This window comes from Cibotium barometz, chromosome 53 (genome assembly GCF_041138505.1).
Source record: "Cibotium barometz isolate CiBa-2024 chromosome 53, ASM4113850v1, whole genome shotgun sequence".
In the NCBI taxonomy this organism is placed as follows: Eukaryota; Viridiplantae; Streptophyta; class Polypodiopsida; order Cyatheales; family Cibotiaceae; genus Cibotium; species Cibotium barometz.
The window spans coordinates 12,683,038-12,755,126 of NC_141098.1; the positions used below are offsets into that span (position 1 = coordinate 12,683,038).

Sequence of the window (72,089 nt, forward strand, 5' to 3'; positions counted from 1 at the left end):
TGGGGATTCAGTTTATGCAACGCAATGATGGCATTGTTATGCTGTAGTCTAAATATATACAGAAGCTATTGAAGAGGTTTAATCTTGAAGACTGTAAACCTGTGGCTACACCTATGGAGACAGGTACTCGACTTAGTCTTCAAGATGCAGGAGACTCTTTTGATGCTAGTTTATATCAGCAGGCTGTTGGATCCCTTCTTTATGTGTGCAACATGAGGCCAGATATGCGGTCTCATATTGAGCAGATTTATGCATAGCCCCCAGGCACGAAGCATTGGCAGGCGTTTAAGTGAGTTTTTCGCTATTTATAGGGTACTCAGTATTTTGGATTATTTTATCCAAAGGAGGGTGAGTCACAGCTGCATGCTTTCAGTAATTCAGATTGGGCTAGATGTTATGACACACAATATCCACTAGTGGGTTTTTCTTTCGCCTTGGTGATTCATGTATATCATGGCTCAGCAAGAAGCATGAAGCTGAGTACAGGGTAACTTTTACAGCTACAGTTGAGTGTGTGTGGCTTAGACGTCTTATGGCTGATTTGGGTGTTGGCTAACACTACGATTTTCACTGACAGCCAGAGCGCATTAGCAGTTGTGAGGAACCCAGTGTTTCATGCTTGCACTAAGAATATTGAGGTGCATTACCACTATGTCAGGGAAAGACTCTCTGCAGCAGCAAAGATCAACTTGGTCTATGTGCCTACACATGACAAAAGGCATATTTATTCATGAAGGCTCTTCCTCGTGAAAAGTTTGAAGCTTTTCATAAAGCTTTGGGCTTACTGTCTTTTCAGGATTGATTGGCCATACCACGTACATGTTCACAACATCACTCCAAGGGAGATTTGTAGCATTATATGGTAGTGATGTGTGTGAACACACTTAGGACCGTCGAGGCACTTTTTCCCTCACTAGGAGGTTTTTTCCCCCATGCGTATGTACACCCTCTTATCTACTCATTTTGGGGTATGTACTTATCTTTTGTATTTGACACACATTTGTTCATTCTATTCTATTCTAGTGAGTTTATGTGCTCTTAAGCTTCTCTATCTTGTGTGTGTGCATTGTTACAACCCTAACCCTAATTCCAACAGCAGATTTCGCACTATGCTTAAAGTCTTGGAGATGGAGTTGAGCTTGAGGGAGTGTTGAGATGTCAAGCTCAACACAAGCTAACACTTATGACTAGTGTGGGTGACTGTTCCACATGTATACCTCTAGCGTGACACACGACAAATCTTCGTTTCGTCAGTCATTTTATAGTTGAACTACACCTACCTAGTCCAACTCAGTGATTTTACAGCTGGATTGCATCTACCTAATCCAACTGAGTGATTCTATAGCTGAACTACACCTACCTAGTCCAACTGAGTGATTTTACAGCTGAACTACATCTACCTAGTCCAACTGAGTGATTTTACAGCTGAACTACATATACCTAGTCCAACTGAGTGATTCTACAGCTGAACTACACCTACCTAGTCCAACTGAGTGATTTTATAGCTGAACTACACCTACCTAGTCCAACTGAGTGATTCTACAGCTGAACTACACCTACCTAGTCCAACCAAATTATGGCATACCTATCTTGCCAGCTTAGCATGTTCACATTGTGGACCACTTGTACATAGTACTCTAGTACTTATGTTGGTTTTTACTTATCCTTTGTAGACCTCTTTTTGAGAGCAACAAGGAGAAGAAGATTTTAGCCTTCCATCTTTTTGTGTGTGTTATCCATTATTGTGAGTGTGTGTGTGTGTGTGTGTGTGGGTGAAGACAGAAATCAATTTCATCAAGTCTACAATGAGATCCAAGCTCTTCATCAAATCTGCAGGTGACTTTGGTAAAACAGAGATTAAGCTTTCAATATTTGGTCAAATGTTGTGTTTCTTGGCTTAATCCTCTACTAGACTCATTGCTATTGATGCCTTTGAAAGCATTTGAGCTCATTTGAAGTGGAAGGCACCAGATCTGGACTCCCCGCATACTCTGTTTTTTGCACATAAAACAGAGCATTAATTTGCTAATCAATGATTAATCAGTGCTAATCACTATATTTTGGTACAATTGAGGGTTCAAATTAACCATTAGGTATCTGATACAGATCCCTATAACTTCAGATTGCAAATGGGAGTTGGTTTGATACTCCAACCATCCTGTACAAATTGGTTACCCTTAATTTAAAATAATTTCTGGTAAAATTGTGCTGATAAAATTGTGAAAATCATCATTTTGCATTTAACCTTTGGTTAATGCCTGTAAATCTCACTCAAATACAAGATTATTCACAGCCAGAGTTGCATTTGGAATGTGCATGAGAATGAATGCTTTACGCATTATGTATTGGGCACATTACATCAGTGTAAAAATGGGAACAGACACTGCCCTTGTCCAGAATAAGGCAAGAGGTAAGACCTCCCGCATAAATTTGGGTTTGCATTGCATATTGATACAAGATAAACATAAAAAGCCCAAAGGAACTGTCAGCAAAACATTGAAACATGTTGCTCACATGGAGCAAAATGACCTGACGGACGAGCTCATGGCCCTAGCCATGAAAGAAGAAGAATATCTCTTCCCAAGAAGAGGATCCACACCGAGAAGAAGATCTGAAGGAAGACATGGACACGAGAAGAGAAGCTGCCACAAGAAGAGAAGCTGCCCCGAGAAGAGAAGCTGCCTCGAGAAGACTGAAAGAAGAGACGGACGCGTGGAGAGATGCTGCCACGAGAAGAAGACTGAAGACAAGAGAAGATGTGAGGCTCCAAAGAGTAAGGAGCCATGTGAAAATCTCTAAGAGAGAGAGAGAGAGAGAGAGAGAGAGAGAGAGACCCCACAACCCAATGTAACTTGCCCCAATAAAGTAAAACCACCTTTGAGCCACCGATGATGTAGGCCAAGTGGTAGATGTATGTGTGAGCACTTTAGTCAAGGTCGCGGGCACTTATAGTAGCCTTGGACACATAAAGAGAGAGAGTGTCAAGGACTATGGTTTTACGAACTCTGATCTTTTCTTGGATTATGTAGCTATTACAGGAAGTTCGTTATAAATTTTGCATATATTGCACATCCTTTAACTGAACTTCTTAAGAAAGCTAGACATTTTGATTGGACTAGTCGACATGATCATTCTTTCACTAAACTTAAGAAAGCATTGACCCATGCACCAGTTCTTGCATTACCAGATTTTCAATGACTGTTCTTCGTTGTAGTTACTGATGCTAGTGGACAAGGCTTTGGTGTTGTTCTTATGCAAGATGGACATCCAATTGCTTATGAAAGTCGTAAGCTGAAATCAGTAGAAAGAAATTATAGTACATATGACAAAGAATTAGCTGTAGGTTGTCCATGCTTTAAGACTTTAGAGACATTATTTAATGGGATCTGAAATCTTAATTAAGATAGATCAACAAAGCATTCGTCATTTGTTAACTCAACCATTGATTTCTGATCAACATATCAAATGGGCTTCATTTATCCAAAGATTCTAACCCATGATTCAATATCAACCAGGCAAAGAAAATGTTGTGGCCGATGCTTTAAGTAGACGTCCTAGTATTCACAACATTTCTATTATTCAAAGTCAACCATTAAGTCCTATGAGAGAATCCTATGATACAAACCCCAAATTTTTTGAAATTTGGACTAAGCTTAGAGACAATAATTGGAACCCTATTAGTGATTACTCATGCCATGATGGTTATCTTTTCTTCCAAAAAAGATTGTATATTACATAACCTTTCAAACAATTCATACTGGAGGAAACGCATCAACCACCATACATGGGTCATCAAGGTGTTTCAGCTACCCTACAACTAGTATCTAGGGAATTCTTTTGGCCACATCTCAAACAAGATATAGCAAAATTTGTGGCTAAATGTTCTGTTTGTCTCATCAGAAGATTAAAAGCTACAAATGTAAAACCCAAGGAATCCTTACTCCCCTACCAATTCCTAATGACACTTGGGAACAAATATCCATGGACTTCATCACAGTTTTGCCTACTACATCAAGTCATAACGATATGATTTTGACAATAATTGACCATTTAAGTAAGCAAGCATACTTCTTACCTTGTAAGAAAATTTGACTTCTCACAACAAGCCGCAAATATGTTTATCAAACAAATCTTTGTACATCACAGCTTACCCAAATCATTGTTTCTGACAGAGATTCAAGATTTTGTAGTAATTTTTGGATCACATTATTCTCCAACTCCTCAAGCACTAAAGTAGATTTCTCAACAGCTTTCCATCCAGAAACAAATGGACAAACTGAGATTACTAACAACACTATCTTAGATCTACTCAGAGCCTATGTTACCCAACAACCTAACTCATGGGATAAGTACATTCATCTCCTCCAATTTGCTGACAATAATACTCCTACTGGTCGAGCACCTTTCGAAACTATGTGGAAAACTTTTGTCTATTTTGGGGCAACTAGAGTTTCTCACAAAATCAAAGCTAGTGATCAATTCACTATTGATTTTACGACCATTATGAATGACGTAAAACATTCCATTATTCATGCTCAAGAAAAGCATGTTAAGCAAGCAAATCGTAAATGTAAAGCTATATCCTTTAAACTTGGAGACTATGTATTTTAGTGTTGAAAAATTTCTAATTGTTAAGCTTGCACCAAGATTTTATGGACCTTTTAGAGTGATCCACAAAATTAATGATATTGCATATAAACTTGAATTACCTTCTCATTGGAATATTCACAATTCATTTCATGTTAGCTTAGCTTATTAAAACCTTTCAAAGAACACAGTATATGAAGAACCACCTCTTATTGAAGGAGACCAAGAAATCTTACTCCCAGATACTATCATTGACCATCAAATTATACCAACTCGTACTGGAAACCAATATAGCAAATATTTAATAACTTTCAAAAATCATCTCATGAAGATGCAACATGGATGCTTGAGAAATATTTTTGTGCTTTCTTTGAGATCCTCCGTTCTTTTCTCAACAAACCGGCAATTGCGGGCAATTGCAAACTCAAGCAAGAGGGAATGTTATGGGAATATATTTAAATCCCTCTTAAAAGTATTATTCTACCCTCTTAGATAATTTGTGGACACTTGGATTATCTTTGCATCATGCCAAATTATGTTAATATCATGGGTGATACCATTATAAATATTAATACATTTGGTGGATATTGACATATGCTTGGGGTCTCCAATGTTTATTTCAGTTGGTTCGTATGTAGGGGTGATTCCCATGTTACTTACGCGCCTGGCAAACATGTGTGTGATGATGGTTTGTATGCTTATGGAATATTTATTTCACCAATTTATTGTTGGTTATTTTATAGGTGAAGAGGATTCCAAGGATTGAAGACGTGGCACAAATTTATTACTTGGCACACCATTTTGTAAACAAGCTTTGTATATACATATGCTACCTTGTGCACATTTTGATTTATTTTATAAAGCTATAGTTTATCAAGCATAGACTTGATCTTTAATAGTTGGTAAAGCGTGATATGCTTTAAACCCAAGCCTCAATTTATGGGCACTCTATTTTTGAAGATAAGAGAGTGTCGTGCAAGAAAAGCACCTTTTTTGTATTTTTGGAGGCTATGGCCTAAATTGGAATAAAGTATCTCATAAATGCTCATGTGTGGGGGGAAAATAGGCCATACACACATGAGGGGGGATGATTGCATCGAATATTGGAGTCGAATTTTTGTGAGCTAAGTATTTTTATTTGTTTTTAAATATTTTGATCATGGTCATGTGATGTTTGATGAATTGTTTGAATTTAAATCAATTCTTACAATTTATTTGATTTCTATCTCCCTAGAAATTTAGATCCATGATAGGTTGTAAGCGAAGATGAGGAGGATGATGATGATTCAGAAGAGGACGATCACATAGAAGATGAGGAGGTGGAGGAGGATGAGGACAATGACACAATTACTTCAGACAGTCCTCTAAGTAGTAATGTGGACACTAACCTTATTTTATAACTGTTCAATCGTTTCCTTTAAAGCATGTGTTTAATTGTGTAACCATGTTTGGTTTTTTTATATATGTGTTTCGAAATATATCACCGAAGCACATGGCTATTTTGGGAAACATCACTGAAATAGCTGACAATATAATTGGGAGAAACATCTCACAGTAAGTGCATGAAAACCCCAACTTATATTTTGAACATAAGTATTTGTAGTTCCAACCAGGGTTCTAATATAAACTTGGCTCCCAGGCATTACGATAGGCTGGCAAAGTTTGTTGGGGGCTTGAACAAGTTCAAAAATATAGGAAGCCATCCCTCATCTTTGGGAGGATGTTCACTGGTGTGGGCAGATTATCCCACAAGGTTGTCTATAGACAAGGACACTCCGCTAGTCCCTCACTGGAACATTTAGAATAAAGAGCTTGTTGAGGCTGCATGTGTTCTTGGGGCAATGAGTTCTTAAGAGATGATAGAACCTTTGTAAGAACTTGCATTAGTGATCATTTTAGTGATGTGGTGAAGACAGCCCACAACACATGATCTTGCTCTACAACGCACTTTATATCTTGAGTTGCAAGAGAGCTACGGTCACTCTGATGAGATATTGAAGAGGTATGACCCACAACTTTCTTTTCTTCTAGGATTGGGAAATTAAAAGAAAACTCTAAATTATTATTCAAACAAACGAGGTTTATTTCATGAGTGTGCAGGTAGTAATGTTAATTGTTGGGGTATTTGTTCGACACCCACCAAGCATCCGACATCCAACATATATGAGTGAACGGTAAGGATGCATCTGCTCTACGACCTCTAGGTTTACACACTGACCTCCTGAGTGAGCCACTTCACCTAAAAGGAAGGAGTGCCACTCATATTAGGAGGACAGATAATCAACCACTCATATTAGGGGGACAGACAATCAACCACTACGGGGTGCAGCGACCCATTGAGAACCTGCAACAAGAAGAAGCAGCGATAGCGCAAATTGGAGGATAAGCTATTGTTGTTAAGCCAGTTCACAAAATCAGAGAAGTAATCATGTGGCCTTTTCGGTGCCGAGTTGAGCTAGCAAGCAGTAGCGCAGCACCGCTAATAAAAGAAGATAATGTTTTTTCTTATTTAAAATAAACATAATTGTAAAGAAGGAACCTCTAGATCAAAAATAGCCTAACCCACTCTTAGAAGGGACGTCTAGACCTCAAAGATAGGTTGTCTTTATCAAGAGGGAGACCTCACTCTTAGAGATGATCTCTAGGCCTCAAAGATAGGTCAAGTCACTATCAAGGGGGAAGTGTTAAAGTAGCACATGAGCCAAAATTGCTCACAGCACAAAATTCAAAACAACATTTTATAACCGACATCCAACCACTTTGAGTAGCCCAAAGATTTGGCACAAAGGGGAGGTGTTGAGAAATGTGGTGCCATGGAGCACAAGAAAGGTAGGGAGTGAGTCACATGAACAAGAGAAGAAACATGCACATTAGATAAAGGAATAGACTAAGGTTCTAATATGTTTTTCTTCATTTTGGCAGCAGGTGGCTCCTTATTTAGTACTTTCACAATGGAAGGGGAACTAGTACTGGATTGCTTTGCAAGGACTAGTGTCATGGGTAAGGCATGCAAGGAGCTTCATCCTCATTGTATAAGCATAGAAAATGATTGGCTATGCTTTAATTAGGAGTTGGCTCATTTGCAAGATGTGCCTATAGACCCATTTTCACATGGTTTCAAGGTAAAGAATCCAAGAAAATTATTCAAGCAAGCATGCAACCTTAAATTTCATTGGTGGAACCTTGGCATGGACAACCCCAATGGTTGCCAGGGCATGCTTTATATGTACCATGTGGTGCTACTTCTACATCTCGCTAACTTTCTTACTATCCACCACCACTAGGAGTAGAAATGATGGCATACCCTTATGGTATACCACATCCTAACATAACTAACCCATATCAGTATTCGAATTGGGAGGGACCTCCACAACCCAACATAAACCAGCAAGATCATACAACTTCAAGTAGTGCTAGTGCCTCGCATGGAATATGAGTCATAAAGATGAGCATGTCATTGGTTGCCAAAAACATTTATTATTGTTTTCCATGGATTTTGTATTCACGTTCTCATGTATGGAAGTGACTTTTATCAATATCTTGCAAAAGTTTGAAATATGTCAATATCGAGAGAGAGAGAGAGAGAGAGAGAGAGAGAGAGAGAGAGAGAGAGAGAGAGAGAGAGAGAGAGAGAGAGAGAGAGAAATGTCCTATGTGTTACGATTTCATGGAATTTGTGTTTTCCATGGAGTAGAAATGATGGCATACCCTTATGGTATACCACATCCTAACATAACCAACCCATATCAGTATTCGAATTGGGAGGGACCTCCGCAACCCAACATAAACCAGCAAGATCATACAACTTCAAGTAGTGCTAGTGCCTCGCATGGAATATGAGTCATAAAGATGAGCATGTCATTGGTTGCCAAAAATATTTATTATTGTTTTCCATGGATTTTGTATTCACGTTCTCATGTATGGAAGTGACTTTTATCAATATCTTGCAAAAGTTTGAAATATGTCAATATCGAGAGAGAGAGAGAGAGAGAGAGAGAGAGAGAGAGAGAGAGAGAGAGAGAGAGAGAGAGAGAGAGAGAGAGAAATGTCCTATGTGTTACGATTTCATGGAATTATGTTTTCCATGGAATTTGTATTCAATGTCTCTTGTATGGAAGCGACTTTTATCGATATCTTGCAAAGAGAGTCTACATGTGAGTTGTGTGTGTGTGTGTGTGAGAGAGAGAGAGAGAGAGTGAAAGAGAGTAGGGAACAAGAGGTACCCATGTGCTACAATTTCAACCGCTCGCCAGTTTTGCAAGATTGCTCGCCCGTGATTGCTCGCCAAAAAAAAGCACCCTATCAAACATTTCTACAAACTATATGGCCTGCCCAAGCAGATATAGTGTTGGATAGAGATAAGAGGCTGATAGTCGCTTTTGAAGGGAAATCTTCAAAATTTGGATATTACTTTGAGTATATGGCTGATCATCTGGAGTTTTATTGATCAGATTGAAAAAGTCAACCAAGCTCTAGAGAATATGCTTGTGCATATGGCAGTAAAAGCAATCAAGTTGGAGAGGAGTACCTATCACCGGTTGAATTTATTTTTTGCTATTCAAACATTTATCGACTAGATTTATTCCACTCAGGTTGTTACATGCATTCTACTCTACATCTCCTATGGGGCCATAGACCTATAAAAAGAGAATATTCAACACTTTGGTAGCATAGTCTATAAATTTGAGTGTCGAAGAACTCTCAAGTACATCTAGTTTTTTCATGTAAGTGGCATGTGAAAACAATGTATCACAAACACAACATAGTTTGTCGTAAAGTTGTAGTTGAGTCCTTGGAGTTACCGCACTTCCACATGGACCAAGGAGAAGTCTTAGGTTCAAAGATCGAAACACGAGGTGTAATGTGTATTGATAGGCAATTTTGTTAAGTGGAAGGGTAGGTCAACAAAGGTCTCAAGTGAGAACAACTAAATGTGCTTACCAAAAGCTTTCCCCAATTTGTTTTCACGTACGAAAACTCTTTAGAAGGGGGGAGGGCTAATGTCACGTAGCCTAGCAGCATGCTTAAGTCGCCCGTAGAGCCGACAGAGCTCGATCGGACACATAGTCCACACGTCGGAGCACGTGTGACGAGTGTGTCTGGGGTTCAAGGTGAGGCGCTTGGGTCAGAGGACTAAGCCACTATATAAGCTAAGTAGTGTGAACACTTATCGACATTCCTCCATGGTGATAATTGCTGTGGGGCAAGCTTTGCTTAGGATGTGAAATAGGCTTTGATACCAATGTTGGAGAGCACATGAGAGCAGAGGAGAGTACACATCTATACATGATTAACCACAACCCCACCTCCCTCCACGTGGGCAAAGGAGGTGGGGCTATTTCGAAATAACCACTCCTCCTGCAAGCGTGAGGAGGAGCCAAATCTCACATCTTCCAATGCAATTTTGAATTTGAATCTAAGAAGATCTCATCTCACATCTTTCAATGAAATCTTTGTATACATGCTTACATACCTATAGATACACACACTTATATATATTATGTATGTATGTGTATCTATAGTAGGTATGTAAACATGTATATATAAATAGTGTGCATGTGCATGTGCATGTATGTGTGTGTGTGTGTGAGAGAGAGAGAGAGAGATAGAGAGAGATTACATGTAAGATGTATTTATTTGAGAGTGAGCACACCTCACCACTCATCCCTACCATTAAAATTTAATCTAAAATTTAATTAACTAAAATTATATATATGTGTGTAAATCTATTTAAGTGTGTGTGTGTGTGTGTGAGAGAGAGAGAGAGAGAGAGAGAGAGAGAGAGAGAGAGAGAGTTTCTATGATGTGAGAGAGTGTGTGTGTGTGTGTGCATGAGAGAGAGAGACAGAGAGAGAGAGAGAGAGAGCTTGAGAATTTCTATGTAGGAAATAGTTTGTGTGGGAGGAGATAGTGTGTGTTTTCATTAGTGCATGTGTGTGAGAGTGTGTAGGGGGAAAGAGTGTGTGTTTGCATTAGTACATGTGTGTGTGCATTAGTACATGTGCATGTGTGTACATGTGTGTGTGTGTGTGTGTGTGACTGGAGGGGAGAGAGAGAGAGAGAGAGAGAGAGAGAGAGAGAGATACATACATGGAAGTCTATGTGTGAGAGTGTGTAGGGGGAAAGAGTGTGTGTTTGCATTAGTACATGTACATGTGTGTAGGAGGAAAGAGTGTGTGTTTGCATTAGTACATGCACATGTGTGTGTGTGTGAGAGAGAGAGAGAGAGAGAGAGAGAGAGAGAGCGAGAGAGAGAGATTACATGTAAGATGCATTTATTTGAGAGTGAGCATACCTCACTACTCATCCCTACCATTAAAATTTAATCTAAAATTTAATTAATTAAAATTATATATATGTGTGTAAATCTATTTAAGTGTGTGTGTGTGTGTGTGTGTGTGTATGTGTGTGTGTGTGAGAGAGAGAGAGAGAGAGAGAGAGAGAGAGAGAGGCTGAGAATTTCTATGTAGGAGATAAGTTTGTGTGGGAGGAGATAGTGTGTGTTTTCATTAGTGTATGTGTGGTGTGTACATGTGTGTGTGTGTGTGTGTGAGAGAGAGAGAGAGAGAGAGAGAGAGAGAGAGAGAGAGAGAGAGATAGGCAAACAATTTCTACATAGGAGATAGTTTGTGTGGGAGGAGAGAGTGTGCGTTTAGATTAGTGTATGTGCGGTGTGTACATGTGTGTGTGTGTGTGTGTGTGTGTGTGTGAGAGAGAGAGAGAGAGAGAGAGAGAGAGAGAGAGAGTATATGCATGCATGTGTGTACATCTGCATCTATATATAGAATGTGCTTGAGAGAGAGTGAGATAGGGCAAACCTGGAGAGAGAGGGAGAGAGAGAGAGATGTAATGAGGGAGGGTGAAAAGAGAGAAAGAGAGTGAGAGATAAAGAATAAAAGGTAGCTTTTAATAAAATATAAATTAAATAGAAAACATACATGTATATATGTGTATACATGTGTGTGTTTTTATTTACATTCACATATACATACATATATATTTATATTTATATATATATACATGTTTGTGTGTGTGTGTGTGTGTGTGTGTGTGTTTAGATGTGTGTATGATATATCTATCTATATATTTAAAAGTGACCACAACTTATCACCCATCTCTGCACATTAAAATTTAATCAAAATTAATTAAATTATGTCGATGTTTGTATTTATATTTTTAAATACATGTATATATGTATAAGTATATGTGTCTATGTCTAGGTTTATGTATCTAAAACATAATATTGTATATACTACATATTTACATATGTGTATGTGTGCGTGAGAGAGAGAGAGAGAGAGAGAGAGAGAGAGAGAGAGTGTAAGTGTGTGAGAGAGAGAGAGAGAGAGAGATTGAAAGAGAGAGAGAGAGAGAGAGCCCTTCTATGTGTGGGAGAGTGTAAGAAGAGAGAGGGAGTGTGTGTGTGTGTGAGAGAGAGAGAGAGAGAGAGAGAGGGTGTGTATATGTGTGTGCATGTGAGAGAGAGAGAGAGAGTTTCAACATTTGAGACTGTGTGTACGTGACAGAGAGAGGGAGAGGGTCATGTGCATGTGCATGTGTGTGTATGTGTGTGTGTGAGAGAGAGAGAGAGAGAGAGAGAGAGAGATGGTTGTAGAGTGGGAATAGTTCTTTTCTGGAACCTTGGTCGGCCGCAGCAATGCGCGGGTGCAATACTAGTAATTACAACTTTACACTACACATAGGTTTTGTGCTTGTTTTCCCCAAAAATAACCTAATGTAGAGAAGTTTACACCAATAAGGTTATTGCACTTAGTGCTAGTTTCTATATGTGATTTGAGAGCGCTCTCTCCTTTCCTTGGATCTAATACTTCTTATAATGAATAAGAATTTGGTTTCAATAAGTGGAGCGCCTTGTACACATTACGCGTTTATGGGACACATTTTGTGCCATGTAAACATTGGCTTTACTTAAGTGCATAGAAGCGTGCTGAAACATTGCAATAAACAATGTTAAGAATAAGAAGGCACATGTAAAAAATTCTTGAGAGATTATATAATTCTAGTTATGTCAAAGAAAAATCATATGATATAAAAAAATTCACACACACTAAAGGTAGTATGGGAAGAGGACACGAGGGGCAACTAATTAATAATGGGGCGTGATTAGTGCATTGGCCTCCCATAAGCTATATTCTTCCATCGCCAACACGATCCTCGTGTTGCCTTCCGTGTAGCATGATGATGGGTGCTTCTATGTAAGAAGGCAGACGAAATATCTGCAACGCTTGGAGTGCTCAATACATCCTTTGCTTCAGCTCTTAAATGGCTCTACCCAACGACAATTCCCCTCCCGAAAATGTGAAACCCTCCCCTAAAACTGCTTGTTTACTGTATGCTTTTTTTCTTTTTTCTTTTTCTTTTTTTGGTGTTTCTAAGTATTTGGGCTTCCTTCATTTTTTTATATGAAACCTGGGATTGTTGTTTTTTTTTAAATTTGTGAAATTTGTTGGTTAGCATGGGCATCTGGCTAGTACCAAGGCTAGCCTTGATAGAATCAAGCAGAAATTGACCTCCTCTGGGCGCTTCCTGCTTCAAGGCTCCCTTCTTAAGCGATCCGAGACGGTAAGTTCCATCAACAATACTATCCCAGTTTTTAAAAGGAAAAAAAACCAAGAAAACCCAAGAGTTAATCATGTCTTTAAGCTGAGCCATTTTCAAAATTATTTAATATTATGATTGTTATTGGGATTTGGGGTTTGGTATATCTTTATTTTCTTGGAAAATGCTACCTTTTAGGTAGAGAAGGGGCCCTGGGGGGAGGGGGATGTGTGTTTGGGATGGGACATCTTAGCTTTGTTTGCTAAGGCTGATTCGGCAGTGGGTGTATATCCCAGTGGTGAGGACTTGTGACTTGGTAAGGGGAGGTTTAGAGTTCGTATCCCCACAGGCCTCTGTTAGCATTGTGGCCCATTTTGAGATCACAAGTTGCAATGCCTTTGGATGCAAAGACCAAATTGCCTCAGGGCGGGTACCAAAACCTTGCGGCCAGCGAGCACCACGAGATGATACAAACCATCATGTGCAGAACAGCTGTATTAGATAAATCAAAAACTACAAGAGAATCGCCAACCAAGCAACCATGTATTGCCAAATGAAGCTCTATCTACATATCCATATGGCATCCTTAAGCTAATGAAGATGCAACCATGGACACTCCGGTATTGCGTACTACCGGATACACCTCGGAAAGAGCACCCTTTAGCCTGTTTCCTCGAAACAAAATGCCACCATGAACAACAAGGAACTTTGCTTGGCTCCGAATTCCCATACACGTGTGTAGTGAACTCCAAGAATAAAATGATGAGCTACTGGACACGCTGGGCCCATTATCCCCCAACAGTGGACTGGGAACACATCATGTCTCAAAAACCTCAAACGATGAACTTAGAACACATCTAGTCGATAATCTCTGCCACACTAAGCAATAGATGTGGAACACATCCAGTCCATAGCTCCAAAATGAACTTGTCTCGCCAGATATCCCATGCACCAGAAATGGAGCTACTAATAGCCCTCTCTCTCGCCTACAAGCCTCCTTTGGTTGGAAGCACATGGGGAGAACTATCTCTATAACTATAGAAGCTGACCATCCAGGTCCTCCATGGCTTTTGCAGCCTTGGGGACACTAGAAGTATCAAAGTCATCATCCTGTATATGATCATTGCCCGTCTTTGAAAACTTGGTCTTGGCTGGGTTGTACTTTTGGTCTTGCAATCCTTGGCCAAATGAACCTGCTTTCAAGAAGAGTAGCAGTGACACCATCCTCTTTGTTGCACTGTAGCAAGTGCCTGACCCTGTCCACTAGGAGGGAACCTTACTTGCTCTTGAGAAAAAAGGACAGATGCCTCCTCCAAGAGGGAACCCATATCCACGGCAATAGCACACCTCTGCAAGCAAGCCTTTGTGCCATTGATGATGTGAACACTCCACAAACAATCTCCAACACTTCTCCAACGGAAGGAGGTATGAGGAACAAGTAGACCCCTCTCAAAATTGAGAGAGGAAGGGGCTGGACAGTAGCAAACAGTCCACCAAAACTTACCAGAAAACACCCACAAAGTAGGTAGATCCATCGAAGAAGAGGCAGGCTGAAGATGCCACAAGTCTGTGGCACTCCACACATGAAGAAGAGGACCACCAACTGCTGTCCAGAGATCTTCTCCAACGCCAACACCGCGAAAGCACGGGACCAACAACCTCCTCTCAAGCGAAGGCAAGGGTGAAGCACACGGGAAGAAACACCTCCACTGCTGCTCAGGGTTGAAAATGCAGCCCACGCACCACCACCAACAATGACGGATGATGGAGAAGATAGCATAGGAGAGAGAGAGCTACTGCCACCACAAAAACGCAGCCACCAAAGCTGAAGCACAGCACCCTAGAAGAGAAAATTCAGCCACCAAAGTGATAAATAGAGTCTTTAGGATGAAATCGCAGCGGCCAGAGGAAAACTCAACAGCCGAGTGGTGAGGAAAAATGCAGTCGCCTAGAAATTTGCACAAAACGCAGCCCTCTGCTGCATATGTAGCAAAAAATGCAAGCCTTCTTGTGCTCCCAAAACGCTGAACTTCTTGCAGCAAGGAAACTCGTCGCCACCGCCTTGAAGTGCCGGTCACCTATGTTATGTAGCAAGAGGCTTTTACAATGGCAATGCCAGCCAGCAAATGGTGTAGAACATGTCGAGGTGGCCATAAATGATTGGATAGCGACGACTGATACCATGATAAAGTTGCACAATGCGGAATCAAAACATAGGAGAGAGGGAGAGCAAAGGAGAGAGAGACATCAAACAATGAACATCATGTTATGTAGCAAGAGGCTTTTACAATGGCAATGTCAGCCAGCAAATGGTGTAGAACATGTGCCTGTCAATAGTTAGATGGATGAACAAGTGAATAGAGGAGGCCCCTTTATATACTGCCCCTAGAAACCTCATAAATAGTCAATACCCCAAATACACTGAGATGCACAATTTCTAAAATACCCTACATGGTACTTTTCTTGTTTTTTTTTTTTGGTGAGAAATGCATCTTCCTAGGAATGACATGATGGATTACTGGTACTGTAAAGAGGGAAGTAAATGTGGGGGCTTTGACTGTGGCTGGCTGTCATTACATATTGCGAAAGAGTAAAGGGAGAGAGGGTTGGGCGGTTGGGATTTGGGTTGGCGAGTCCTTTAAACCGAGTTACATGCATGCTGCCCTAGCGTGGTAGGTAGTTCCTGTACAGTATGGTAGTGACCTTGGAAATGCTTTTGTTGGCTGTGGAGCGCCTGGATGAGAATGGTCTATATTCTGTCAGGGGGGTAGAAGTCTTCTCTATGACCTCCCTGCAATGTGCATGTTAGATTTATTGATCATAGCCCTATGAGTGGACTGTGGAAGGATTCCCTAGGATCTATTGACCACAGCTCCATGGAGGGCAGGGATCCTGGGATATCATTGAAGATCGATTGGCCATTGCGGAAGCAATCATTAGAAAATCTAGAAGAGACCAGTGATTTCATTCTTTCTGAGAGATCAAGCAGGGTTTAGTCATAGAAACGAACAGGTGTAGCAAGCAGGGTCAAACCTAGGTTCCTTGTAGCACCCTAACCACTCCACTACAATGCGTGTGGTTTCTATATCATAACCGCTGTCATGTGCACACATGGACATTGCCGTCTTCCAAGCTAATCCTTGAAGTTGGCAGCAGATAAACATTAGGGTTGGGCAGTAGCAGCCTCAGGAGCAGGCCAGGACCTTGTGGGCCAGCATAAGGAGTCATCGGCCAGATGGGAAAACTGACATGTGTGAAGGCGCCTCAGTAAATACTGAATATGCAAGTCGTGAGCAGGCCGACAGCTTGAAGGGCTGACCGACCAGCATGTTTTGCGCCTATATGAAGGCTAGGCCAGCTCTGATACCAATGTCACATGTGCGGAAGCTCTGTGTGTCTTCTGTCAACCCTAAGGATCTGAGATAGGAACATCCGGATGCAAAATGCAATGAAGAGAGAGAATATTCATACGATACAAAAAGATTTATATCTTCTATACAAAATTGTGGCCTTTGGCCCTCCCAAAAGGGTAAACTAATGTCTATCTATGACCTGCCTTTAAGAGAGGTAGATAGTGAGACTAAATCTGGCCTAGCCACTCTTAACATGCGGGCGCTTACATACGAGGATTATACTTTGATAAATACTTTTAGCGCTTGGTTCTTGATGATGAATAGCACAGCATAGAGAAGATAAGACCAGAGAGAGAGAGAGAGAGAGAGAGAGAGAGAGAGAGAGAGAGAGAATACATAGTGTTGGGTCACAAATACCCGCTAATGGTTACAAATAATGTCATTTGGTGGGCGACAAAATGATGGTCATTAGTTAAGCTATGTGAGACTAATATGGAGTTTATTGTTGAAGTAATTATCTGCCCTTCATTTTGGAGGTCTTTTTAGCTCTAATGATCTCATATGGCTCAGCTGCGTAAATGGAATCAAAGATGGTTTACTCTGGATCCTACAACTGGCAAAATGGAATACAGGCAGGTCTTTGGGGCACAACCTATCAGCACCCTTGCTTAGCTATTTTCAAACACCTTGATAATATCTGCTGTATCATATAGGTTACCATCAACATCTTTTTGCTTTTTGGTTTCTCTTATGTGTTCATTGTCTAATGTTTCAAGGGTTGAGAGGGGTGATCTTGTTCCAAAGGGATTGATCAATTTCGACTCTGGCAGCACAATTATTCTCTCTCCAATAAATTTTCAGTAAGGCTTCTACTCTACATAAAGCTACTTGATTTTTTATGAATAAATAAATAGATAAACATGTATGCATACGAATGTACGTGCATATGTATTTATGTAAGTATGTATGTATTAATTCATGTATGTAGATATGTATTTGTGTAGATATATAGAAGTGTGTGTGTGTGTGTGTGTAAAGATACACTTTTTTTTAGTGAAACCATTGTCTCATTAGAAAAAACAAATGTACATTCATAGCTGTCCCAATGTATACACACACACATATGTATGTATATACATACTACATGTTTTTATGAGTGCATGTATATACATGTGTAAGTATGTACATTGTATATGTGTGTGGTGTCTGGGTACATATATATATGTATGTACAAAAAAATACATACATGCATATTATGCAGAAAATTGTCTTGAGATTAACACATAAACTCACTAATTATGATTAGGCAATAACCAAACTTCCATAATCACTTGATCACGACTTTTACCTTATTTAGAGACTCCTCTACCCTATTTTTAGTTGCATGAGTTGCATGAACAACATGCACCAACCATTTGTAGGCTTTACACACCAACCACTGACCACTAGCCTATCAACCACATTTTAATTGGACTAAGGAGTTGGGATTACATTTATCCAACAATCTCCCCTTAAGACCAACTTCTTACAAAACATGAATCAAGTCTAAGAAAACCTCCTTGACACAATGAGTAAGAGTCCCCCCTGAACAACAACATAGGGTAGTGTACTCTCCTCTACAACTCGTCAAGTTGGAACAACATAAGTCTTGACTCAACCACATACATGACATAATCTAAAAAGCATATTCCTCATCTACATCTTTTATACTGAGACTAGAACAAAGATTTGTTTCTTCTTGTTGGTTGACTTCTTCAACCACATGTGCCTTTGCTTGCTTTTGATCTTTTTGGTAGCACTTTGAGGATGGATGATTTGTCTTTCCACAATGCTCACAAGGATGTTTGGAGAAACAATCCTTAGTAAGATGATTTGTACGACCACAAATAGTACACTTCTTCTTTGCCGATGTCGTAGTAATAGTATATGCATAAGAATCTATCACATCCTTTGTAATCTTCTTGTCTTCTTCCTGCAAAGAATTTATGATACTTTCCAAGGAAGGGACTGGCTCCTTCTCTTTAAGTACCGTCACAATTTGTCTAAAGCTTGAAGGTAAGCTTTTGAGCAGGATAGCAATAGCATCTTCTTCTGGAACAGGAGACTTGACATAAACTAATTGTGTCATTAAGCTCTTCAACCTGTTAATCAAAGCTGCTAAATTTTCATTACTCTCCATGGTTAGATCAAAGAGTTGCATCTTCAAACTGATCTTGGAATGCTTTGTCTTTGCACCAAAAGTGCGCTCTAGCAATTCCCAAGCTTCCATGGCTGACTCAACATCATCAATATAATGAATAAAATCATCTTCTAAAGCAGTAATGATAATACCAAGTGCTTGCTCATCTTTTGCTTGAAGTGCAGCCGTTGTAGCTCTTGTAACTGCAGCAGAAATACCAGCTTCATCTTCTGGAAGAGGCTTGACCGTACTCCACAGATTTTTCTTCATGAGGTAGCTCTTCACCTTGATTTGCCAGGTATGGAACCCGGTTCCGTTGAATTTGTCGGGGAACTTTGAACCCATGATGAAGAAATATGATCCTTGATGTTGAAAAATTGCTCACATAGATGATTTAGACCCAAATAATAAGAATATCATCAATAAAGATCAAAATAATCATCACCATGTTGAGGGAGCAGAAAAACCAAAAAATAGGCGTCTGCAAAAACAGCCCGTACAGCAGCATGCGTGGACGAAATTCTTCAAGATTTGATATGCTAAACCCTCATATGATGGACTAACACCACCTAAAAGGAATTAGGTCAATTCCTCAAGACACACCCGATTTTGCCCGATTAGCAGGTCGCCTGCAGATTTCATGGCGATGACAAATTCGCGTAGAAGAGAGCGATGCCGGCTGTGAGTCGCGTTTTGGTGAGAGCGTGGGAGCTAGGCAACATGGCTATGTGATTGGATTGAAGTATGATGGCTTAGAATGATTGCATGAAGCCAATCTTTGGCATGCTGTCCAAACAGAGAAAAACTGGCTATGGTGGGATTAGGGTTTTTGGCTAATAATCTAATCCTAAATTGATCATGCTCTGATACCAAATGTTGGAATTGATAATTCAACTATCATGATTGATCAAAACATACTCAAGGTGGATTAAAACTTATGCAAGACATCATAAACATGAGGGACAAAAACTAGTATATGCAGAAAATTGTCTTGAGATTAACACATAAACTCACTAATTATGATTAGGCAATAACCAAACTTCCATAATCACTTGATCACGACTTCTACCTTATTTAGAGACTCCTCTACCCTATTTTTAGTTGCATGAGTTGCATGAACAACATGCACCAACCATTTGTAGGCTTTACACACCAACCACTGACCACTAGCCTATCAACCACATTTTAATTGGACTAAGGAGTTGGGATTACATTTATTCAACAATCTCCCCTTAAGACCAACTTCTTACAAAACATGAATCAAGTCTAAGAAAACCTCCTTGACACAATGAGTAAGAGTCCCCCCTGAACAACAACATAGGGTAGTGTACTCTCCTCTACAACTCGTCAAGTTGGAACAACATAAGTCTTGACTCAACCACATACATGACATAATCTAAAAAGCATATTCCTCATCTACATCTTTTATACTGAGACTAGAACAAAGATTTGTTTCTTCTTGTTGGTTGACTTCTTCAACCACATGTGCCTTTGCTTGCTTTTGATCTTTTTGGTAGCACTTTGAGGATAGATGATTTGTCTTTCCACAATGCTCACAAGGATGTTTGGAGAAACAATCCTTAGTAAGATGATTTGTACGACCACAAATAGTACACTTCTTCTTTGCCGATGTCGTAGTACCAGTATATGCATAAGGATCTATCACATCCTTTGTAATCTTCTTGTCTTCTTCCTGCAAAGAATTTATGATACTTTCCAAGGAAGGGACTGGCTCCTTCTCTTTAAGTACCGTCACAATTTGTCTAAAGCTTGAAGGTAAGCTTTTGAGCAGGATAGCAATAGCATCTTCTTCTGGAACAGGAGACTTGACATAAACTAATTGTGTCAATAAGCTCTTCAACTTGTTAATCAAAGCTGCTAAATTTTCATTACTCTCCATGGTTAGATCAAAGAGTTGCATCTTCAAACTGATCTTGGAATGCTTTGCCTTTGCACCAAAAGTGCGCTCTAGCAATTCCCAAGCTTCCATGGCTGACTCAACATCATCAATATAATGAATAAAATCATCTTCTAAAGCAGTAATGATAATACCAAGTGCTTGCTCATCTTTTGCTTGAAGTGCAGCCGTTATAGCTCTTGTAACTGCAGTAGAAATACCAGCTTCATCTTCTGGAAGAGGCTTGACCGTACTCCACAGATTTTTCTTCATGAGGTAGCTCTTCACCTTGATTTGCCAGGTATGGAACCCGGTTCTGTTGAATTTGTCGGGGAACTTTGAACCCATGATGAAGAAATATGATCCTTGATGTTGAAAAATTGCTCACAGAGATGATTTAGACCCAAATAATAAGAATATCATCAATAAAGATCAAAATAATCATCACCATGTTGAGGGAGCAGAAAAACCAAAAAATAGGCGTCTGCAAAAACAGCCCGTACAGCAGCATGCGTGGACGAAATTCTTCAAGATTTGATATGCTAAACCCTCATATGATGGACTAACACCACCTAAAAGGAATTAGGTCAATTCCTCAAGACACACCCGATTTTGCCCGATTAGCAGGTCGCCTGCAGATTTCATGGCGATGACAAATTCGCGTAGAAGAGAGCGATGCCGGCTGTGAGTCGCGTTTTGGTGAGAGCGTGGGAGCTAGGCAACATGGCTATGTGATTGGATTGAAGTATGATGGCTTAGAATGATTGCATGAAGCCAATCTTTGGCATGCTGTCCAAACAGAGAAAAACTGGCTATGGTGGGATTAGGGTTTTTGGCTAATAATCTAATCCTAAATTGATCATGCTCTGATACCAAATGTTGGAATTGATAATTCAACTATCATGATTGATCAAAACATACTCAAGGTGGATTAAAACTTATGCAAGACATCATAAACATGAGGGACAAAAACTAGTATATGCAGAAAATTGTCTTGAGATTAACACATAAACTCACTAATTATGATTAGGCAATAACCAAACTTCCATAATCACTTGATCACGACTTCTACCTTATTTAGAGACTCCTCTACCCTATTTTTAGTTGCATGAGTTGCATGAACAACATGCACCAACCATTTGTAGGCTTTACACACCAACCACTGACCACTAGCCTATCAACCACATTTTAATTGGACTAAGGAGTTGGGATTACATTTATTCAACAATCTCCCCTTAAGACCAACTTCTTACAAAACATGAATCAAGTCTAAGAAAACCTCCTTGACACAATGAGTAAGAGTCCCCCCTGAACAACAACATAGGGTAGTGTACTCTCCTCTACAACTCGTCAAGTTGGAACAACATAAGTCTTGACTCAACCACATACATGACATAATCTAAAAAGCATATTCCTCATCTACATCTTTTATACTGAGACTAGAACAAAGATTTGTTTCTTCTTGTTGGTTGACTTCTTCAACCACATGTGCCTTTGCTTGCTTTTGATCTTTTTGGTAGCACTTTGAGGATGGATGATTTGTCTTTCCACAATGCTCACAAGGATGTTTGGAGAAACAATCCTTAGTAAGATGATTTGAACGACCACAAATAGTACACTTCTTCTTTGTCGATGTCGTAGTAACAGTATATGCATAAGGATCTATCACATCCTTTGTAATCTTCTTGTCTTCTTCCTGCAAAGAATTTATGATACTTTCCAAGGAAGGGACTGGCTCCTTCTCTTCAAGTACCGTCACAATTTGTCTAAAGCTTGAAGGTAAGCTTTTGAGCAGGATAGCAATAGCATCTTCTTCTGGAACAGGAGACTTGACATAAACTAATTGTGTCAATAAGCTCTTCAACCTGTTAATCAAAGTTGCTAAATTTTCATTACTCTCCATGGTTAGATCAAAGAGTTGCATCTTCAAACTGATCTTGGAATGCTTTGCCTTTGCACCAAAAGTGCGCTCTAGCAATTCCCAAGCTTCCATGGCTGACTCAACATCATCAATATAATGAATAAAATCATCTTCTAAAGCAGTAATAATAATACCAAGTGCTTGCTCATCTTTTGCTTGAAGTGCAGCCGTTGTAGCTCTTGTAACTGCAGCAGAAATACCAGCTTCATCTTCTGGAAGAGGCTTGACCGTACTCCACAGATTTTTCTTCATGAGGTAGCTCTTCACCTTGATTTGCCAGGTATGGAACCCGGTTCCGTTGAATTTGTCGGGGAACTTTGAACCCATGATGAAGAAATATGATCCTTGATGTTGAAAAATTGCTCACATAGATGATTTAGACCCAAATAATAAGAATATCATCAATAAAGATCAAAATAATCATCACCATGTTGAGGGAGCAGAAAAACCAAAAAATAGGCGTCTGCAAAAACAGCCCGTACAGCAGCATGCGTGGACGAAATTCTTCAAGATTTGATATGCTAAACCCTCATATGATGGACTAACACCACCTAAAAGGAATTAGGTCAATTCCTCAAGACACACCCGATTTTGCCCGATTAGCAGGTCGCCTGCAGATTTCATGGCGATGACAAATTCGCGTAGAAGAGAGCGATGCCGGCTGTGAGTCGCGTTTTGGTGAGAGCGTGGGAGCTAGGCAACATGGCTATGTGATTGGATTGAAGTATGATGGCTTAGAATGATTGCATGAAGCCAATCTTTGGCATGCTGTCCAAACAGAGAAAAACTGGCTATGGTGGGATTAGGGTTTTTGGCTAATAATCTAATCCTAAATTGATCATGCTCTGATACCAAATGTTGGAATTGATAATTCAACTATCATGATTGATCAAAACATACTCAAGGTGGATTAAAACTTGTGCAAGACATCATAAACATGAGGGACAAAAACTAGCATATGCAGAAAATTGTCTTGAGATTAACACATAAACTCACTCATTATGATTAGGCAATAACCAAACTTCCATAATCACTTGATCACGACTTCTACCTTATTTAGAGACTCCTCTACCCTATTTTTAGTTGCATGAGTTGCATGAACAACATGCACCAACCATTTGTAGGCTTTACACACCAACCACTGACCACTAGCCTATCAACCACATTTTAATTGGACTAAGGAGTTGGGATTACATTTATCCAACACGTACATACATGTATGCATTATATATATATCTATGTATTTATGTATGTATATATGTATGTTCGTGTGTGTATGTGTGTATGTATATGTATAAGTAGAAGTGTACTTACATGTATGTATGTATGTATGTACATACATACATATATACATGTATATATCTATGTATTTATGTATGTATAAAAGTATGTTCATGTGTGTATGTGTGTATGTGTGTATGTATAAGTAGAAGTGTACTTACATATATGTATGTACATATATATACACACATGCATACATATACACATACACACATACTATTTATACATATACATACATGCATATATATTACATATAGTATGTGCCTATGTACAAACATGCATACATAGATAAATATACATAGTAGTGGGTTACATATTTTATTAAAGATGTTGGGGTTTGAAGTCACACCCTCTTCTGGCCAGCATGGTACGATAGCCATTGGGGCAAGGGCTCACCAACAAGATCTGTTTAAGTGCTTTATTGTTGTTTTCTTGCAGGGATTTTGTGTTGTTATCTAGTAAACATGATGCACCGTACCTGATCATGCATTGCACTTGTACGCAGGGGCTTTTCGAAGTATGACGGATGCTGTATTTGTATCCTTAAGTGCTTTGCTATTGCTCGTGTAGACATCATGTTGTTTTGCATTGCAAACTTTTGTCAAGCCCTTTGATTCTTTATGAGTGTGAGCTTTCTTCAACTGGATGCATTAGATATTCAAAACTTGGCCAAAAAGGAGTATTTTCTCTGTGCAGAGACTCGAGGGGCTGCACGAGCTTGGGTTTCGACTCTCCAGTGAGTTTAGTGGTTTGATGAAGAAATCTCTTTCAATCTCATGTTTACCCTTTTGGGACTTTTAGTTTATCAATAAGGCAATATCCATCTAGGAGTTGTCTGGCGTTAAGTGCTGAACCTTGATTACTCTCAAGAAAGGGATTAATGAGGTTTAATTCCATGAGATGAATGTGAAATCACATGAATCCTAAATTCCAGGGCAAAAACTGCCTGCAATTTGGGGCTATTTGGGATCAGGTGCTCTAACCTGCTATGGTTTTGCTAACAGAGCTGCACAACTGGTGTTGAAGGCTCACAAGGAGGCTGTTAACTCTTTGGGTGGAAGTGGGTCGGCAAAACTTGGAACAGTGGCTGCTGTTGTTGCCGCAGCAAATGCAACCGCCAAGGAATGTGCAAAGGAGATAGCTGTCGCAATGCAAGCATCAGCACTGGCAGCAGTGAAACCTGACATTTCACAAGGAAGTATTATGCCGATGGATGAGCTCAGCATTATGAAGGTTTGATATGCCTTTCTTCCTAGTCATTCATGATTTCTTTAAACTATTATTAACATTTTTTGAGTTAATTACATGTATGTACGCATATATGTAGGAAACTCTTAGAGTTAAAGATGAAGAACTACATCAGATGGCTAAGGAGATGCGAGCCAGGGATGCCACTATCAAGGAGCTGGCTGAACGGCTGTCTGAAACAGCGGAGGCAGCTGAAGCTGCTGCATCTGCTGCTCATATCATGGACAAGGAAAGGAAGGCCGCTAGAACTGAGATTGCAAAGTTGCGGAGGCAGCTGGATGAGAAGCTTCGCTACACTTCCCTTGATGTAAGATTCTTCTCCTAATAGAGGACATTTTAAAATGCCCAATGAAATGCCCATTGTGATGACTTTTGTGAGGGCAATATGCCTTCATTATTGCAGGTTGATTGGTTGACGTGCAGTTGATCAGTTACCAGGCAATATGCCTTTATTACTTCTGGTCAACTGGTTGACATGCATTTTGGTATATTGTCCCAGATGTGCTGCTAACAGCTTGTAAAATAACACATCTGCCTGTCCCTCTCCCTCATGCTTATGCTCTTTATCAATTTAACTTGATCCATCTGTTTTAAGGGGCGTTCTCATAGGCAAGTGCTCTATTGGGTGGTAAATCACCTTCCATGAGTGAAATCCTAGCGAGGGCTTACAAATTGGACCTGTTGGTAGGATATATGGAGCTCAAAGCCGTGGAATGTTCACATGCACATGTTACGTCTGTGGGAGGAGTGAGACATGATATATATACCCTTTGACTCTGATCTGATTAGCTGAAAATAACTGAATGTTCTAATCTTAAAAGCTTAGTGTAAGTTAACGCAAGCATTAAAATCTCATTTTTAGTCATACATGTCACATCAAGTTAAAAAGGTCAAAATCACACAAGGCTAGACTCAAAATGGCAGTTTTCAGAGCTCTTCCCTTTGTCTTCTGATCTGCACATGACTTGATTGCTGGCATCAATGCGATGAACCATCGACTAGATTTTCCTTCTAAGCATAAGTTCAATGCATGTACCTTACGTGCGTGTGTGTCGTATGGAGGTACTGTACCTCTCCTAAATTGATTGAGGCTTCCAAAGCACATATATTGAATGCCTAGCTCCTTTACAACCCAGCTAAATTTGAGCTAAATTCTCAAAAAAGCATTCAAGGTAGCTTTGTTCTGATTTGAAAGTATGCTCGCTGTGGCTGCTCTTGTTTTGGCTCTCTGTTGTGTGAAATTTGGACTTCTTTGTTTCTTTTTGTTGCATATGTTTGTCAGGGTCACATAAAAACTTGTTTTGTCCCTACGAAACATGAAACAGACGAAACGTTTCGAAATCAAACGAAACACTCTCACCGAAATGCATTTCACCCAAACTTGATTTAAAAAAGAAACCTTATTCTTCTCCTCTTTTTTCTCTTCTCCTTTACTTTCTTCTCCTCTCCATCTCAAGTTTAAAAACCCGTTGAGGCAAAATGATGACACAGACAAAAAAATTCTTGTGACTATGTGTAACAGTCCTCAAATTCTTGTGATTATGTGTAATAGACTACAGTCCTTAAATTTAACTTCTTTGTAAATTTTACCTAATTTCACACCCAATTGTTTAAATTTCTTACAAGTATTGCACTAGCTCTTACGTTTTTTCCAATTTACAAATCCCAATTTCAATACTTTCAACCTCAATTGTCGAAACACCGTTTTGTCCAAATTCGACTTCTTGCTCAATTTTATTCTTCAACCTCAATTGCACCTAATTTCACACCAATTGTTGAAATTTCCTACAATCTCTTCAATTTTTCACTTTCCTTCAATTTAATGAATCCCAATTTCTTACTTTGAACTTCAATCGCATCTAATTTCCACCCGTAGGTGATACCGCCGAGGAAGCACCTTGAGGGGTTATGAACCCAGGACCTCCTGGTCCTAGGCAAACACCTTCACCCCTTGGGCTGTAACCTCATCGGTGATTTTGAAGAAATTTGTGAGAAATATCGCCTGAATCTTTTCAACCACCATCCAAGTAGATGTGGAAATGGTGCCCCCTACACTCCTTTCTAAACATTGTCAAGCCATGTACCGACAATGTCTTCCTTAGACACCCCTGCTTTAGAAAAAAAAATAAAAATCTCACTTTTCAAAAGGTTGGAGTTTAATTATTGGAAGTGAAATTTCCTGGCATGTTGATTCACAACTTGCATGTTTGCCAGCATTGCCACAGATTTGTGGTCTCCAATAGCTGAATCCAAAACAGTTTTAGTGTCTACATAGAATCTTTCTAGATGCGCTCTTGGAGGATTTGGTTGCTGTTTATTAGTCCATGTAAGGTTCTGTCTACTTTCTTTGGTTTTCAAATGATTCTTAGAGTGAAGGCACTCTAACAAACTAGTTCATGGATGCCCATATTTGAGAATTTATATGCAAACTTGACCCTATTCCCATGCTAGTAGAACTTAATCTTTGTGCAATCTAATAAGTGTTCTTTTTTTCCATCAGGTACTCCATACCAATTAGAATCCTCTAATAGGACTCTGGTTCTATCTTTTAGGCTTTATTTAGGCTTTATTCGACAACCTTAATCTCCTGCAGACATGGAATTTATTCTATCTTTCTGATTTTTTAACTGGCCCATGCTTTACCTGAATCTATAAAGCCTCTTATGCTCTAGAAAATGGCACACATTAGGGCTTGGAGATTTCTTTCCTCTTCCTGCCAATGAACTTTTGGACACATTATATCTACTCATGCACAATTTGCAAAATTGGAACTAATTTTCGAAATGCAGTTGTTGGAACAACAGCCCAGTGACTTGTTGAACTCCAAGATATTGAGTCTATCTGAGTCTTGCATGGAGGAGAAGGAGATTCCCAATGAGGTAGTATCTTTGGTAGAGATACTATTGGAGGTCGAGCTAGTGTGTTTGTGCCAGAAGCTCTAGTAGAGGTACTATTGGAGATAGCACCGGTGGTCCGTGGATATGGAGCACAGCCTACAGATGGACCGGAAGCCCAAACTGCAGCCCAGCAGCCCAAATGTGGTCCTTGACCTACCCGAATGGTGGCTGCACTAGTAGGACATATCCATGGGTATCCCTAAATGGGCATGCACAAGACATCCGAGCACTAGGGCAAATCAAGCTCCTTTGCTCCACCTCATCCAGATATTGGACAGCAGGGTGCCCAAAAGATCAGTCAGTGTGCAACTTTTGGATTCAATGTATCTAGTCTTGCCCAGTTTGTCAACCAGCCAACCCTAGCGGTTGATCAACTCTTTAGCCACTATATAAGGGCAAGTCTAGGGTCATTGTAGGACATCATTTAGAGTGCAGAGTTAAGGCATGTGGATCAGTCTTCATGTGAGTGTGTCTCAGCTGAAGGACAGCACGACTTGCATTGCATGAGAACTCATTGTCTATATTCATCTTTTAGCAATCTATAGTAGTTTACAGTAATTGTTGCCTCTTCTCTACTATGTGCGTGCTTAGTAGGATTAGCATTAATCTCTCTTTGCTTTAGCATTAATTAGATCAGCTTCTGCTTACGTGTGTGAGAGAGAGAGAGAGCACCACAACCATAGACTAGGAAGGAATTAAACCCGCAACCTCATCACTCAGTCCTCTACAATGGTGTCAAACCCATGTTGTTGAGCCCTATGACAGTTTTTTCAGTTTTCAGACCTTCCACTATTCATGACCTTTCTCATGGAATCTTTTACAACCACAGACAAGGAAGGAATTCAACCCACAACCTCATCACTCAGTCCTCTAAAATGGTGTCAAACCCATGTTGTTGAGCCCTATGACAGTTTTTTCAGTTTTCAGACCTTCCACTATTCATGACCTCTCTCATGATGTGAACCTGTCATAAAGCTGTGTGCTTATTGCTCAACACACTGGAACCTTTCAGCTTCATTTTTTATTCACATGGGAACCTATTTGAATCTTAAAGATGTTTGCTTAATGATTGAATATTGGAAAGCATTTAATTCAATGTCATGGCTGTATTTGGTTGTGAAGCTGAAGGCTATGGAGGAAAAGCTCTTAGCTGCTGAAGGATCCAGGGATGAAGCCTTGCAAGAAGCGCATATGTGGCGAGCTGAGCTTGCAAAGGCAAGGGAACATGCTGTTGTTAAGGAAGCAGCTCTTCTTCGCGCTGAGGAGAGTGCCAGACAAGCTGTTGCAGATGCTAAATTTAATCTGAAGGCTTGTTCTAATGAAGAGGCAGCTGCTATCTCTGCAAAAGATGCAGCTGTAAAGGAAGGCAACTTATCAGAGTCTAGTTTGAAAAAGTATTACTACTTTCTGCTTATACTCTTGGGACTACAGGCTTTAATTTTTTGAGTTTAGTTCTTACATTTGAATCGTTTTAGCATCTTTATGCTTTCTTTAGCTATTTTTGGTGGAAAATGAAGGCTGGTTTTAAGTGCATTTATGTGCTTTTTGCCGTGGAATTTGTAGTGTGGCAAGCTGCTTGGAGGATGTAGATAATGTTCTGCATCAGCCACAGGCTAACGTGTTGCATCTTTCTGAAGAGCTGAATCCTCCACCGGGGGGGGGACTACACCTCAGGTTCTCGTTGGTGTAACAAGCTCAGTAGAACGTGAGGTTGATGGAGAGACGGTTAATCCAGGGCAATTATGATTGATAATTCACTGTACAAAAACATTTAGATGCAGAGATGGATGGTGGTGAAGTGACTGAGTCTGCAGGCCCACCATTGTATCAGTCTTTTCGATAAATTTATCATCAGGGATGGGGGTTTCATGCTTGAGCCTCTATATGTGGCTTGCATGAGTTAGTACTGTAGTAAAAAACACATGGATGAAATCTCTCAAACAATGGTGTATTCGTTCAAACAGGGGCCCTCTTTACTTTGTGTGATACAGGTCTTCAAGACCAAGTAAAAGAAGAAAACCAGGTTTACTTTCTCGTGGTAGTGCTCATGTTGGGTGAACGCAGCATATAGTTTTCTGCATGCATGATGGAGCGAATTCTGTATATGTAGACTAGTGGTTTCAAGGGCTAGGAACTTGGAAGTAAAGTAGAATTATTATCTATCAGCAATTATGGACAGGCATGTCACGTGGTGTATTATGATTGAACATTATCAAGATTGGTGCTAAAGGGGAGTTGGCTGTAGGCAGGCAGGGACAGGTTTGCACGCTTTGCCTCAGAAGGGTTTAAGCCAAGATTTTCTGCCTAAAACTCTGTGCTCTTGTTGAGTCCAATCTTTTGTGAAATTCTCACGAAAATGAGCAGGACAAGCCCACAAGACTGAGTACACTGCCATCACAGCAGGGTGCCCAACCATCCATAAAGAGTGCTCTCGTGATGGTTCCATGAGTGGAACGTTCTTGATTTTAAACAAACCCATCCTCACCAACATGTGCCTAAGGGACTAGTAACTGCAGTGCGTCCCTCTTCTTGAACAATGTGCAAGTTCTTTTTATCCCAGCACCACACGGCCACACAAGCCTGCACCTTACAATTTTTTAAAGTAACATTTTGCTTCAATGGGAGAACCTAACCTTGGAGCAGCTTGAGCCTTCAGCACAAGCATCTAGATAGATATTCAGGCTTGTGAAGTGTTAAGTAGGCCTATAATGATCATCATCTGTGAGCACCTCTAGCTATCATTTGAGGTGTTATGTGGTGGTGTTTTTTTTTATATTTTGTACATGGTATGGCAAATTGACTTCGTCTTTGCAATATGTCTGAAGGTCTCCTTGAGTTTTGCTTACCAGAAGTTTGCCTCCAGGCTTTGAGTTGGTGGGCCACTCAAAATCTGTAATGTCCGTGGCATGAGGCTTGACTTCTCCTGGTAGGTGAGATTTCTCACAAAGGTCGTAGGATGGGTGCCTGGACACAAGGTCGCGTGCCCTGCCACCAATAAAAGAGCTCTCTCGTGATAATTAGTTATCTACCCTTTCTTCCTCATATATGGTTGAGACCCCCGCACTACATTTGCTATCTGGGAATTTTCCCTCCAACATGTTGACAATCTCATCTTCTAGATAACGTATAGGCTTCTCTCCCAGCATGCAGGCATGCACAGGCTTACGCCTTACATTAGGTTAGTTTCATGAGAGTGAAGTTTGGTGTATACTGTTGATTCAAATCAACACCATGAAGCTATTCTCTGATTGCATTATTACTTTTTGGAGGTTCTTGGGATCGTATTTGGGCATGTGCATTTGCTTGGAAGGAAAGCCCTAGCACATGGGGAGGGTTGGAGATGGCTTAAGAGGATCTCTCTTCCTCATGCCTGGCTAATGCTGAAAAATATGCATAATTACAATGTGCAGATCCTCACATTTGTTGCAAGTGGAGGTGGCTATTAGCCACAACAATTTTCACCACCTAGCGACGTAAACCACGTGCCCCTGTTTAGTCAGTGTATCTACCAGCTTCATATTATGCTTCAGTGAGTTCGCTGGGTGGAGCCAGTGATATGTACTTTCTGGGTCATGGCTTTGTCTGCTAAATGTAGATTTTGGGAAGGCCAAGAGTTGTTGCTATCGATGTTGAATTATAGATGCACATGCTATCTAGTATCAATGAAGGGGAGTTTGTGCGAATGTTACACAAGCAACCACCCTAATCTCTAAAAACTAATCACTCCCAAAGAAAAGTTTTATACAACTTGATTTTGATGTCATCTGAAGCAAAGATGCTGTTTCTACAACGGTTGTTGACTTTGCCCTCCCTTACAGCTTCTTCTTCCAAGCCAAGTTGCTGAATGTTGAATTTGCCTTCATTTATGCCTGCCTGGTTGAAGCTTGAGCTATATTTCCTAAGATGTCATGATGTTGCAAAATACATCTCTCCTTTAGAGAACAAGGAAGAAACTAAAATTACCTTACAGCACTGGCTAATTGCAGAGAAGGGATGAGCTCAAGAGAGTGGTTGGCATGAAGGTCTTGTTTTGAACATTGGTCAGAGATTTATTGCTGATGACCAACAAATTTCAAGAGAGTCAATACTCCATTATTTATTTGCAAACCCACACACTTAACAGGTTGCAGAAAATTTAAACAAATTTGATTGACAACAAAACTATGCATCAAAAAGTCCAAAAGTTGTTAGTTAAAAAATGGATCATTTCAATTACTCAAAATTTATAAATAAGGGATTTTTATAATACCCCCTTGAAAACATTCGATGTACAGATTTTCCATAGAGTGAACCCTTGGAGATCTCTTCTCTCAAATAAGTCTACCTCTATTTTTATCATAGTGCAAAGAAACCGAGATCTCTTCTCTCAATTAAGTCTACCTCTATTTTTATCATAGTGCAAAGAACTTTAAAAAATACACCCCTTTTGTAAATTTAGACTCACAATTGGAAAAAAAATACACCTTCTATAAGAATTGTTTCATGTTTCAAACTTCTTGACTACATATATATATGAATGTTTTTTTGTAAGTTCATAAGAAAATAAATTCCCTTCTATGAAACTAACAATTTTTTATGGTGACCCCAAGATGCATACTTTTAAAAAAACCATTAATACAATGTCCAGCCCAATATGTTTAATTTTTCATCTATAAACATTAACAATCAATTCTAGGAAGGCTACCCTCATGTTATCTAGTTTAGTTATCATAAACAAGGTACACTATAAAACATTATACAATCCACTAGCATCTCTTAAAAGAAGACAAGTAGCATTCACTTGTTTAGAAGCAAGTCTTACTTAGTGAGATGAGCCACAAGAAGCAAGATATCTACAATCTCTGTATAAGTATGGCAAACATATACTGGTGTTTTCAAAGCTCATGGTTGTAATAAATTGATAATGACATGCTAGTATTTACAAGGGGGGATTATTGCGGCATTGTGGTGGGTGGATTCTCAATATAAATGGACTGGGAGCTAGATTATGAAAGGATTGGGGGAGGAGAGAGAGCTTCAGCTCTTGTAAAGCGCGCACACACACACACACATGTTGAAATTTGAGCATAATGATGAGCTATGGTGGATCAAACACTAGAATCAACATGATTAACAAAGTGATTAGTAAATGATTAAGATGTAATTAGTGAATAATTAGCAAATAGATTAATGTAGGCATGGATACTCAAAAACCAGCAAATTCTCATTAGGGCTATGCCTCAATTTATAGAGTTTACATCAAGCATCTAATCCCATTGATTTCTCCATGATTCACTCCCAGAATATCTCCACCTTTTGCCTGATTCTCTCCACCTCTTCTCTTTTCCCTGAATATCTCCCAGAATATCTCCACACTCCTAAATTCCCTCATGCTACCCTTTATTCGCTCCCAGTAGATTCTTCTCACCTTTTAACAGGTTCTTTCACATTTACATCTTCTCTTTTACAACCTCTATCCAAGAGCTTGTTCCCACACACACCCTATTCACTTGTATATTTCAACACCTCCCCTCAAGTGAATAATCCTAGCACACCTAGACCCTATACCAAGTTTGCCTCCCCTTACTTGCGACCAGTGTCTACTCCTCCCCTAAACTCCATAGTCCTTGACACTCTCTCTCTTTATGTGTCCAAGGCTACTATAAGTGCTCGCGACCTTGACTAAAGTGCTCACACATACATCTACCACTTGGCCTACATCATCGGTGGCTCACAGGTGGTTTTACTTTATTGGGGCAGGTTACATTGGGTTGTGGGGTCTCTCTCTCTCTCTCTCTCTCTCTCTCTCTCAGAGATTTTCACATGGCTCCTTACTCTTTGGAGCCTCACATCTTCTCTTGTCTTCAGTCTTCTTCTCGTGGCAACATCTCTCCACGCGTCCGTCTCTTCTTTCAGTCTTCTCGGGGCAGCTTCTCTTCTCGGGGCAGCTTCTCTTCTTGTGGCAGCTTCTCTTCTCGTGTCCATGTCTTCCTTCAGATCTTCTTCTCGGTGTGGATCCTCTTCTTGGGAAGAGATATTCTTCTTCTTTCATGGCTAGGGCCATGAGCTCGTCCGTCAGGTCATTTTGCTCCATGTGAGCAACATGTTTCAATGTTTTGCTGACAGTTCCTTTGGGCTTTTTATGTTTATCTTGTATCAATATGGAATGCAAACCCAAATTTATGCGGGAGGTCTTACCTCTTGCCTTATTCTGGACAAGGACAGTGTCTGTTCCCATTTTTACACTGATGTAATGTGCCCAATACATAATGCGTAAAGCATTCATTCTCATGCACATTCCAAATGCAACTCTGGCTGTGAATAATCTTGTATTTGAGTGAGATTTACAGGCATTAACCAAAGGTTAAATGCAAAATGATGATTTTCACAATTTTATCAGCATAATTTTACCACAAATTACATTAAATTAAGGGTAACCAATTTTACCAGAAATTACATTAAATTAAGGGTAACCAATTTGTACGGGATGGTTGGAGTATCAAACCAACTCCCATTTGCAATCTGAAGTTATAAGGATCTGTATCAGATACCTAATGGTTAATTTGAACCCTCAATTGTACCAAAATATAGTGATTAGTACTGATTAATCACTGATTAGCAAATTAATGCTCTGTTTTGTGTGCAGAAAACAGAGTATGCGGGGAGTCCAGATCTGGTGCCTTCCACTTCAAATGAGCTTAAATGCTTTCAAAGGCATCAATAGCAATGAGTCTAGTAGAGGATTAAGCCAAGAAACACAAGATTTGACCAAATATTGAAAGCTTAATCTCTGTTTTACCAAAGTCACCTGCAGATTTGATGAAGAGCTTGGATCTCACTGTAGACTTGATGAAATTGATTTCTGTCTTCACCAGCTTGTAGAGCATGCTTGATTACCCCTTGTGCTAAGAGGAATTAGAAACATTTGAACTGTGCTTGAAGAAATCTCCATTCTGCTTCAGAAAAACGGTGCCCCTTCATCTGCGAAAATCAGCGCTGATTCGTGGCGGTTTGCTGCATTTTTTGCATAGGCTTGAAGCCAAGGATGTTAGCTAGCTAGTGGTAAAAGCTTTTGCCCTAATTTGATGTGTGCAAGATGCTAGAGATCCTCCACTGGCTGGGGGTGAAGGGGAAGGTGAAAAACTCACTAAAAATTGATTTTTTTGCTAAGTACCTACTAATCCTAATTAATTAACTAATGGGCTCATAAATCTGATTGATTCTAGGCATGGCTCTGATACCATGTTGAAATTTGAGCATAATGATGAGCTATGGTGGATCAAACACTAGAATCAACATGATTAACAAAGTGATTAGCAAATGATTAAGATGTAATTAGTGAATAATTAGCAAATAGATTAATGTAGGCATGGATACTCAAAAACCAGCAAATTCTCATTAGGGCTATGCCTCAATTTATAGAGTTTACATCAAGCATCTAATCCCATTGATTTCTCCATGATTCACTCCCAGAATATCTCCACCTTTTGCCTGATTCTCTCCACCTCTTCTCTTTTCCCTGAATATCTCCCAGAATATCTCCACACTCCTAAATTCCCGCATGCTACCCTTTATTCTCTCCCAGTAGATTCTTCTCACCTTTTCACAGGTTCTTTCACATTTACATCTTCTCTTTTACAGCCTCTATCCAAGAGCTTGTTCCCACACACACCCTATTCACTTGTATATTTCAACAACACACACACACACACACACACACACACACACACACACACACACTCACAATAATGGATAACACACACAAAAAGATGGAAGGCTAAAATCTTCTTCTCCTTGTTGCTCTCAAAAAGAGGTCTACAAAGGATAAGTAAAAACCAACATAAGTACTAGGTGTAGTTCAGCTGTAGAATCACTCAGTTGGACTAGGTAGGTGTAGTTCAACGGTGTAGTTCAACTGTAGAATCACTCAGTTGGACTAGGTAGATGTAGTTCAGCTGTAAAATCACTCAGTTGGACTAGGTAGATATAGTTCAGCTGTAAAATCACTCAGTTGGACTAGGTAGGTGTAGTTCAGCTATAGAATCACTCAGTTGGATTAGGTAGATGCAATCCAGCTGTAAAATCACTGAGTTGGACTAGGTAGGTGTAGTTCAACTATGAAATGACTGACGAAACGAAGATTTGTCGTGTGTCACGCTAGAGGTATACATGTGGAACAGTCACCCACACTAGTCATAAGTGTTAGCTTGTGTTGAGCTTGACATCTCAACACTCCCTCAAGCTCAACTCCATCTCCAAGACTTTAAGCATAGTGCGAAATCTGCTGTTGGAATTAGGGTTAGGGTTGTAACAATGCACACACACAAGATAGAGAAGCTTAAGAGCACACAAACTCACTAGAATAGAATAGAATGAACAAATGTGTGTCAAATACAAAAGATAAGTACATACCCCAAAATGAGTAGATAAGAGGGTGTACATACGCATGGGGGAAAAAACCTCCTAGTGAGGGGAAAAGTGCCTCGACGGTCCTAAGTGTGTTCACACACATCACTACCATATAATGCTACAAATCTCCCTTGGAGTGATGTTGTGAACATGTACGTGGTATGGCCAATCAATCCTGAAAAGACAGTAAGCCCAAAGCTTTATGAAAAGCTTCAAACTTTTCACGAGGAAGAGCCTTCGTGAATAAATATGCCATGTTGTCATGTGTAGGCACATAGACCAAGTTGATCTCTACTGCCTGCAGAGAGTCTTTCCCTGACATAGTGGTAATGCACCTCAATATTCTTAGTGCAAGCATGAAACACTGGGTTCCTCACAACTGCTAATGCGCTCTGGCTGTCAGTGAAAATCGTAGTGTTAGCCAACACCCAAATCAGCCATAAGACGTCTAAGCCACACACACTCAACTGTAGCTATAAAAGTTACCATGTACTCAGCTTCACGCTTCTTGCTGAGCCATGATATACATGAATCACCAAGGCGAAAGAAAAACCCACTAGTGGATATTGTGTGTCATAACATCTAGCCCAATCTGAATTACTGAAAGCATGCAGCTGTGACTCACCCTCCTTTGGATAAAATAATCCAAAATACTGAGTACCCTATAAATAGCGAAAAACTCAATCGGCTCAACATGAGACCGCATATCTGGCCTCATGTTGCACACATAAAGAAGGGATCCAACAGCCTGCTGATACAAACTAGCATCAAAAGAGTCTCCTGCATCTTGAAGACTAAGTCGAGTACCTGTCTCCATAGGTGTAGCCACAGGTTTACAGTCTTCAAGATTAAACCTCTTCAATAGCTTCTGTATATATTTAGACTACAGCATAACAATGCCATCATTGCGTTGCATAAACTGAATCCCCAAACAGTAATGCAAGGGCCCCAAATCTGACATCTCAAATGATGATTGCAAATCAGCCTTAAAGACTGAAATCTGATCTATATCGGGTCCCGTGAGCAACATGTCATATCAACGTATAGAACGATGACCAAAAATGTGTCCTTACTCCTCTTCACATAGAGGGTACTCTCTGTTGGACTGTTGCAAAAATCATTTGCAACCAAGTATGCATGAATCTTCTCATACCATGCTCTAGGAGCCTGCTTAAGGCCATAAAGAGCCTTTTTCAACTTGCATACTTTAGACTCTTCTCCTTTCACAACAAAACCAAGAGGCTATAATACATACACCTCCTCATGTAAATCACCATTCAAGAATGTATTCTTAATGTCTAATTGATGTACATTCCACCCATGATGTGCTGCCAAAGCAATGAGACACCTAATGGTAGTCATACAACATGTGGGTGCAAAGGTCTCATCATAATCAATGCCATTTTGCTGGCCATACCCCTTTGAGTCTAGCCTTGTAGCAATCAATGCTACTATCTGCTTTGCATTTTAACTTGTAAACCCACTTAGTACCAATGGCCTTCTTGAGGTAGATCTGTCAAATACCAAGTGTCATTCTTGATGAGTATAGAGTTATACTCATCCTGCATAGCATGCATCCAATGATCATCATCCTATATGCTTCCTCAAAGGAAACAGGTTTCTCCTCATTACATAAAGTAGAAATGAGAACATGATCCACATGAGAATAATCTGCATGATGAGAACCTGCACGAGTTCTGCTAGGTAAAGGAGCTACCAACTTGCTATCCCTCAATGTCTGCACAAGCCATTTTGGCATATGCCTAGATTCTTCCATGGCTGCTCTCTCCTCGTCCACTACATCCTTAATAATTGCCTCATCAAAAGGTTGATTTGCAGGTTGATTTTGCATCTACAAAGGCTGAATTTTAGCACTTGGTTGAGCATTCAGTTGCTCTACATATGGCTGCACTCCATTAAACAAAGATAGGAACGAATCAAACATGTCCTATGAGCATACATTCTACTGTTTTTTGCATGGGTTGAACTGAGTTTTCGACAAAAACATCTCTACTTACCAAAATCCTCTTTGAGGCCAGATGGTAGAGTCTATATCCCTAGCTTTATGAACTGTATCCCACAAATATGGATTTAATTGCCTTATCATCAAGCTTACTATGTTGTTGCTGAGGTATGAGAGCATAAGCAAGACAACCAAAAACATGCAAATGAACCACAGAAGGCTTCTTGCCATGCCAAGCTTCATAAGAAGTTTTAGACTGCAAGGCCTTGGTAGGGCATTTGTTCAACACATAGTTTGCGCACATAGTTGCCTCTAACCAAAAACCATGAGGTAGATCTTGGGCTTTCACCATACATCGTGCCATCTCCATGAAAGACATGTTCTTCCTCTCAACCACACCATTTTGTTGAGGTGTGTATGGCACTGTACATTGATGCCTTATGCCTTTTTCAGTCATATATGCATTAAATTCCTTGGACATATGCAAACTTTACATTCACATGCATTCTCAGCCATGAATACAAAGTGCTTAAAGCACATAAAAACCTCTGACTTCTGCTTTAATGGATACACCCAGCTATATTTGGAGTAATCATCAATAAAAGTGATAAAGTAGAGATATCCCCCAATAGATGGTGTCCTCATAGGACCACATACATCACTATGTATAAGCTGTAATTTCTTAATAGCTCTCATAGATCCATCCTTTGGAAATGATGTTCGATGCATTTTACCAAGAATACACCCCTCACATACGTGTCTAGTAGGGGTCTTAAGAGTTGGCAACTCAGACACCATATCATGCCTTTGAAGGCATAACAAACTGCCATAATTCAGATGGTCAAATCATGCATGCCATAATTATGCATCACTCACAGCACGAGTTGTAGAGATTGAGCAAGCATCATGCTGCAACTTCTCAAATACATCCATCTTGTAGAGGCCATGAAACAAGGTACCTGAGACAATGATAGAATAACCATCATTTCTATCATGAACTGTACATCTGTCATCCACAAATTTCACCATCAAGCCTGACAAGGCTAAGGCTGATAAAACTAACAGCAAGTTCTTCTTAATGCCTACTGGCACATATAAAACTTTAGAAAGAGTAAATGTGCCCCCATTTGTAGTAGTGAGCATAACTCTACCAACTCCTTTGATAGGATAGGAGGAACCATTTGCACATGTGATGGTTCTTGCACTTAGGACATATTCCAGAGATGAGAACAAATTTTTTTGTGAAGTAATGTGCTTACTAGCACCATTGACAAAGTACCAAGCATCCGATTCTGCCATTGACATGCATACATCATGAATAGAAGGGTCATAACTGCAATGTACAGTCCATGCCCAATCATCTTGAGCAAAACTTATAGATTCCTTCTTCTCTCTGCACTTGGTGCAGATGCATCAGCCAGCCATGCCCGATTCTTTCTTTTTTTCCTTCTCTAGTCTTTTCTTGCATTCATTTATGTAGTGCCCCGGTTTCCTGCAATAGTGACGCTTGCCCTTCTTTTTAGGCTTATCACCTTCTTTCTCTACTGCATCCTTACCTAAGGATTCTCATTTTGGCTTATAGCCACCATGCAAAGAAGCTTTACCTTTGCCTTTCTGACTGGCAATAAAATTTTGGTCACCAACTCGCATATAACAGATCTGTTTTTGCCTAGACTGATCTTCCTACAGAGTACTGAAACTAGCTCATCAAATGTAAGGGCATTTGTATTTTCCTTCATGAGTCTAAGGGTAGAAGCAAAACTTTGATAAGAATCTGGCAATGCATTGAGAACTGTGGACACCAATGTACTATAAGGATATATCTCATCCACACTAGCGAGCTACTCCTTAAAATCTTTGAACTTGGTCAAGAAGTTGTCCATTGAGTCTCCCTCATTCATGTGCTCAAACTCCAACTGTTTGCACATATATGCAATGCACCTAGTATAATATGCAACAAGTGCATCCCATGCCTGTTTTGAAGTCTTACATGACCAAATATGAGGAATAATGCTTTGCTTTATAGAAAGTGCAAGCAATGCATGTGCCTGTGCATCTCTTCCATCCCATCTCGTTTGAGCAGCAGTGGAAGGTACTGGTGGTGTGTTGGGGCCACAGCCCCAATAGGGGGAATCCTCACTCACACGACTCTCAATGTAAGAAGATAAAGAATCAACAAAGAAGAAGAGAGATAACTGTTGTATATCATTGCTCGACACAATAAATGAATATAAAGAGGCATTGTGCCCCTTCGTGCCACACACACACACCCATTGGCACCACCTCTTAGGCTAAGGGTACATTTCCACTTGGCACACCCCCTACACTTGGCATGCACAGTGGACTGCGCAAACCCACAGTGTCCAAGGATCCCTTGAAGTCAAATGGCAAACATATGTGCAAGTGCATCAAAGTCGTACAATCATTTTGGGCATAGCCGATGCAGAGAACCTTGTGAGTGCATAAGTGAAAATGTTGACATATAATGAAGAAGCTTCAAACTGGTACATGATGTAGCTTTTGCCAGTTCACCCCGCAACAATGATGGTACCCGCATCAAACTGCAACCATCCTCAACAAGCCGCAGCATCTTCTCACCTGCATCTCCGCAAATCACCATTTGCCGTAATGAATCAGCCTCAGTGTAGGCGCTCCATCCGAACTTCTGATCCGGTATGTCCCTCATCATCGCATAAGGCTTCATTTAGAGAATTACTTGGAGAAGACCCTTGGCTTACAAGTATCCTGCAAGTATTAGAAGAGGGTACAAGAGGAATATGGCACACAAGCTTCCTCAAGAATGGGCCAAGCCATCCCTCTACGCTGCATCACTTTGCATCTCCAAATTCTGCAACAAGGTGAGCACACTGCACTCATCCATACATGTAGGCTTTGACCATATGGCTGTACTCTAGACTCTGAGCATGGTGTTCTATTGCTAGCATGACAAAATTGAACCCAGATGCCATGTTGCTGCCCGCATGATCACCTGGATGGCTCCACACTCTGTTGTTGACCCGGATCACAAGACCTTGCTATTTGTATGACGATGCTTAGACTCCTTTGTTAGCCATCGCTTTGCTGCATATCGATTGGATCCTTTATTTCGCTGCTCTTTGGCCACTCTGAACTCATCCCGTGCAGTGCCACATGGACCACCAGCCCGTTAGACATGCAGCTGCATTCTGCACCCTTTGACTTGGCCCTTTTGACGACTACTAGGCTAGGCTCTAGAATCCCATTCAGGACCACTGTAGGCAGCCAGCTGGCGGATCTTGATCTTTGGCTAGATTGCAGCAGCGTGACAGGCAATTCCCAATCAACCGCATTTCTTCCATCACATTACTTCGGGTTTCTAGAATTGCGGCACCCCTTCACTAATAGCACAGGGACGTAGCAATTGCTCGCCAACAGCAATTGGCAAGGAACCATCGGTTCTTCCATTTGATCACCAAGGGCAGTAGGCTCATCTCAACTATGTGGTCGCCATGTGTTGGGGCCATAGCCCCAACAGGGGAAATACTCACTCACATGACTCTCAATGCAAGAAGATAAAGAATCAACAAAGAAGAGAGATAACTGCTATATATCATTGCTTGACACAATACATGAATATAAAGAGGCATTGTTCCCCTTCGTGCGACACACACACACCCATTGGCGCACCACCTCTTAGGCTAAGGGTATGTTTCCACTTGGCACACCCACTACATGGTGCATGTGGAGGAGCCACATCTATATCAGATTCTACTTCAAATGTACCTACAACACCTGGTTGCACTAGTAATTGTGAAACAGGACGAGTTTCACTACCACTAACCACATTCCAAAGGCCTTTAGAACCCGTACATGCCTCATCATATAGGACCACAATGGGTAGCTAGTCCCATCAAGCTTTTCCTCAGCAGATAACACGTTGAATACATCACTACTGCCAACCATGGCTGTCTACCAAATGCAAAATCTTTCAACACACTGCAAGTACTCATCAGTATTCACTTCCGTGAATGCAACTCCGGATGGCTGCCAACTCTGACTGAATCACTTGTGTATGAAAAATAACATAGAGTAGAGAAAAGAGTGTTACCGGACGACGGGCGAAAGTATGATGGTCGATATTGTTGAAGACACTGTAGATCCTACTGTGCACAGCCCAAACACCCAAAATCAAGCAAAACCAATCTAAAAGGACGTCTCTTGAGAACATCTGCAAAAACCTTGCGGTGCCCGAAACGTGCCCGAAACGTGCCTGAATCGTGCCACGGACCCCAAAAATTACGTATACTTTGTATACAACACACTGCAGTATATACCTTCTTCTCCTAAGAGGGTATCTCAATCGGAGACAGAAAAATAGGGTTGTCAGGGAGGCAAACTACTAGATCAAGTGTCAAGAAAGCTAGCTCTGATACCAATTGTTGGAATTAGGGTTAGGGTTGCAACATTGCACACACACACATGATAGAAAAGCTTGAGACCACACAAACTCACTAGAATAGAATGAACAAATGTGTGCCAGATACAAAAGATAAGTACACACCCCAAAATGAGTAGACAAGAGGCTGTACATACACACGGGGGAAAAAACCTCCTAGTGAGGGAAAAAGTACCCCAACGGTCCTAAATGGGTTCACACACATCACTACAATATAATGGTACATCTGCGAAGCTTCTCCGCTCCCAAGGCCTTGGTGAAAGTATTAGCTACATACTTCTCTATACTGATGTACACGAGATCAACATCTCTTGCCAAGCCCTTCTCTCTGATGAAGTGATAATGGACCTCTATGTGTTTGGTCCGTGCATGACCATGAAACATGCATTCCTTTCCAACTGTATGCTACTAAGGTTGTCGCAATAAATGACAACTTGCTTGTCCACATGTAGCCCCAAATCTTCAAGTAGCTTATGTAGCCAAACTACCTCACATGTTGCCATCTCGCAGCACCCTTGTACTCTACCTCACATGCTACCATCGTAGTACCCATGTACTCTGCCTCTGTACTCAACAAGGCAAGTATAGCTGCTTCTTACTACTCCAAGTAGCAGCACCACTCCCAAAGGAAAACATAAACCTGCTAGTAAATCTTCTATCCAAGATGCTACGAGCCCAATCTGCATCAGTGTATCCATACACTTGCACTTGTATACCAGCATCATAGAAGAGACGATAATCCATTGTGGACCTCACGTAGCATAGTGTGTGCGTCACACTATCCAAATGTGGCTTTTGATGAGAGGAACCAACATAAACTGACTCTACCCAACCATCTGTGTAGTTCATGTTTGGCCTAGTGATCATCATGTAGATAAAGCTTCCCAATATCTTCATGTACATAGTGGTATTCTCCAAAATATCACCTACGTTTACACTCAGCTTGCCCTTGTGATCCAACGGTATAGAAATGGGCTTACAACAACCATCCATACCATACTTGGATAACATGGCCTATGCATACTATCTCTGTGATAGCCATATGCCTTTAGGCATCCTAATGACCTCAATCACAAGAGAGTATCTCAACTCACCCAGAGCCTTCATGTCAAACTTATTCTTGAGGAGACTCTTTGCATTCTCAACTTCCTCTTCATAGTCACCCCCAACAACAAGTCATCTACATAGATGGTGATGACCACAATCACCTTATCACTTTTTTGCACATAGAGTGTATGATCAGCATCTACCCTATGAAAGCCAATGGTGATAAGATATTGTGCAATCTTATCATGCCATGCTCTCGGTGCATGCTTCAAGCCATATAAGGCTTTACATAGCCTACACATAATCTGGGTGACTCAAATCCTCATAACCAAGTGGTTGTTCCAAATATACTTCTTCTTGCTAATCACCATGCAAGAACATATTCTTTACATCCATCTGATGTAAAACATAACCTTTTGATACAGCCACTGTATAATAACAGCTCTCACAGTCATCATTTTGGCAATGGGGCTAAATGTCTTCTCATAATCAATGCCATAGGTCTGAGCATAACCTTTGGCAACCAATCTTGCCTTGTACCTGATAATGCTCTTATCTTAGTTGTGCTTCACTTTGTAGACCCACTTACATCCAATAACCTTTTTACCCTCAGGGCAAAGACACCAATTCCTATCTTATTTGCATCCACCATTTCTTCATCCATGGCTTTCTCCCAATGTACATGCCTACTAATAGCATCCTCAAAACATGTGGGTTCAACCTCATGCACAACCTTTGCCATGTATGAATAATGGTGAGCTACATAACCATTATACATCAATCTCTGACCATGGTTTTTCAACCCCTACACAACCTATGCGGTCCTAGATCTGTATCCTTGTAGCTATCTTAGCCTTCCTTACACCAGGTGTCCTGATAGCTCGAATCCCAAACTCCTCATCAAGGATTTTCTTTGAGCCACTCTCCATCAACATATGAATGTCATGTTGAAATGCCAGGCATACCAAGAGACTCATCAACCTTCTCTTTACCTTTATGTGATGCACTTGTGCCAAACCTATAGGACTGACTTTTTGATGTAGCCTGCCACTCCATGGTCTATCAATAGACCCACTGCTAGAGGACTCTCTCAGTCCACTCAATGATTATGATTGCTGACTTGTATTCTGTGCGACCATCTACTCCTGTGCATTAGCCCCAATCGAGTCTTTTATAGCATCATACCAACTGCTCATCTTGTCAAAGACAACATCCTTGCTCAGCTTCATCTCACGTGTGAGAGGGTTATAACATATGTACTCCTTTTTCTCAAGGGAGTAGCTAATGAACACACATTTTTTAGCCTTTGGATCCAACTAATTGGTGTAGCTCATCATGAATGTGTACATATATAATGCATCCAAATGTGACAAATTTGTTTTTCTACAAGGTACTTCTTAGGAGTCACACCATGCACTACTACTGTGGTGATCCTATTCATAATGTAAACTATAGTTGCACAACTACTTCAACCCCATAATGGTGAGAACTACTCTTCTTAGCCACCATCAATGCACATGAAGCCTCTGCAATGTGCCGATTCAACAAAGAAGAAGAGATAACTGTTATATATCATTGCTTGACACAATACATGAATATAAAGAGGCATTGTTCCCCTTCATGCCACACACACACACCCATTGGCACCACCTCTTAGGCTAAGGGTATGTTTCCACTTGGCACACCCACTACATGGTGCATGTGGAGGAGCCACATCTTTATCAGATTCTACTTCAGATGTACTTGCAGCACCTGGTTGTACTTGTAATTGTGAAACAGGACGAGTTTTACTACCACTAACCACATTCCAAAGGCCTTTAGAACCCATACATGCCTCATCATATAGGACCACAATGGTGGGTAGCTAGTCCCATCAACTTTTTCCTCACCAAATAACACGTTGAATACATCAATACTACCAACCATGACTGTCTACCAAATGCAAAATCTTTCAACACACTGCAAGTACTCAGTATTCACTACTACTATGAATGCAACTCCGGACTGCCAACTGACTGAATCACTTGCAAAGTGTATGAAAAATAACACAGAGTAGAGAAAAGAGTGTTACCGAAAGTATGATGGTCGATGTTGTTGAAGACACTGTAGATCCTGCTGTGCACAGCCCAAACACCCAAAATCAAGCAAAACCAATCTAAAAGGACGTCTCTCCAAAACGTCTACAGAAACCTTGCGGTGCCCAAAATGTACCTGAATCATGCCACGGACCCCAAAAATTACGTATACTTTGTATACAACACACTGCAGTATATACCTTCTTCTCCTAAGAGGGTATCTCAATTGGAGACAAAAAAATAGGGTTGTGAGGGAGACAGACTACTAGATCAAGTGTCAAGAAAGCTATCTCTGATACCAATTGTTGGAATTAGGGTTAGGGTTGTAACATTACACACACACACAAGATAGAGAAGCTTGAGAGCACACAAACTCACTAGAATAGAATGAACAAATGTGTGCCAGATACAAAAGATAAGTACACACCCCAAAATGAGTAGACAAGAGGCTGTACATACACACGGGGGAAAAAACCTCCTAGTGAGGGAAAAAGTACCCCAACGGTCCTAAATGGGTTCACACACATCACTACCATATAATGGTACATCTGCGAAGCTTCTCCGCTCCCAAGGCCTTGGTGAAAGTATTAGCTACCTACTTCTCTATATTGATGAACACGAGATCAACATTTCTTGCCAAGCCCTTCTCTCTGATGAAGTGATAATGGACCTCTATGTGTTTGGTCCGCGCATGAAACATGCATTCCTTTCCAACTGTATGCTACTAAGGTTGTCGCAATAAATGACAACGTGCCTGTCCACATGTAGCCCCAAATCTTCAAGTAGCTTATGTAACCAAACTACCTCACATGTTGCCATCTCGCAGCACCCTTGTACTCTACCTCACATGCTACCATCGTAGTACTCATGTAATCTGCCTCTGTACTCAATAAGGCAAGTATAGCTGCTTCTTGCTACTCCATGTAGCAGCACCACTCCCAAAGGAAAACATAAACCTGCTAATAAATCTTCTATCCAAGATGCTACGAGCCCAATCTACATCAATGTATCCATACACTTGCAACTATATACCAGCGTCATAGAAGAGACCATAATCCATTGTGGACCTCACGTAGCATAGTGTGTGCATCACAATATCCAAATGTGGCTTTTGATGATGAGGAACCAACAGAAACTGACTCTACCCATCTGTGTAGTTCATGTTTGGCCTAGTGATCATCATGTACATAAAGCTTCCCAATATCTTCATGTACATAGTGGTATTCTCCAAAATATCACCTACGTTTACACTCAGCTTGCCCTTGTGATCCAACAGTATAGAAATGGGCTTACAACAACCATCCATACCATACTTGGATAACATGGCCTATGCATACTGTCTCTATGATAGCCATATGCCTTTAGGCATCCTAATGACCTCAATGACAAGAAAGTATCTCAACTCACCCAAAGCCTTCATGTCAAACTTATTCTTGAGGAGACTCTTTGCATTATTTATATCATTATGCAATGCAAACCCAAATCTATGCAGGAGGTCTTACCTCTTGCCTTATTCTGGACAAGGGCAGTGTCTAATCCCATTTTTACACTGATGTAATGTGCCCAATACATAATGCATATAGCATTCATTCTTATGCACATTCCCAAATGCAACTCTGGCCATGAACAATCTTGAATTTGAGTGTGATTTGCAGGAATTAACCAAGGGTTAAATGCAAAATGATGATTACCACAAATTTATCAGCATAATTTTACCAGAAATTACATTAAATCAAGGGTAACCAATTTGTACAGAATGGTTGGAGTATCAAACCATTTTCGAATTGCAATATGAAGTTATAGGGATCTGTATCAGATACCTAATGGTTAATTTGAACCCTCAATTGTACCAAAATATAGTGATTAGTACTGATTAATCACTGATTAGTAAATTAATCCTCTATTTTATGTGCAAAAGACAGAGTATGCGGGGAGCCCAGATTTAAGGCCTTAGAGTTCAAATGAGCTCAAATCCTTTCAAGGCCATCAATAGCAATTAGTCTAGTAGAGGATTAAGCCAAGAAACACAAGATTTGACCAAACATTGAATGCGTAATCTCTGTTTTACCAAAGTCACCTACAGATTTGATGAAGAGCTTGGATCTCACTGTAGACTTGATCAAATCAATTTCTGAGGAATTAGATCAATTTGATTTGGAGTAGACAAGATCTGCAATTTTCTCAGAAAAAATTACACTGGAAAAAACGTGATTTGCTCCTGAATGCGCCAGCGGTTTGACGATCTTCTTGATGGGCTGGAGCCCAATGATTATGGCTAGCTAGGGCTAAAAGGTTTTGAGCTAATGTTGTGCCTAGAGTGAGAGGGAGCTCCTCCACTGGCTAGGGGTACAGAAGGCTTCTTGAAAATAACTAAAAAATTGATTATTTTCTAATTATCTACTAATCTTAATTAACTAGATAATGGGCTCATAAACTTGATGGATGCTAGGCTAGGCTCTGATACCATGTTAAAATTACAGTAATGTGATGAGCTATGGTGGATCAAATGCTAGAATCAACATCATTAATAAAGTGATTAGCAAATAATTAAGATGTGATTAGTGAGTAATTAACAAATAATTAAGATGTGATTAGCAAGTAATTAATAAATAATTAAGATGTGATTAGTGAGTAATTAATAAATAATTAAGATGTGATTAGTGAGTAATTAACAAATAGCTTAATGTAGGCATGGATAATCAAAAACCAGCAAATTCTCATTAGACCAATGCCTCAATTTATAGAGTTTACATCCAAGCATCTAATCCCACTGATTTCTCCTTGATTCACTCCACCTCTTTTGCTTGATTCTCTCCACCTCTCCCAGAATATCTCCACACTTCCTAAATCTTCTCATGCTACCCTTTATTCTCTCCTAGTAGATTCTTCTCACCTTTTCACAGGTTCTCTCACATTTACAGATTCTCTTTTACAGCCTCTAGCCAAGGGCTTGTTCCCGCACACACTCTATTCACTTGTATATTTCAACAGGGGGGAGGGAAATGAAGCCTTAAATGGGTATCAAACTTGCATATTGATGCCCAAGTTGAAGGCTACAACCTTGGCTTGTTACCACCAACAAGTTAAAGGGAGTCACTGCTGTTAATCCCATTTTGGATTAACAAAGATGCTCCCCCAATTGAGGACATTAATAAGTGTTATGTAAAGGCACTATAAAAGTTGTATATTTTGAGATATTGGCCACCCAAGGCCTTAGTTAGTAAGTTTTGGGTGCCCAAGTGTGAATAAGGGCTAGATGTATAAAAGGCAATTTCTCATAATGAAAGGACACAATCCCCCTTTGTGCTACAAGAGCTCTTGCTTTGTTTTGTATGTGTGTGAGAGACAGAGTGTGTACTCTAGTGTATGTTCCTCTTCTATGCATGTGTATTAGAGAGTGAGAGGAAGATTTCCTTACATTGTGATGTGAACAAATCTGTGGGACAGCGTGGAGGTAGAGATTGGAGGAGTGGAGGTAGAGATTGGAGAAGTGGGGCTTCCAAAAGCGAGCTTAGAGAGCCTCAAGGGACGTGAGCTCAAAGTATTATTAAGTACCCAACAATAGTTGTAGTCTATTGCTTCTTTCGATTGTGAATGGGTAGAGTTCCCTCTTGGGAGATGCGGTAGCCAATAACATTTTTGGTAGCGCATCAAAACAGGGTATCTCGGACTGCGTGAGCCAGTTCATTTTGGATACATACAGGTTGATTTTCTACATCAAAATTGAAGGTTGTTGACTACATTGGAGTATCTGGAACACTCATTGGAGTGTGGATGAGCTGAGGAAGGCTCGTTTATAGATTTGAAGTGTGCGGAAGCTGTATTTGCATTGAGCAATATGTCGGATAATCCAGTACAGATTGTTGGTGAAAAGCTGGATAGGAAGAACTTCCAGGCATGGAAGTACAGGATCAAAAGTTTCTTGAAGGAAAAAGGTTTTTGGAATCTCATTAGGTGCTGAGCCGCCAGAGCCGGAACTACCCCGACAACCTACACAGCAGTAGGTTATAGCTCATAAGCAATGGTCAGAAAGAGCATTCAAAGTGTTGCATTATCTATCTATATGTATTTCGGATGCTATGCTCATACACATACATGATGCTGAGAATCCCAAGGATGCATGGGATACATTGGTGAAGTTGTTTGATACAGACATGAGTGCTCGCAAGTCTCAGTTACGACAACAGATACATAATGTGAAGCGGAATAGAAGGAGCATACATGATTATGTGCAAGAAATAAAGAAGTTTGAAGATGCATTGGCAACAATTAATGCCCCCATGCCTAATGATGATTTGGTGGATGTTACCTTGCGTGGTCTTGGCAAGGAATATAAATCTTTTGATACATCCATCTCGGTTCGAAGTACAGGTTTACCAGACTTTGATGAGTTGGTTTCACTCTTACTTGTTGAGGAAATCAAACTCAGTGATTCATTTCTGGATGTATCTACTAGCCATGATGATAATGGCAGAAATCAGGCTTTCTACTCGTAGAGAGGTTTTAGAGGCAAGGGGAGATTCGCATCACGTGGCCATGGTGGTAATGGTCGTGGATGGCAGGACAGGTCACCACAATAGAATTTTCAGCCTTCATATGGTGCTAGAGGTGGTCGTGGATATACGCCTCAGAGAGGCAGAGGTAATCCTCATGGTAGAGGACGTCGGTGGAGAGACGGAAAAACTCTCTCACTTGTAGCAAGAGTAGTATGATCCACACTTAGCTCAATCCAATGGGATTTGCATCCCTTTCGGAGCTAGGGATTCAACCCGTATCGGTGCACAAAAGCTTATCCATTTGATGGAGAGAATGCTAGGAATACTACTACTATTGACATAGACTTAATACACACACAAGCTCAATCTTGCTATTGCTCACTCAACTCTACATTCCACTCATCCATACATCCAAACAAGAAGAAAGCTTAGCTGTTGCTTACATAAGATCAAAGCATTCTTCATTCTCAAATACTCATTTCCCTAGCATGCACACAACCCTTGAAGCTATCAATAAGAAACATGCACACTAGAGAATTGACATGAGAAGAGAGACAAATATCAACTCATTGCATTGAATTAACAAAAGAATAGAACTTACAACAATGTAGATGGGGAGAGAGAAGAGCTTGCACCTCTATGGAAGAAGAGGGAGAGCTAGTCTCAAGAGAGCTCAAACATCAGTTTTCCCAATGTGTCCATAAGCTCTCAAATGAGCCACTTTTTATACAAAAACTCTAAAACTCCCAAAAGTTCCCATGTGGGATTATTGTCAAACCCACTCCCACACTCATCCATAACTTGGAACTCTTTTCAAGAGCCCTAAGTGTCTTTTTTGTTGCATCCTTGTATTGATCTTCATTCGTCATGCAACACTCCCCCCTTCCTATTTTGCGCACGTCCTCGAGCGCGGTAGTAGCAAGAGCTGCAACAAAAAAACAATGGATACAAGTAAAGTCTCTTATTGAAAAAAAGAAAAGAAAAGAAAAACCAGCAATGATAATTTCACACGTAAGCATACAAGTGCAAGGCTGATTAAAGTTTTAATGAGTACTAAAATAGGTGAGTAAAGACTAGTCAAAGTGAGACTTAAGTGGTAGATAATGCTATGCAAAGGCAAGTGTGCTTTGTACACCGCCGGTTATGACCGTAGTCTCAATGTCCTACAAGTATGTAAGTTATTCCTAAGTGGTAAACCTACTCCTAAATATGAGCAAAGGTGATTGGAACTCTTTTTTTTTTTTTTGATGTGTGTGTAGAAGGTGATAAAGATTAAGGTTCCATCCCAAAGAGACCCAAGCAATGGCCAAGAGACCTCCGCCAAGAGAATCTAAAGACCGCTAAGTATCTCAAGGGCGACAGACCCTTTTTCTTTCTTTTATGACATAAGGAGTACCCCTTGAAGATGAGGGCATCGGTCTCGAGGGCCCATAGTGTACCCCAGAGTCCTACCAACATCCATCAAGGCGATAGATTCCGCAAAGGTCTTTTTCTGAGGCTTTTAGACATCAGTGTTCACCCCATAGAAACCAAGGCATCGGCCCCAAGGTGCGAAGACAACCCCAGGTCCTACCAAGCATTTCTCATGGCTGTAGGCACGTCATGTCTCAATTTACTTTGTACATATTTTTTTTAAGGGTATAATTTTTATAAATTATTATTACTCCTAGCACCTAGCTCATATCTAAGAGGTAGCTACCACTAGGGATAACTAATATACCTTGAAAGCATAAGAACTTGGCATACTCCCTTGGTATATATCCTACACTGGCTTTAGATAGAAATATCTTTTACTAAGTCTTCTAAGACTCTAGAATTCACTCACCATATTTTAACAACTAATCAAAAACTTAAACCAGCCAACATTGTGTGAACATGCAAACCATATATTCGAAAGATAAGAGAACATAAAGAAATAAAGATTAAGATTTGAATACACCTGTTGTAGTGCCCTGTTGATGTTGTTCGTTTGCATTGATGCATTGCTGATTTTGTGCAGATTGCTCCTCCTTGACCTTTGTAGGCGTAGCGTCTCCCCCCTTCCTAATTTGTGTGCATGATAGGTGGACTATTGGGGCGTGTTTGATCCAGGTGTCAAATGAGAGAACATTATAATCTGCACCAGAGTCAATTAAGGCAGAGACAAAGTAGGTAGTCTCATGAAGATGAAGGCACACTTGAATATTGAATGGTTCGACATATGGCTCATCAGTAGCCAACTGTATGGCTAACATAGAAGCTTTGCGACGCTCCTTGGCTTTTGCAACTCTAGCTTTAGCCTCCTCTTGAGCCTGACGTTTAAGTAGGTCAAGTGCTTCTTTCCGTGTTTGTGCAGCATGCATCTGTTGAAGCATGGCTTCAGTTAATGGTTCATTGTATTTCTTGAGACGACTTCCATTAATGAAGTTAGGCATTTGCTCACCGTCTAGTGTCTCTAAACGCACTGCACCACTTGGAGTAAGCTCATTAATCACAAACGGTCCTAGGCCACGTTTTTTGAGCTTTCTCTTATGCTTCTTAAGTGTGTACAAGAGCACCAGGTCTCCTTTTTTGAATCGGCCAGTTGTTACATTTCTATCATACCATTGCTTTTGTCTCCTCTTCTCGGCATACATCCCCATTACCGCCAATAAGCGGGTCTCATCAAGCTTTTCCAATTCGTCAACGCGTTGTGAAAGCTCATGACCAGTCCAATCCAATTGTTTAGCTACTCGTAGAGTAGGTACAAGAAATTCAATGGGAAGAATTGCATCTAGCCCAAAAGCAAGTTCAAATGGGGTTGTGCCCACAGATGTTTTATAGGCTGTCCTATATGCCCAAAGAACTGAGTGCAACTTTTGCTCCCAATCAGTCCTATGTCCCTCAACAATCTTTGTGAGTGCTGTGCAGAGAATCTTATTAGTACTCTTATTAGTACTCTCGGCTTGTCCATTGGTCTGGGGATGATAGGGTGCCGAACGCTTGTGAATTACCATAAATTCTTGAAGCAAAAATTCTATGACTTCATTTACAAAGTGTACACCTTGATCACTAACGATCTCAATTGGTAAGCCATAGCGTGTAAACACGTACTCATACAAGAACTTGGCTGTGGTTCTGGCATCATTTTTGAATGTTGCCTTTGCCTCTACCCATTTGGTCAAATAGTCGGTTGCGACTATAATATATTCTGCATGCGTGTTACGAGCTGGAGGTTTAATGGGACCGACAAAATCAATACCCCATTTTGCAAAAGCACGTGTGCTTAACATAGGTCGCAATGGCATATTGTCCTTTGTGATGGGAGGTTTGGTCCTTTGACAATCGTCACAACGTTTCACATATTCTTCGGCATCCATTTGTAAGGTTGGCCACCAAAGCCCAGACCACCTAATCAACTTGGCTGTGGTATTGCCCAAAAAGTGTCCACCCCCAACACCTGCATGTGCATGAGTTAAGATTTTCAGATAGTCAGCTTCACATACACACATGCGTAAGTTGCCATCCTTGCCCCTCTTGTAGAGTTGGCCCTCTATTAACATATAGTTTGCTGCTTCAATTTTAATAGCCTGCTTTCGATGTTTAGGAATTGTTTGATCCAAATGACCATGCTGAAGATAGTCCACAATATACTTACTCCAACTTGGTGTAGTTGAAATTTGGAATAATGTGACATTATGAATTGGCTTCTGAATTTTACAAGAAGCACAGTTACGAACAAATGTTTCAGCATCTGCATGCATGGTAGGCCACCATTGCCTATCTTGAGATATACGTCGCACACAAGTAGTAGCTGATGCATGGATTCCATCGATACCCGCATGTGCCCATTCCAAGATCTCCTCATATTGGTCAGGGTTAGGTATAAGCCTCAACACTCCATCATTACCCTGACGATATAATCTCCCTGAGATTAACTTGAATGGTCGCCATAGGTCCACATTAGGACCCGCTAGTTGTATTTGCCCACTTGTCAAAATTTCTAAAATGGATTCAGACCATCTAGGAGCTGTCTCTACAAGGAAAAGTGTTGAATCTAACATATCATCATCCACACCCACAGGAGCTTCGCCAAAGGTGATTCGAGACAAATGATCTGCCCTTAGATGAGTTGTTCCTTTTCGAACTGCCACTTCAAAATCAAACTCAAGAAGGATGATAAACCACCTCACAATCCTTCCAGTTGCACAAGCTTATTTACCAAATATAGCAATGCTTGATGGTCCACAAAAAATATGAATTTGTTTGCCAAAAGGTAATGGCGAAACTTTTTCACTGCATATATCATGGACAATCCTTCTCTTTCTGTTGTGGTGTAATTCTTCTCAGCATTGTTCAACTGTCGACTAGCATATGAGATTGGGAAATCCTTATTGTGTTCTCTCGATTGAGCCAAAATACATTCAATTGCAAAGTTGGAAGCATCAATATGGACATGAAAGATTTGGTTCCAATCTGGTGCCCGTAAAATGGGTGCAGTCACTAATGCTTGCTTCAACTTTTCAAAGGATTCCTCACACTCATCCGTCCAATTAAACTTTACAAGAAGAGCATATAACGGTCTGGCTAGGACAGCATACATGTAGATGAATCTACGGTAATAGCCACAATGTCCCATGAATGTTTGTACCCCTTTAGGGTTGATAGGCCAAGGTAATGAGACAATGACATCAATTTTATCCATATCTGTTGAAATCCCATTGCGAGAAACAATATAGCCCAAAATTTTCCCTTGTCTTACCATGAATTTGCACTTGTCAGGGTTCAAGCATATACGATAAAGTTGACACTTTTGAAACACAAGTCTCAGGTGTTCTATATGATCATCACGCTCTTGTGAGTGAACACATAAATCATCCATGAAAATCTCAAGAAATTGCCTAAGGTACTCCTTGAATACATGACTCATTAACCGCTGAAAGGTTGCTGGTGCATTTGTTAGACCAAATGGCATAACACGATAGGCAAAGATGCCATCTTCAGTAGCAAAGGATGTCTTGTGTTGATCCTTTGGATCAATTGATACTTGATTATAACCGGAGAATCCATCCAAGAAACTATATGCCTTTTTTCCTGCAACTCGTTCCAGAACATGATCCGTGATTGGAAGTGGGTAATGATCACGCACAATAGCTGCATTTACCTTCTTGAGGTTTACACATACTCGAAGTTTTTCATTTTTCTTGGGCACCACTACAATAGGGGAGACCCATTCAGTGTGTTCAATCTCATAGATAAATTCTGCCTCTAAGAGCTTGTCTATTTCTTCCTTTATCTTCCGTGCAAAATTTTCATTGTAGGTATAAGGACGTTGCTTGGAGGGTTTTGCATCCTCTCGCAATGGAATTGTATGCTGACATATGCTTGGATCAACTCCTTTGAGGTCTTTATAACTCCAAGCAAAAACATCGCGATACTCCTTTATTGTTTGTATTAATAACTTCTCCTCATCTAAGGACAAGTCTGTGGCAATCCACACATAGCGAGGCTCTTCTCCTGGCTTAGTGGAGAGACGGAAAACTCTCTCACTTGTAGTAAGAGTAGCACGTTCCACGTGTAGCTCAATCCAATGGGATTTGCATCCCTGTCGGAGCTAGGGATTCGACCCGTATACCGGTGCACAAGAGCTTATCCACAAATGGAGAGAATGCTCATGGCTACCATCACTTGACACTAGACTAAGCATACACACAAGCTCAACTTGTCCTCATTCCTACACACCCCTTCATTCACAAATACAAGCAAGAGGAATACAATCACTATGCACTCAAGCAAAGAGAAAGACCTCACTCCACTCCTATCTTCCTACAAGCATGCACACATTCAAGCATCAAGCTTCCATGAAAGCTTCAAATCAATCCATGTACTCAAAAATGAAATACTAAAAGCATGCATAAGAGTAAAATGATTAGAGAAGAGGATGAGAAAGACTCATGACATTGCTAATGATTCAATGAAGAGATTTACCTCATACAATGATGTAGATGGGGTGAGAGAAGAGTCTTCACCTCTATGGAGAAGAGGGAGAGTAGGTCTCTCAAAGGAGCTCTTGCATGAACTAAGCCCAAAGTGTGTCTAAGCTCTCAAATGAGCCACCTTTTATACAAAAATTCTAGGACTCCCATAAGTCCCCATGTGGGATTATTATCAAACCCTCTCCCACATTCATCTACAAAGTGGAACTCTTTTCAAGAGCCCTAAGTATCGTTTTTGTTGCATCCTGGTATTGATCTTCATTTGCAAGCAACACTTAGCAATATCAACCTTTTTTGCATCTTCTGGACCATCGTATGAAACCCCTGGCACGCTTGGTTTTTCTCGCATGGGCTGTTGAAGAACAATCTTCCGATCTTGAAGAGTGTACTGTGTGAAATTGGGAGGAACATTGAGACCTTGTTCTTGTCCACTTGAGTCTTCACTCATTGAAGACCATGCGGTTTTGAGCTCTCCTTTGCCATCTGGCATCGGATTTTTTTGTTCAACCGTTGTCTTTGCACTTTCCACACTCTTTTTTGAATCGGTTTTAGACGTGAGTTTTGGTTTTTGTTTCTTCGTTTTTTTACAATTTTTGCTAACAGTTGTTAGCTTTTCCCCTGCTTGGAATCCATCTGATCGTCTTATTTGGTCTTTGATACTATCTTGTGCTTGGACATAGTATAGATATCCGTTCTTTCTTGAGAAGTGAGGTGGTGGTCGAGAGTTTTCACTCTTAGACTCCTCCTTTTCTTTTTGTAGTCTCTCACGTTGTTCACGCTCATCTTGTCTACGGATTCTTTTATGGCTCTTACAGCATTTACGTTTAGGTCGGCTTCGAGGGATCTCTACCTGAACCTCCCTTTCTCTCAAGAGTAGGCGTGCCTTTCCTAACTCTTCCTCAGGGATTGTCACATCATTATTAAAATCAGAGTCCCATCCATCTTCCTTATCAGCATCATTAGCAGATTCGAGTGTTAAGTCCTCTACTGAGACTTCCTCGACATGCATAGCTGTTGTGGATGTATCTTTATAATACAAATCATCTAGAAGGGCACGTGGTTGTACCATTCGTATAGGAATAATATCATATCCATCTGAGTCACAAAATTGAATTGGCTTCACACCGAGATCACACACTCGAACTTAATCTAATCACTCAATGGTTTTGCAACCAAAAGAGGAAATAGTGGTGGTTTCCACACACTCTCAACCGGATTTGAGTCTTCTCCCCGGCAGCGGCGCCAATGGAGAGACGGAAAACTCTCTCACTTGTAGTAAGAGTAGCACGATCCACGTGTAGCTCAATCCAATGGGATTTGCATCCCTGTCGGAGCTAGGGATTCGACCCGTACCGGTGCACAAGAGCTTATCCACAAATGGAGAGAATGCTCATGGCTACCATCACTTGACACTAGACTAAGCATACACACAAGCTCAACTTGTCCTCATTCCTACACACCCCTTCATTCACAAATACAAGCAAGAGGAATACAATCACTATGCACTCAAGCAAAGAGAAAGACCTCACTCCACTCCTATCTTCCTACAAGCATGCACACATTCAAGCATCAAGCTTCCATGAAAGCTTCAAATCAATCCATGTACTCAAAAATGAAATACTAAAAGCATGCATAAGAGTAAAATGATTAGAGAAGAGGATGAGAAAGACTCATGACATTGCTAATGATTCAATGAAGAGATTTACCTCATACAATGATGTAGATGGGGTGAGAGAAGAGTCTTCACCTCTATGGAGAAGAGGGAGAGTAGGTCTCTCAAAGGAGCTCTTGCATGAACTAAGCCCAAAGTGTGTCTAAGCTCTCAAATGAGCCACCTTTTATACAAAAATTCTAGGACTCCCATAAGTCCCCATGTGGGATTATTATCAAACCCTCTCCCACATTCATCTACAAAGTGGAACTCTTTTCAAGAGCCCTAAGTATTGTTTTTGTTGCATCCTGGTATTGATCTTCATTTGCAAGCAACACTCCCCCCTTCCTATTTTGCGCACGTCCTCGAGCGCGGTAGTAGCAAGAGCTGCAACAAAAAAACAATTGATACAAGTAAAGTCCTTTATTGATAAAAAGAAAAGAAAAATCAGCAATAATAATTACACACGTGAGCATACAAGTGCAAGGCTGATTAAAGTTTTAATGAGTACTAAAAGAGGTGAGTAAAAACTAGTCAAAGTGAGACTTAGGTAGTAGATAATGCTATGCAAAGGCAAATGTGCTTAGTACACCGCCGGTTATGACCGCAGTCTCAATGTCCTATCAGTATGTAAGTTACTCCTAAGTGGCAACCCTACTCCTAAGTATGAGCAAAGGTGATTGGAGCTCTCTCTTGTTGTTTTTTTTTTTTGATATGTGTGTAGAAGGTGATAAAGATTAAGGTTCTATCCCCATGAGACCCGAGCAATGGCCAAGAGACCTCCGCCAAGAGAATCTAAAGACCGCTAAGTATCTCAAGGGCGACAGACCCTTTTTCTTTCTTTTATGACCTAAGGAGTACCCCTTGAAGATGAGGGCATCGGTCTTGAGGGCCCATAGTGTACCCCCGAGTCCTACCAACATCTATCAAGGCGATAGATTCCTCAAAGTTCTTCTTCTGAAGTGTTTAGACATCAGTGTTCACCCCATGGAAACCAAGGCATCGGCCCCAAGGTGCTGAGACATCCCCAGGTCCTACCAAGCATTTCACATGGCAGTAGACACTTCATGTCGCAATTCACTTTGTATATATATATTTTTGTAGGGTATATTTTCATAAATTTTTATTACTCGTAGCACCTAGCTCATATCTAAGAGATAACTACCACTAGGGATAACTAATATACCTTGAAGACATAAGTACTTGGCATACTCCCTTGGTATATATCCTACACTGTCTTTGGATAGACATATCTTTTACTAAGTCTTCTAAGACTCTAGAATTCACTCACCATATTTTAACTACAAATCAAAAACTCAAACCAGCCAATATTGTGTACATGCAAACCATATATTCGAAAGATAAGAGCACTTAAAGAAATAAAGATTAAGATTTGCATACACCTGTTGTAGTGCCCTGTTGATGTTGTTCGTTTGCCTTGAATAATTGCTGATCTTGTGCAGATTGCTTCTCCTTGATCCCTGTAGGCATAGCATATCTCCCCCCTTCCTAATTTGTGTGCACGATAGGTGGGCTGTAGGGGCGTATCTGATGCTCTTCTTAAGCTGAGATCGCTGCAAAAATTTTATTAACCAACAAAGAAAGAAAACAAAAGAATAAAATTTGTTAGTGGTGCCAATCACCAAATATAGCCGAGGGGAAAAAACCCAATGGGAGAAAAGTGCCCTGGCTTGTCGTTCTTATTGTGGAGTCACTGAGTTACTCTTGCGCTGATGGTGGGTCCGTGTCCTCGTCTGCTGGAAAGATGGTATCAATTTCCTCAGGATGCAGAGACAACCCCTCACAAAAACCGGCCTCTGGAGAAGGTGGTAGAGGAAGGAGTGCTTCCTCACTGAAATATGGCATTGGTTCTATGGGAAGGTTAGTCAGACAGTTTTGATTTTGGAACTGTGCAATGTAGGTACTCATATTGATCCAATATTGACATGTGGAGGGTTGGGGAAGGAGGGCTTGCAAGATTGGTAGTTGCAAGTCATTTAAGCTTGTATCCCTCCATTGTTGTGCTTGTACCTCCTCAGGTAATCTTCGTTGATTTGGTCCCCTTTCTGGTATTCTCACATTAAGAAGATTATGGCGTTGGGGAGTAATTCCCACAATTTGCTTCATTAAGGCCGTGCCATATCGTCTAAAGTAAGAGCGGCATATCCAACAAATATGTGAAGCTTCACTTAATACTAGCCGTGCACACTCTTGACAATGTGGAAATGGGTGATGCTGTTGATAGAATAACGTAACAAAGTGATGCCCACAGCAATTTTCACCTAAGGGAGCATAGAAATACCTAGAATGTGTTTGAAATGGAGGAGCACTATAACCCCCGCGATGATCAGGTCGAGTACTATCAGGGTCAATGCATGGTGGACATGTATCGCGCCAAATATCCATCAGGAGTTATCTGGACGTAGAATAATGAAATTTAGAACACTCATATCCATCATGACAATTCCAATCAAAAACAAGATTATCTCAAAAAGAACACATCTCCTAAAGGCATAAGGAACTACATTATTCAAACATTGATTTACCAAAAAGCTTTAATTGTAGTGTTAATGCCTTATCTTTAGTTTTTGGTATATCCTTTTTAAGAGGTGGACACTTTAGCAATTGTCTTGGAATTTGAGCAAGATAAGAAGATTTAGGCATTGAAATGCTAGAATCTATGCTCAAATGAGACACATTTGGACACGTCGTAGGTACACAAGTTGATGGTGGCTGAATTGTGAAACAAGGAGAAATAGGGGCAACAGTTGTTTCAATACATGTTTTAGGAAGATCAACACAAGTAGATTTGTAGGTGCTATCACAGCCACCTTTCCTTTCTAGGAGAACTTGTGTTGATTTCTTTTGTACCCACTGATATGGAAAATCAAGGGTGGCTTTTGGAATCTTTTGGATACACTCTTTTACCCTTTGCTCAGCATGGCATTTTGGAAGCCAAATTGCTGTTGCACCCTCATAATAACCTTGTGCTTTAAGAACCCGTTTTGGGACCCATCGAGTAACAATCCGAGATTTAGGCTTGGAAATGATGTGCTTCTTAAGAGGCTTAGCAACTGGAATAGATGGTACAAGTTTGTACGCATCTTTGGGTAGCCACATTGATGAATCCTTCTTGCCTGGCCTTCTTTGAACAGCAACTAGAGTAGTTGGAACATGCCAGCCATGGCCCTCACTTGAGTACTCATCAATTATCCACATCATTTGTTTTGGAGCTTCAAGAGCAGATTTTGATTGTGGGTTGGGTAAGGTAGAAACATTACCCTTTTGACACGATAAAGCACGTGGTGTAGCAGAGACTTCCTTAACATGCAATGCTGTCGTCACATGCATTCCTATAGTACAAATCATCTCGAAAGTTATGTGGTTGTACCATTCGTATAGGAACAATATCATATCCATCTGAGTCACAGAATTGAATTGGCTTCGGTAAAGCACATGTCGATAATGTTGCAAGGACATGACTCCATTCTAATGGATCAATTAAATGCTCAGGGAAGGGTTGTGGAATGTATGCCTCGTCTGATACACTTCGATTACCCTTAAGTCTCTCAGTGTTGAAATCCCTACATGAGGCTCCGCACATCCATAGATCTTCTCGCCCGTCGGACAATGTAACTCTTGAGTCCTCAGATGAAGCAGAATCAAACTCATCTATTGGAGACCTTGTTACATCACGATATGAGTGATTCCTTAGGTTGACCCTTGTGATGACAGAATCATGTCGGAGGTACAAATAATTGTATCCCCAATCTTGAATCATTTGAAATTGTCGCATGAATGGTCTACCCAATATCACTTCGTAGTTCGGATGTTTTCCAAAATCCACTACTGCAAAGGTGTGCTCATATTCAATCCCACATGTGGTGACCAATATGTTCTCAAGCAGCCCAAGGGGATGTTCTAAGCTTCCATCTGCTAGCTGCAAGCGCATCCTTGTACTCCTAATAGCTGGTTTGCCCCACTTTTCCCAAATGGACCTTGTCACAATGCCCACTCCTGCGCCACTATCAAGTATTGCAGTTGAAGATACTTTTCGCACTTCTAATGGGAGGGTAGCATTTCCCTGATTGTCCTCACAAAATTTTCCTACTTTGTTGATAGGAACTGGCATTACATGCTTTGTTTCAGAGTGTATAGTACACTCATGGTGACCCTTTTGTAGCAATACCTGCTCTGACAAACATGTGGCAATATCATTCCACAACTCAGGTTTAAGCTTTATCAATTCAAGCAAAGGTAAGTTACAAGCCACTGGTGCAGACAAAATAGCTTGCACCATACTCATATCTTTCTCCTTAGTCAACCTTTTATGCATGGAGGGTATCCTCAAGGTTTGAGAACAGTTCTCATATTCTCCCAGATAGGACGGTAAGGTTTTCATTGTATGCTTACTTCTAGGAGAAACCATTGTTTGACCTTCCTCTTGGATGCTTGGGCGTCCAAAGTTGTTTCCCGTGTCTCTGGTAAAATCCACCTCAGAGAATGGAGGCGAACTAACAGAAGACATGTTTTCATTTATTTTCTCATTTACAGCGGCCCACATTTCATTTGCCATGTCCTCATTAGCATCAATAACTTCATCATTGCATGGGAAGACAAGGCTAGGTGATGGTAGACTTTCTTCTTTCAATGGAGTGTCACTTGGTGCCGATCTTTCGCTTTGAGCTTGTGAAATGAATTCACTTTTCATTTCTCTACTTGATGACACTTCTGGTATAGTTTCTAATGTTGGCTTAAGAGAGGTTGGGCCCCGAGGAATAGGTGGTGGTGGTCCCTCAAGTATCGACTGAGCTTCCCTAATGATTTGCTGATGTACAGCTAAATTGATCTTCTCCTCACGAGGGTTTGGGTATTCTTGAAGCTTCTTGGGTAGTTTAGATAAGGCTGTAATGCGACTTTTATGAGCATCAATGATGGCCTCTAGAGTCTCATTTACTTTATCCACAAAAACAGAACCCCCAGAACTATCCTCAGTCGTACTAGCCTTATCTTGTTTAATACTAGGCTCAGGTTGAGGTTGATGTTCCTCACGCACTTCCTGGGATGTAAAAGTTTTATCCCGTATGTTTTGTTTAGAGGTCTCCTGAGAACTAGTGGATGTACTTTTTGTTTGTTTGTTTCGGTTCTTCTTCCTCCTAGTGGTTTTTTTTCTACCGGACTATAGGGTTTTGTCCACTAGATTTGTCTTTGCGTCCCGAGTTCGAGGTGTCTCATCAGTTTGTATTTCAGCGTTTCTTGTCTGTGATCGAGTCATGACTCTAAGTGGCACGACATCCTCATTCTCAGATGAAGGTGGTGATGGAATTGCCCCTACAAGGTTAAGTGAAACCTTTGGTTGAGAGGTGCCCTCCTCATGTGGTTTCAACAGACAATCCTTTGGGAAGTGTTCGACACAACACCCCAGACAATATCTTTCTATTGGTGGAAACTGTTGCACTGTTGTATTGGACCTAGATGCTTGCCTTGAGCGATGTGGACAATCACGAGCCCAATGGGGTTCTCCACACTCATAACAGGGGCCCATTGGTTTGGTCTCTACTTTCCTTGGCTGCCATTGACCTGAGGGGCCTGGAGTCCTAGGTTGGTAGCCGCCTAGCAACATTAAAGAGTTTTGTTCCCCTGGTTGAATCTCCAGTGCTTGGCTTGGGTATGCGGGACTTTCACAGATATTTTCTTTGGATGAATATGATACATATTCTTCTTCCACATAGCCTGGGTTTACCAATTCTCTACACATATTTGAATTGTCGTAGTCGACAACCCTCACAGGAGCAGTCCCTGGAGCAGGAGGTTGAGCACTAAGAACAGGTCGTGCTTGTTCTTGTGTCATCGGTGGTTTACGTTCAAAACTAGTATACTGTTGATACATTTGTGGAGCCACTCCACCCCTCGGCTGCTCACGTTCCTGTCTCATTCTCGCAATGCGAGTACATTCCTGTGTGGTATGAGTAAAGTTCCAAGCACAGGCTTGGCACCACTTTTTCGTGGGTTGGTTTGTGACTAGAGGAGAAAAGGTATTACAGTCCTCTGTTTTATGGTCACCGCCACATGCTCCACAAAGATGAGGACCTGTAGGAAGCACACTTCTCATTCTCTGCTGCTGTTGTTGTGGCTGCATGGGTGGACGATAGGTCTGTCCCAATCTCCGTAGTACTAGGTTAGCTATCTGGTCTGGATTTACTAGCGCGCTAGACCCTGAACTTTGGTCATCACCCCATTGATTTCTAGGTTTCACCTCAGGGCCAGAACCATCTTGGAACTTGAAGTTATCGGTGAAATCCATAGCATCATGGCAACACTCATTGAAACTTGTATGCTTCTTTGCATAGAGATGTGTATGCAGTGTTGAATTTTTGAGGCCTTTTAAGAAGAGAGAAATTAATCGACTTTGGGCGGGCTTCTCATCTTCTGGGCAACGATTAATGTACTGCTTCATTCTATTTACACAGTCTCTAACACTCTCATTCTCTCCTTGCTTGAAAGAGTAGATGTGTGCTACCGTGTCATGTTGAATTCCCATCAAGGAAAAAGCAGCAATGAATCTCTCTTCCAAAACTCGTAAAGAAGTCTTGTCTGAAGCCTCTAATGCCTGAAACCAAGCAAGGGCTTTTCCTTCAAGAGTGAGTCCAAACCCTTCTATTTGAGTATGCTTATCAGCAACTTGCTCTGCTCGAACTGCTTGCCTAAAAGCTGCTACATGGTCGTATGGATCTCCCGACCCTTCATATTTCTTTACCAGTTTCTGAAGAGTTGATGGTCTTACTTGTCGTGAATACTCATCATAGGGCCTACGGCCCCTCGCTCTTAGTGGGAATTGTTCCTCTCTTTGGAAAGATGGTCCACATGTTTCCAAAATTGGTGTGGGTACCCTATTACCAGCCTCACCAAACCCCTCTAAAGATCTTGGCACCCTCATTTCAGGAGGTGTACTTATAGGAGGCCGAGTTGGCTCCCTTCTCATCCCGATTGTCATAGTGGGAAAGATGTGGTTGTGGTGTGACCTGTGGTCGCACATTTGGTGTAGGACGATATCGTGGTGCTAGAGTTGGGCTACTAGCAGAGGTCCACTTAGATGTTGAAGGTCCCTCTCTAGTAAACTCTCGTAGGGGAGGAGCAACAGTTTCTCCAAGAAAGGCTGTCTCTCCTGGTTTGGCTGTATGTGTTGAGAACCCTTCCATAAATAATGGTTGTCCTTTCCACGTGAGTTCCCTAATCTCTTTCCAATCTAACGTTCGATATTCATTGGCCCATTTATCAACTATTCTGTTCATGTGTCCTGCACACTTCTCAACTACCACTACATAAGCTAGAGGAAGATCCAGCTGTGGCGATTTTGTTGTGGCATAGTATCCCTCTAACGAATCCTTATAGACCTCTTGAAGTTGGTCATCCTGTAAAACCTTTGTCACAGGAATTTGTCGTACAAACTCCCATTGACTTTCATCCCCCTGATCCATTTTACACTTGCCTTTCCTATCCTTGTCCAAATTTAGATCTACAAGAAGTAAATCATCTATGGTGGATGGCTTTGAGGATTGGGCATTGGATGGTCCAGGCATGTCCGGCTCGATAAGCCAGTCATCTCTAGACACCCTTGCTCTGGAAAGTTCTGATAAGTCTAAGAACTCGGTTTTAGAGAGCTCCCCTAATTTGTCTACCTTTTCTGGATGGTAGGTGACTTCGTAGCGAACACCATCTCCACCCATGTACATGTTACCCTGGTCATTGACTAGAGGTGCTCTATCAAGTTCTGAGAATATGTCTGCGATCTTAACAAGGTACCTTTGTTGTGGGTCCCTAAAGATCTCAGCTCCTTGAGCATTTGTGTAGACATATTGGAGTCTCACATTGAATGTTAACCCCATGGTATCGGCTTCAAATGGATTAAAGGATCGTGTGGGTGTCCTATTTTGGGCTACGGGATGACTAGTTGATGGCCCTAGATTGTCCATGGACAATGAACTAGTTGTTCTGGAGGAAAGGGTATCGGATTGGGATTTAGTAAGGGTTTCGGCAATATCTGCCAAATTGCCTACCGATTGGGTCCCACTTTCTTGCGTAGGCACTCTAGAAGGTGCCCTAGGCCCTATGGCAGAATCTACAAGACGTCCTGACCGCAAGTGCATAAGGTCAAAATTTTGTTTTGGTTTTGTTATGTGTTTTTGTTTTGTTTTGGTTTTGGTTTTGGTTTTTGTGTTTTGTTTTTTTTTTTTTGAAAAATATATATATATATATGTATATATATATATATTTTACCCTACCTAACCACTAAAGACAATTAAAAAAGAAAATGTATGGTGTACTTATCTAACCTATTTTTTTTATAATTGTTTTTATTTTTAAAATGATTTTATGATTTTTTTGATTTTTACTCTTTTTTTTTTAAAAATTTACACAAAATTATGAATCACCCTAAAAAATACTAATTATGCACAAAGTTACAAAAATTTAAAAAATGCAAGTTAAACTAATTATGCAAAAAATTAAAAAAAATGAAGAACTACAAAATATGCAAAAAATAATAGACTCCTAAAAAATCAAAAAATTTTCTTTTGTCTTCTTTTGTTTTTTCCTCCTTTTTTTTGGTTTTTATTGTTTGTTTGTTTGTTTGTTTTTATTTTTATTTTATTTTATTTTTTTTTAAAAATAAATTTCGTGCCAAAAAATATGAGTTTACTAATTATGCATCATTTACAGACTTCTAAAAAAAATAAAAAATAAAAAATAAAAAATGCAAGCTACCTTAATTATGCAAAAATTTAAATGATGAACAATGATTTCAAAATAGAAATTGTTTTTTTTTCTTCTTTTTCTTTTTCTATTTTTTTTCTTTTGTTTTGTTTTGTTTTTATTTTTATTTTATTTTTGTTTTTGTTTTTAATAACAAAAAGTTAAAACAATGCAAATCTAAACTAATTATGCTAAAAATTACAGAAATAAAAAATAAAAAATATGCAAACAATATGGACTCCTAAAAAAAATAATTTAAATTTTTTTTATTTTTTTATTTTTCTTTTTTTTATTCTTTTTTTCTTTTTCTTTTCTTTTTTTTAATCTCTTTTTTTCTCTTTTTTTCTTTCTTTTTTCCTTTTTTTTAATTTAGAAATAAAAATTAATATAAAAAAAAAAATAAAAATGAAAAATCCACTAACCTTATCCTCTTCGCGCCGTTCGCCGCACCGCTCGCCCCCGGATTTATCGCCGGTCGCACGTTCTCTCTGCTCGCCTTCTTCAGCGGCCACCTCTGCTTCAGTCTGCTTCACGCCTCTTCGCTGTTGTTGCTTCAGTTCGGCGGCCGGCTCTGCTGCTGCTCCCGCCTATGCCAACGTCACCGGCCGCTTGCACCCTTTCCAGCCGGTGCTTCAGCAGCCTTGACTGCTAGCTTTGCTCTCTGCAGTGCCTGACCCCGCCAGCCAGCTGAAGCACCAGCCTGGCTTTGCCTTCGCCTCACCCTCACCTCCTTGCAACCCTTCACAGGTGTAGGCTTCGCTTCTCTTATGCCAACTCCTTCTGCAGCTGTGCTGCCACGTAAGCCGACGCCCTCTCTTCCACCTGCAGGCTTTCGCTTCTCTTCGCTAATGCCGCCCAGCTGTGCCTCCTTGCAGCTCCGTGCTTGTCCTTTTTTGTTTCTGCTGCGCTCTTCACTAGCCACAGCAGTCGACGGCCACCTCCACTGCTTGCTGCTTGCCTTTCTTTATTTTTACTGCGCTAGCTTATGCCAACGCCGCCCAGCAGCGTTCTTCCCGCTACGCGCCTTCGCTCGTTGACCTTTACCGCCACCTCCACTCCACGCCTTTCAAAGCCTTAGTGTATATATATATATATATATATATATATATATATATATATAGTTTTCTTTGCTGCGTTCGCTTATGCCAACACTGGCGGCCGCCTGCACCACTCGTAAAAGAAATGATTATATATATATATATTTGTTTTTATTTTTAAAAAGCCGTCTGCTCTGCAGGTTTTTTTTTTTTTTTAAAAACCGCCCTTCCACTCCAGCTCTTGATACAGCGCTTGATGCACGTCAGTGTATATTCGTTTTCACAAGGCCGCCCTCACTGCCATCTCCAATGCCTTCTTACAACCGCATGAAATAGATATATATATATATGTATATATATATCTATTTTTTTCTTTGATATGTTTGGTGGAAACGCCTCCCCACACAATAACAACCCAACAAAACAATAGAAGAAAGGCCACCTCCAACACTTCCTATCTCCCTTCTCTTTCACTCTCTCCTCTCATCCTTAAGCGGACTCCATGCTTGGGAGTCTATGGGGCTTGCATATGCTATGGATGAGCTTAGCAACGCAACTCTTTTCTTTTTATTTATTTATACTAATTACATGTTAACGAAAAGCATGAAAGAATGAAATGACAAAAAACAATGAAGGTAAACATGATGAACGGTACTTGAAAAAAGCAATAAAACATAAAAAACAATGCGGGAAAAACCTCAACCGCTCAATGGTTTTTTTCTTATCCTAACCTTATCCACTCACACCGAGATCACACACTCGAACTTAATCTAATCACTCAATGGTTTTGCAACCAAAAGAGGAAATAGTGGTGGTTTCCACACACTCTCAACCGGATTTGAGTCTTCTCCCCGGCAGCGGCGCCAATGGAGAGACGGAAAACTCTCTCACTTGTAGTAAGAGTAGCACGATCCACGTGTAGCTCAATCCAATGGGATTTGCATCCCTGTCGGAGCTAGGGATTCGACCCGTACCGGTGCACAAGAGCTTATCCACAAATGGAGAGAATGCTCATGGCTACCATCACTTGACACTAGACTAAGCATACACACAAGCTCAACTTGTCCTCATTCCTACACACCCCTTCATTCACAAATACAAGCAAGAGGAATACAATCACTATGCACTCAAGCAAAGAGAAAGACCTCACTCCACTCCTATCTTCCTACAAGCATGCACACATTCAAGCATCAAGCTTCCATGAAAGCTTCAAATCAATCCATGTACTCAAAAATGAAATACTAAAAGCATGCATAAGAGTAAAATGATTAGAGAAGAGGATGAGAAAGACTCATGACATTGCTAATGATTCAATGAAGAGATTTACCTCATACAATGATGTAGATGGGGTGAGAGAAGAGTCTTCACCTCTATGGAGAAGAGGGAGAGTAGGTCTCTCAAAGGAGCTCTTGCATGAACTAAGCCCAAAGTGTGTCTAAGCTCTCAAATGAGCCACCTTTTATACAAAAATTCTAGGACTCCCATAAGTCCCCATGTGGGATTATTATCAAACCCTCTCCCACATTCATCTACAAAGTGGAACTCTTTTCAAGAGCCCTAAGTATCGTTTTTGTTGCATCCTGGTATTGATCTTCATTTGCAAGCAACACTTAGCAATATCAACCTTTTTTGCATCTTCTGGACCATCGTATGAAACCCCTGGCACGCTTGGTTTTTCTCGCATGGGCTGTTGAAGAACAATCTTCCGATCTTGAAGAGTGTACTGTGTGAAATTGGGAGGAACATTGAGACCTTGTTCTTGTCCACTTGAGTCTTCACTCATTGAAGACCATGCGGTTTTGAGCTCTCCTTTGCCATCTGGCATCGGATTTTTTTGTTCAACCGTTGTCTTTGCACTTTCCACACTCTTTTTTGAATCGGTTTTAGACGTGAGTTTTGGTTTTTGTTTCTTCGTTTTTTTACAATTTTTGCTAACAGTTGTTAGCTTTTCCCCTGCTTGGAATCCATCTGATCGTCTTATTTGGTCTTTGATACTATCTTGTGCTTGGACATAGTATAGATATCCGTTCTTTCTTGAGAAGTGAGGTGGTGGTCGAGAGTTTTCACTCTTAGACTCCTCCTTTTCTTTTTGTAGTCTCTCACGTTGTTCACGCTCATCTTGTCTACGGATTCTTTTATGGCTCTTACAGCATTTACGTTTAGGTCGGCTTCGAGGGATCTCTACCTGAACCTCCCTTTCTCTCAAGAGTAGGCGTGCCTTTCCTAACTCTTCCTCAGGGATTGTCACATCATTATTAAAATCAGAGTCCCATCCATCTTCCTTATCAGCATCATTAGCAGATTCGAGTGTTAAGTCCTCTACTGAGACTTCCTCGACATGCATAGCTGTTGTGGATGTATCTTTATAATACAAATCATCTAGAAGGGCACGTGGTTGTACCATTCGTATAGGAATAATATCATATCCATCTGAGTCACAAAATTGAATTGGCTTCGGTAAAGCACATGTCGATAATGTTGCAAGGACATGACTCCATTCTAATGGATCAATTAAATGCTCAGGGAAGGGTTGTGGAATGTATGCCTCGTCTGATACACTTCGATTACCCTTAAGTCTCTCAGTGTTGAACTCCCTACATGAGGCTCCGCACATCCATAGATCTTCTCGTCCATCGGACAATGTAACTCTTGAGCCCTCAGATGAAGCAGAATCAAACTCATCTATTGGAGACCTTGTTACATCACGATATGAGTGATTCCTTAGGTTGACCCTTGTGATGACAGAATCATGTCGGAGGTACAAATAATTGTATCCCCAAATCTTGAATCATTTGAAATTGTTGCATGAATGGTCTACCCAATATCACTTCGTAGTTCGGATGTTTTCCAAAATCCACTACTGCAAAGGTGTGCTCATATTCAATCCCACACGTGGTGACCAATATGTTCTCAAGCAGTCCAAGGGGATGTTCTAAGCTTCCATCTGCTAGCTGCAAGCGCATCCTGGTACTCCTAATAGCTGGTTTGCCCTATTTTTCGAAAATGGACCTTGTCACAATGCCCACTCCTGCGCCACTATCAAGTATTGCAGTTGAAGATACTTTTCGTACTTCTAATGGGAGGGTAGCATTTCCCTGATCGTCCTCACAAAATTTTCCTACTTTGTTGATAGGAACTGGCATTACATGCTTTGTCTCAGGGTGTATAGTACACTCATGGTGACCCTTTTGTAGCAATACCTGCTCTGACAAACATGTGGCAATATCATTCCACAACTCAGGTCGAATTTTTATCAAATCAAGCAAAGGTAAGGTACAAGCCACTGGTGCTGACAAAATAGCTTGCACCATACTCATATCTTTCTCCTTCGTCAACCTTTTATGCATGGAGGGTATCCTCAAGGTTTGAGAACAGTTCTCATATTCTCCCAGATATGATGGTAAGGTTTTCATTGTATGCTTACTTCTAGGAGAAACAATTGTTTGAACGTCCTCCCGGCGGGGGATGCTTGGGCGTTTAAATTTGTTTTCCGTGTCCCTGGTAAAATCCACCTCAGAGAATGGAGGCGAACTAATAGAAGACATGTTCTCATTAACTTTCTCATGAACTGCAGCCCACATCTCATTTGCCATGTCCTCATTAGCATCAATAACTTCATCATTGCATGGGAAGACAAGGTTAGGTGGTGGCAGATTACCCCCTTTCAATTGGGTGTCAATTAGTGTAGACCTTTCGCTATGAGCTTGTGAAATGAGCTCACTTTTCATTTCTCGACTTGATGACACTTCTGGTATGGTTTCTAATGTTGGCTTAAGAGAGGTTGGTGGGCCCCGAGGAATAGGTGGTGGTGGTCCCTCAAGTATTGACTGAGCTTCCCTAATGAGTTGCTGATGTACAGCTAGATTGATCTTCTCCTCAGTCACGAGGGTTTGGGTATTCTTGAAGCTTCTTGGGTAGCTCAGATAAAGCTGCAATGCGACTTCTATGAGCATCAATGATGGCCTCTAGAGTCTCATTCACTTTATCCACAAAAACAGAACCCCCAGAACTAACCTCAATCGTACTAGCCTCATCTTGTTTAGCACTAGGCCCAGGTTGAGGTTGATGTTCCTCATGCACTTCTTGGGATGTAAAAGTTTTATCCCTCATGTTTTGTTTAGAGGCTTCTTGAGAACCAGTGGATGTACTTTTAGTCAGCTTGTTTCGGTTCTTCTTCCTCCTAGTGGTCTTTTTTCTATTGTACTGTAGGGTCTTGTCCACTAGATTTGTTTTTGCATCCCTAGTTCGAGGTGTCTCATCAGTCTGTATTTCGGCATTTCGTGTCTGTGATCTAGTCATGACTCTAAGTGGCACGACATACTCATTCTCAGATGAAGGTGGTGATGGAACTGCCCCTACAAGGTTGAGTG

The 72,089-nt window shown here is 40.6% G+C and overlaps 1 protein-coding gene across 3 annotated transcripts; it reads left to right on the forward strand.

The window, feature by feature from the left end:
* The first annotated feature begins 12,735 nt into the window (after nt 1-12,735).
* LOC147608308 (uncharacterized) lies at nt 12,736-29,954 on the forward strand. Of its 3 annotated transcripts, none has more exons than XM_086788935.1 (10): nt 12,736-12,906; nt 13,063-13,170; nt 17,070-17,131; nt 17,276-17,359; nt 24,283-24,314; nt 24,432-24,513; nt 24,782-25,010; nt 25,105-25,332; nt 29,045-29,316; nt 29,486-29,954. In XM_086788935.1, the coding sequence occupies exons 1-10, from the start codon at nt 12,871-12,873 to the stop codon at nt 29,610-29,612; spliced, it is 1,260 nt and encodes a 419-aa protein (XP_086645061.1). In that variant the 5' UTR covers nt 12,736-12,870; the 3' UTR covers nt 29,613-29,954. The 3 variants fall into 3 exon arrangements, with proteins under 3 accessions (XP_086645061.1, XP_086645062.1, XP_086645063.1); XM_086788936.1 differs by having other exon boundaries at nt 29,051-29,316; XM_086788937.1 differs by lacking the exons at nt 29,045-29,316; nt 29,486-29,954 and adding an exon at nt 25,429-25,805.
* The last annotated feature ends 42,135 nt before the right edge of the window (nt 29,955-72,089 follow it).

What these genes read in the sequence shown, in the direction of transcription:
- LOC147608308 (XM_086788935.1), top strand. Translation starts at nt 12,871, where the DNA reads ATGGCTCTACCCAACGACAATTCCCCTCCCGAAAAT. An exon ending in GCTTGGGTTTCGACTCTCCA is followed by an intron (nt 24,514 to 24,781) that starts GTGAGTTTAGTG and finishes TTTTGCTAACAG; the next exon opens with AGCTGCACAACTGGTGTTGA. An exon ending in ATGAGCTCAGCATTATGAAG is followed by an intron (nt 25,011 to 25,104) that starts GTTTGATATGCC and finishes GCATATATGTAG; the next exon opens with GAAACTCTTAGAGTTAAAGA.